This window comes from Acinonyx jubatus, chromosome D2 (genome assembly GCF_027475565.1).
Source record: "Acinonyx jubatus isolate Ajub_Pintada_27869175 chromosome D2, VMU_Ajub_asm_v1.0, whole genome shotgun sequence".
Lineage (NCBI taxonomy): Eukaryota > Metazoa > Chordata > Mammalia > Carnivora > Felidae > Acinonyx > Acinonyx jubatus.
In genome coordinates, this window is record NC_069393.1 from 66,128,081 (window position 1) to 66,198,568 (window position 70,488).

General features: G+C 50.4%; 1 protein-coding gene and 1 long non-coding RNA gene across 2 annotated transcripts; one reads left to right on the forward strand and one right to left on the reverse strand.

Annotated features, from left to right (window-relative positions):
* Nucleotides 1-14,243: 14,243 nt before the first annotated feature.
* On the reverse strand, nt 14,244-23,304 carry LOC128312644 (uncharacterized). Its single transcript, XR_008292188.1, has 3 exons — nt 23,004-23,304; nt 18,452-19,407; nt 14,244-15,080 (listed from the first exon to the last, which is right to left on the reverse strand). It is a non-coding gene; the product is annotated as an uncharacterized LOC128312644 (long non-coding RNA).
* Nucleotides 23,305-54,785: 31,481 nt separating this feature from the next.
* DUSP5 (dual specificity phosphatase 5) lies at nt 54,786-67,865 on the forward strand. Its single transcript, XM_027063034.2, has 4 exons — nt 54,786-55,366; nt 60,355-60,503; nt 63,371-63,590; nt 66,373-67,865. Exons 1-4 carry the CDS (start codon nt 54,988-54,990, stop codon nt 66,771-66,773), a joined length of 1,149 nt encoding a protein of 382 aa, XP_026918835.1. The 5' UTR covers nt 54,786-54,987; the 3' UTR covers nt 66,774-67,865.
* Nucleotides 67,866-70,488: the final 2,623 nt, after the last annotated feature.

A 70,488-nucleotide genomic window follows, 5' to 3' on the forward strand; every position in this document is an offset into this window, starting at 1 on the left:
CTCCTCCTACATTTCTAGGGGGTCTGGAACATTCTGGGCATCGGGTAGGGGGCTACAGGGGACAAGGGGGATCACACTGCAGGAGAGACCCCCTGGCTCTGACCTTTAGGGAGCCCTCAGGTGAACAAAGAAACAAAAGAGGTTTAAAGAGGAAAGAGGAAGTGGGCAGGCTGGATGAATAAGATTCTTGTTTTGAAATTATTTTAACAAGTTCTTTTCTGATTACACAGTAAAACATACTCACTATAGGAAATTTGGAAAACATTGAACAAATGTAAAAATAAAAGTCACGAGGTGACACAGCTAAGAGCCAGGATGGTACCTGGCACACAGAAAGCACCTAATAATTGTTGAGTACAGAATGAGAGCAACAAAAGAGGTAAGGTTAAAACTGTGCCAGAGGATACAGGGAGAAAGGGAAGCCATTAAATTTCCAAAAGAGAACATTCTTCTGGACAGGAAGACAGTGGCGCTCCCCACCCCTGCCCCCAGAGCAAAGCAGGGCCTCAAGGGTTTTATGAGCAAGCCTTGGGGTCAATACCAAACACTGCCTGGGGCCCAGGAAGGGCTCAGGGCCCAAAGGTCCCCCGGTGAGTGACAACCTCACAGCAGTTGCTATGGTGATGTGGGTGGAAGGCAGAGGCTGAGAGGTCAGCAGGCGGCAGGAGAAGAGGAAGTCCAGAGGGTGAGTTTACAAGTCTTTCAAGAAGTTTAGCAGCAAAAGGAACGAGAGGAGTCCCAGCTCAGGGAGAAGGTTGTAGGGAAGAGGGAAAGAAAGGTTTTGTTTTGTTTGGGTTGGGTTGGAAGGTATTTCAACACATTTATAGGCTGAGGAGAAGAAATCAACAGAAGTGATCAAAGAGAGGAAGTGATGAAAGATGTACTCCACTTCTGTAGACTTCAGCTTCCTCATTTGAAAAATCAGAATGTGGATAAGGGATCTCTGAGGCCCTGCTTGCTTTTCAGTTCCCTGATTCATCCATCCATCCATCCATCCATCTTCCTTTAACACACATTGTAGACCTTGCCCTGGGCTTGGTGGGGGGAGGGGCAGAGGACGGGTGCAGGGAGGCCCTGGAGGGAAGTAGAAGCAAGGTCCCTCTCTCCAGGGTCCTGTGGTTGAATGGGAAGAACAGAGAAGACAATCAGGCAATGTAACTATATCACAAAGCAACTTCAAAACCCACACCCTTATAGTCCTTTGAATCAGTCTAGCACTTACCAAACCCCTGCCTCCCCCATCCCTGGTGTGTCTGCCCATCCCTCCGCCTTTGAGACCCTGCCATCCACTTACTGTTTCACTGAGTATCCCCCATACCCAGCAGTGTGCCGGATCCATGTAAGCAACTGGTGAAGTGGTATTTTCACGTCCACTTATTTAGTTACGTCCATTGATCCTGTGCCATGTGCCAGACATGAGGAGACAATAGTGAGCAAAAGAGATCCCTGATCTCCTTGAATTGGTTGGGGACCAAGACCATCAAATAGTTACACATGAACTTATAATTCCAGCTGTGATGGGAGAGAACAGGGCTTTTCCATGGGTAGGAAGATCAGAAAAGGCCTCTCTGAAGACGTAACTCGGGATCTGAAAGAACAGGTTGGTGTTCACTAGGTGAATCGCCTTCCAGGTGGGGACAAGGTCAGGACATAGCCTGCTGCAAAGGTAGTAAAGCATAGAGAGGGGGAGGGAAGGAGGGAAACAGAGAGGAGGGGAAGGGGTGGGGGAGGACAAGGGTCTGACAGAAAGGCAGTGTGGCTGGGTGTCCCTAGACCAGACAGGAAAGACAGCAGGGCCTTTATGTAGCCAAGGGAGGGAATGTTCTTTATCTGGGAGCAGTGGGAAGCCGTGCCGTGGTTTCAGCATGGAGACAACATGACGGGTTTGGGTTTCAAAGAATTGTCCCGGAAGAAGTTGCCAGTGAGAACACTTAGTGTGAGCCCATCACACATACTCTCTATTGGGGTGGGGATGGGGGCTGGCTTTCACCCTGTACTTTAAACCAGTCCGTAATATTTTTTAATAATGAGCCTGTTCTGCTTTGGTTATCAGGGAAAAGAAAATATTGAAACCGTAGAACAGCTTGGGGAAGGAGTGGATGCCTCAAGGCCACTGAGAAGGCCCTGCCACCCCAGGATGGTGTGAATTGTACCCGGACCAGACAGGCGGGGTGGGGAGGGGCTGGGCTTTGTTGCCGGCGTCAGCTGGCCTTGGTATCCACCGGACCTGACCGGCTTCTGCTCAGAGAGCTCATCCAGAGTGCTTGGGGAAACAGGCCCAAAGGGGGCTCAGTCTCTGCCTGGGGTGCCCGCCCTCCCAAGAGGCGTGAGGGGAGGAAGGAGGTGTGTAAGACCTGAGGAGGAGACCGCATCTCCTGAAGACCGGTCCCAACACCAAGGCAGCGGGAGCTGGCTCCAGCTAGCCCCGCCTCCCCCTCTGAACTAGCCTTGGAAATGGGGCTGCTCCCCAGAGACCCTTGTTCTCAACCTCCAGCAAGGACTCGGCCTACAGGGAGTGTTTTGTTGATGGTGCCCAGCAACCAGGGCTGCTGTTTCAGCAGGAGGTTGGAGCCCCAGGGAGGAATGCCCTGCCCAAGGAGTGCCCAGCTTCCATGGAGCAGAGGGCAAGCTGACAGAGCCCAGGTGGGGGTTCCCTTTGCTTCCTGCCCTTAATGCAGAATCCCTGAGAGCAGGCTGACCTGCTGAACAAGGTCAAGGGAAGGGGAAGGAGGAAATGAGAATTCTTCCCACCAGTTAGATCCTACTTTGCTATGTGATGTTTGAGAAGTCACCAGGAGCGCTCACCAAGTGTTGGGGAAGCGAGGGACCCCTGTGAGCGGTGGGGGGCAGTCAGGCTGCCCCGACAGTTTCACTGGCTGTGTGTGAAGGGGAGATGAGGCTTCCAGCAGCCTGGCTGGGACACTACGGGTTCATCCCCTCCTGGGAAGAGAGTAGGTGTCTTACTAAAGCCAAACTCTGTGGGGAGGAACACCTAGAAGGGCTGTTGGTTATCTCCAACCTGAAAGCTGCAGCCCAGATCTCAGACTGTGGAGGCTGAGGGAAGAAGAAGGACAGGGGAGGTTCTGTCGTCGGACAGATCTAATTTGACACCCTAATCTGCCTCGGTTTCCTCACCTGGGAAAAGGGAATGACAACTGCCTCCATCTCATGGCATGGTGACCGGGGCTGACCAGGATAGCTTGGTAAAGGGCGCCTGGCACACAGCTCCCCTCCCCGCCTCCATACTTGCACCTGCATTCTCCCGTGTGTCCTCAGACCCAGGTTATGACCTGGTGGCCAGGGGGAGGCCTTGCACAGGCCACTTCCTCTCTAGGTTTCAGTTTCTTCAGTTTATGAAACTGGGAGCTCTGTGGAAAGACCAAAGACAGGACGGGTCGTCCTTTCTGACCTGCAAGTCGTTTTTGCCTCATTGGAGGTACAGGGACGATACGGGCTCAGGCGTGGGCTGTGTCCAGATGCCCCCTAAATCCCAAATGGCTGATGCCCTTTTGTTTTCCACAAGAACTGATAGCAAAGGAGGATTTGATGATTTCAGCCACACAGAGGAGACACTCCAATTGTCTCAGCCTGGCTCAGATTAGACGTTCTCTGGAAAAGTGGTGGGTTGGTGGAGGGAGGTGAGGTGGGAGATAAGGAAGCTGGAGAGAGTCATCACGCAGGTGGGTAAGGAAAGCACCAATGAATCATTCCTGAACTGTTTTCATCTGCACTCTGTAGAAACCTACCTTGTAGGACTCTGGTCTAAAAATACTAGCACAAGGGGTGTCTTTGTGGCTCAGTCGGTTAAGCATCCAACCAACCGAAGCATCCAAGTTGGTTTCGGTCATGATCTCATGGTTTTGTGAGTTTGATCCCCACATCAGGCTTTGTACTGACCGCACAGAGCCTACTTGGGATTCTCTCCCTCCCCCTCTCTCTCTGACCCTCCCCTGTTCACACTGTCTCTGTGTGTCTCAAAAAGTAATTAATTAATTAATTAAAAAAATAAAAATACTAGCACAAATACAGAAAGATATACCTAAGAGCATGCTCATTACAAGATTGCTTGTCTTGGTAAAAATGGGAAGCAACCCCCCCCCCCCCCACTGCCAAAAATACACAGCATTCTGGCAAAGCTACCTAGATCAGCCTGGAAAGTGTTCCATGATACGGTATTATGTGAGAAAGCAAGTAACAGAATTGAATGTATGGTGGGATCTCAATTTTATTACTGTACAGGCCTTGTAATATATACACGAGTATAGTTTATGAACCAATTCTACACACACACACAGACACACACACACACACACACACATCTTAAAGAACAGAAAAGAAAATCCTAGAGTACACAGTAAACTGTTAACAGCAGCCACCCCCAGGGTGGAAAAAAGATATTTAATTTTTATGTGATACACTTTTTCACAGCGCTGTTTGAATCTCTTAAAATTAGCACGTATTAGATCTGATATAACACCGTCCCCTCAATAAACAAGAAAGGAACCGGAGAGGGTCGGATGGCCAAACTTCTCCTAGGAGCGAGCAGAGGAATGAGACTACAGGAGTGAGGCCCACGTTGCGGAGTGCTGCTCCAACAGTGAAGTGGGGTCCATGAAAACGGGGCGGCGGGGGGGGAGACAATTCCTCTCCCCGGTGACCAAGTATCCTACACCTCTCTCCCCCAGCACCTGGCTAGGGCCCCACATAGCACTCAGGGACTGTACTCCTTGGAGAAGCCCCTCAGCTCTCAGGGAGACAAGGTGCATGACCATTAACCATTCTGCAAGTCCTGGGGAGCAGTCCTGGGAAACAGCTGAAGCATGCTGTTTCTTCATTCTGGGATCCCCACTAAAGGAGCCCCTGCTAATAACCAACCTGGTAGCAGTAATAATGCTCACCATTTGGTAGGCTTTCCATGTGCTCAGTAGCTGTATGGCAAGTATCGTCTCGTTTTATCCCAGTCAGGTTCCTCTAAAGTGGGCAGTTCCAACTTTTATTTCCATTTTATGAATAAAGAGACTGAAACTCAGAGGGGAGGTATGACTTACTGAAGGTCTCATAGCCATAGAGGGCAAATGCTGAGTCCAAAGTGAGTTCGGGCTCTGACGCGGAAACGTACCTCAAAGCCACCATTCAGTGATGTCTTAGTGATGCGCAAGGCAAGTAAGTGGACCCCGGTGGCTTTTTGGGACTGTGTCTTCTTCATAAAGTCACCATTATCTTGACTGCAGATGAGTCACAAGAATCTGGGGTTGGATTGGTGATTGATGTCAGTGGCTAGGGTCAGCTGAGGCAAATTATCCCTAGGCTGTGATGCCTGACACTGCCCATGAGCTGGTTATGACCCAAATTTAAAGAAAAGGTGGGAGAAAAAGAATCTTTGTCCACTCCATGGCTCAGCTAGCCCTTGTGTTTACATGGTTATAAAAGGTCAACTATGAATAATGACATAAACCAAAATTGCCGTTTATTACTCTATTGGGAAGACAGAGGTAAGAGAGAGGAGATGATGCATGAAGGAGATGAAAGAACTCGTCTCCCCAGGCAAGAAATCAAAAAATTTTCCCCAAGCCCCAAAAGTCAGGAAGAAACTATGTGAGGTGTTATTGAGAGACAGAAAAACAGATGACCCACAGAATTAGTTTTAAGCATTGAAGGTGGCTAATGCCAGAGATGGATCAAAGCTGCAGTTTTTCATGACTGTGTAGAAACCTTTGACTCTCATTATATTCTTGGGTCACTTTGATTCTTAAAAATAATAATAATAATAATAATGTTAATGAGGAAAAAAAGAAAAAAGAAATTAAATAAAATCCAAAGGAGAAGCCAGAAGGACAATTCTGGCCCCAGATGGGGTGGGACAGAGAGGAATGGGCTTGGGTCAGAGAACAGGGGTCTGGGAGACAGGGTCTCCCTTGTCAGTGGAGCAAAGGAAAGGTGAGGGAATGAATGGCACTGGCAGGGAGATTGTGAGAATGGATGCTTCACGTGGAACAGGTAAGGATTTGGGAAGGGAAGAGGGTTAAAAAAAAGAAGAAGAAGAACCAAGGAAACAAAGAAAAGAAAGTCTGGTCATTCCACAGACAAAGTCATGCACCTCTGAACTCTCCTGCCCTTTGTTGGGAGGGAAATGACCAAATGGGCCTTTTGGTCGCACAAATGTAAAACACACCAGTGGTCTTCCCCCCAAACAGGGACATTTCCACCATGAAGCCAGTGTGTCATTGAGCGATATGAATATGAATTGTTGGACTCAGACATCAATGGTTAGGCCCACACATTGGACTCTGGGGATGTTGCAGCCTGAGGCACTGAGGATGTGAATGTGGCCCCAGGAGATTCTGAGAACAAGGGGACTATATACATAGGTATCAAAGGTGTCAGGATAGTGTGTGCTCTTCCAGACTCCTGAGGACTGAACACCCACAGACCCAGAAGAAATCCAGGTAGGAGGAATCAACAGGCCTCAGTCAGGGCTGTGTCCCTCTGGAAAGACAGCTCCCCTGCCCCTGAGGGAACCAGGCAAGCCCAGAGCTTGCGCCCAGAGAGGCCAAGGCCTCCAGACTGGCCTACCAGGTCCCTCCTCCAGAATTGTACTTCCTTCTCCAGGAAGCATTTTCTGATGAGCTCACTAACTCACACTTTGCCCTGACGTAACTGACTTCTTAGTGTTCTCACCTCCAGATGTGGGGTGTGCAGAGAACAGCTCAGCCCGTTTCTAAGAGGTTAGGTGCATGAAACAGTGGGAGAAAGCCCAGCCCTTAGCATCTGAGACCTGGGTTTGAGTCTCAGCTTTCCCACATTTCCACATGCTGGCTGCGTGGACTTCTTGATGTTATATTTTCCCTGGGAAAATTAAGATTGACAAACTCACTTCCTGGAGTTGTGAGGCTTCAAGCTCCTGACATGGGTTGAGCAATGGCCCCGAGTGGAGCTGGGAAAATGACTGAGACCCAGGGGCTGAGAACGGTTGGAGTGAGGTGGGTGTGGGTAGCCCCCTCGGCGAACGCTACAGGAGTGATTCCTGCCAAGGCAAGGAGTTGGACCGGACGTCCTCAGATGTCCAGGTCAAGCTCACGTCACTCTTGCCTCAGGGACTCTGAGGGCCTCTGGCTGCAGTGTCTCCCACAATCCTCTCCATGCTGGAGAAGAGCCTGGTGCTGGTCCGGACTTCCATGAGAGGCTGGCTCCAGGCAGCTGCCCCTGCAGCCCTCTAGGAAACAAAATTCTGACCATTGGGTTCTCTCCGGATGGAGAAACAGGCCTGTTGGCAGTCCTGTTTCAGATGAGCCTTTGAACTCTTTCTCTCCCTGTCTGTGTCTGTGTCTCTGTCTCTCTCTCCCTCTTTCTCTCTGTGGATTCAGATGGCACATGCTTCCTCCTATGCATGTTCTGTATCTTCTTTGGATGCCCCTATGTCTTGTGGCTATGCCACTGGGGTCTCCAGCCAAAGTATATCGTTGTACACATGGCTCCCACCCTCTGATTCTGACTTCCTCTATCCCAACGGTCTCACCAACACCCTTTCCCGTCTTCCATTTTCTTCTATCTTCACAACAAGCCTGAGACAAATGTCAGGGAGGGACAATTATTTCCATTTCCACTGGCCATTTCCCAGTGCTCATCAAGTAAAGAGGCCTTGGTGGACCTTTCCTGTGTCATCTTTCCCTCATGCACCTTACACTGGGACCCAACAGACCACCCACTGTGCCACATAGTAATGTGTTTCCCGACCTCAGTGATTTCACTCACGTTGTATTCTCCGCCTGGTATTTCCCCCTCCTTCTTTGAATATCAGAATTGAATTCATCTACCAAGATCCAGCTCTAAGGCCGCCACCTCCTTTGGGGCCTCTGCCCAGCACTCCCCAATGGGCTTCAACTGCTTCTTTCTCTGCACGTGCTAAGCACTTTGTATTTACCTCCCTTGGCACGCTGATTTCATTTTGCTTGGAGCTGCTGGTGGTTTGTACAAGTTAGTCTCTCCCAGGGTCTGTGAGCAACCTGAGAGTCAGAACTCCAATTTAGGTCTCGTTGCTCTGTGACCTTGAAAAGTCCCTTGACCTTTTATGGTCTGTAAATTAGGGATGACACCAGTTTATCCTGGTGGGGGTGAGGATTAATCAAGTCGTGCAGCCCGGTGCCCCCAGGGCCCGCTTGGAGAATGTTGGGGTATGGTAATGCAAGTTAGTCAGAGCCAGGTGGGGCCGGGCCCCCAGCCACTATTCACCTACTTCCTTCCCCAAAATGCATCAACCAACCTGGGGTGGAGGTGGGGGTAAGATTGCCGTGGTGCTTAAAGGCAGCTGCACATTGAAATCCCCAGTGACCTGTTCCATTAGAATCCCTTGGGGAGCCTGCTGGAAATGCAGAGCACAGGGCCTCACCCCAGACCTTCTAATCAGATTTCTAGAGCTGGGGCCCAGGAACCTGTGTTTTTAACAAGCTTCCCAGGAGCCTCAGACGCAACCGTTCTAGTCACGCTGGGCCATAGTAAACATGGAGGGCAGCAGGGGTGAGGACATGATGCCCACAGCTTTCTCTTTGCTCAGATGATAGTGGAAGTGGATTTGGAGACTAAGGTGCCAACAGCTAGAGCCCCCGCCCAGGGCCGGATATGGTGGTGGTGATCCTCAGTCAGACGCGGTTACCGGATTCACCTCTGTCTCCCCAGCCAGTCAGCAAAGTACCTGGCCCAGCCTGGGAGCTCGGCAAATATTTGTTGAACCAACTGAACTTCCCGGGAGCCAGCTCTGGCAGGAGACGGAGGTCCTGGTCTCCTGGGCTCGACCCCAGCCCCTGTGCTTCCCCAGGGCCTGGCTGTCTCCCCATAAATCCAATGGCAGGCTGCCGACTGGCTCCACTGGGGAGGGCGTATATGGGGTGGGCAGATGGGGGTGGGCAGAGGGGGAAACTTTGGTCCTCAGCCCAGTTTGCCATTCCTCAAGGAAGGGAATATGAGGGTACAGAGGTAAATGTCTGGGGACACGCTTCCCCCTCCCACCCCCCGCCCCCAGCAAAGAGTAGTAGGAATGGAAACCAGTCAGCAAGAATTTACTGAGGTGAGACCATGCCCTTGGATTTAGAGCTCACCCAGGGCCTCTAGGTTCCAGCTGCACATGAGAATATCTGAAGAAGCTTAACAAAATAGTTTTAATGTTTATTTATTTTTGAGAGAGAGAGAGAAAACAAGCAGGGGAGGGGCAGAGAGAGAGGGAGACGTGGAATCTGAAGCAGGCTCCAGGCTCTGAGCTGTCAGCACAGAGCCCAACCTGGGGTTTGAACTCACGAGCTGTGAGATCATGACCTGAGCTGAAGTCGGAGGCTTAACTGACTGAGCCACCCAGGTGCCCCAGAACATCTGAAGAAGTTTAAAACTACCCATATGCGTGGTCTCACCTGAGATCCAAAGAATCAAAATCTCTGGAGGGGTGCCTGGGCATCAATATTTCTGTAAAGCAATTCTGTTGTGTGGCTGGAAGTGAAAGACTGCTGGGCTGACCCGTCCTTTCCTCTCTTTTCTCCTCCCAGCACTTGCATCTGGCATGACCCAGACACTTGTAATAATGGCTGCAAATCACAATTAGTGAGCCCCTTGTGTGTGCCAGGCACCACAGTGGTTACTGTATACCTAGCAGGGATCGTGCTAGACTTGGCCCCTGCCCTCATAGGGCCTCAGCCTCTGAAGATTGGCAGGGATGAAGGGAGGCTTTCTGAAGGACATGGAGGCTATACAAAGGTCTGATGGACGATAGGACAGGTAGGGGTTAGCCAGGAAGGGCAGGGTGGCAGGAAGGAGGCGGCCAGGGGGGACAGCACATGCAAAGCCCTGAAGCAAGAAAGAGCTTGGCTCATCGAAGGAGTGAAGGAAGTTCAGGTCCACTGTACGGTGGATGGAGGGATTCCCATGGGAGGAAGTAGAAGCGGGAGAGGCAGACAGGCCTAGATCGTAAAGAAGTTTGTAAGCCACGTTAAGGAAGCCAATTTTGATCCTAAAAATAAGAAGCCAGTGACGGATCTGTAAGATGGGAGGGGAGAGGTTGATATGCACAGATTCATGTTTTGTGTGCTGCTGGGGCAGAATGCACTGGAGATGGAGGCCATGAGGCAGGACGGCCAATGAGCAGCTGACATGGCCGCTGGGAGGGAGAGGACAGCTGCCTGGATGCGGGCAGTGGTAGCCATGGAAGGAGGTGAACAAAGTCAAGAGCTACAAAGGAGGTGGCATGAACGGGGCTTAGTGATTGATGGGACAAGGGCAAGAAGGAGTGCCCGGGATGATGCTTAGGTTTCTGGTTTACCAGCTGGGTGGATGGGCTACCATGTCTTGAGCTGTAGAACCAGGTAGAATTGCAGGTTAGAGAGGGGAGATGATGGGTCTAGTTTGAAGCCTGCTGAGTTTGAGGATCAAAATTGTTCTGGCAACAACTGTTCCTCTCCCAACAGGCAGAGGAAGGTAACCAGGTAGGCATGGAGGGATAGGACTGAGATGTCCAGAGACCATGGTCTAGGTTTCCCTTCAGCACGACTCCCCTTGTGACATTGGACAACCCCTCGCCTTCTCGGGGGCCCTCTTGTAATAGAAGGGATTGGTCTTCTGTGTTTGACACCACTGGGGCCTTAGAGACCCCTCCCCGCCAGCAGTGCTCCTGGGATTGCGTGTCAACACCTCTCGGGGGAAAGGGCTGTTGTTCTTGGTCCTCACATCCAGGATGTTCACCAGGAAGGGGGCCTGTGCCCGAGGGAGTTGGTGAAGTGCAAACAACTTGGAGTTGGCCACAGCGCCCCGTTCCTCCAGCAGAGCCTCCCTCCAGGAGGGCGGCTCCAGCAGATCCCCAGGCAACCTCACCTGAGCCCCAGGAGGCCCGGAGTGGAGCCCAGGTGCCAGGGCTGCTAAGTGCAGGGCCCAGCCAAGTCCTGTTCCTGCTCCTTCAAACACTCGGGCCTTCCCTCCCCCTCATTTCACCCTCCCGCATGCCCCAGCGTTTCAACTGCCAGACTTAGGGGGTAAAAAAGGGACACCCATCGAAATTTGAATTTCAGACAAATACAAATACTTTTTAATAGAAGTATGCCTAGGCGTGCCTGGGTGGCTCCGTTGGCTAAACATCCGACTTTGGCTCACGCCATGATCTCGCGGTCTGTGAGTTCAAGTCCCGAGTCAGGCTCTGTGCGAACAGCTCAAGCCTGGAGACTGCTTCGGATTCTGTCTCCCTCTGCCCCTCCGCCGCCCACACTCTGTCTCTCTCTCAAAAATAAATAAACATGAAAAAAAAATTTTTTTAAAGGAGAGCCTGGGTGGCTCACTTGGTTAAGCATCAGACTTTAGCTCGGGTCATGATCTCGCATTTTGTGAGTTCGAGCCCGGCGTCGGGCTCTGTGCTAACAGCTCAAGCCTGGAGCCTGCTTCTTGTTCTGTGTCTCCCTCTCTCTCTGCCCCTCCCCTGCTTGCACTCTGTCTCTCTCTCAAAAGTAAATACACGTTAAAAAAATTTTTTTAATTAAAAAATAGAAGTATGCTTGGGCAATATTTAGGACTTTTTTTATATTGGGATATAAATTTGGTATTTATGTAAAATTCAAATTTAACTGGGCATCTGTATTTTACCTGGGAATCCTACCCAAAGACTCCAGGAGCCAGCCCATAATCCCTAAAGAGGAAGAAACAGTTCCCCCAGTCCCTGCCGTCCCTCCCCCTCCCCTGCCTTACTTGCTCTCACTAGAGGCCCGTGAGAACTTGTCATTCCCCAGATCCTTGGCCCCACCAGATGTTAGGTCCTGGCTTTGGAGCCAGGGGTATCTTTAGAAAGGTGTCGCATCTAATTAACCTAATAAGTAGGTTGTAAGCTCTGACCGGAACCGGCGGAGGATTCACCGTGACAGATGGGGAGGAGTGGGTCGTGCCTGCTGCAGGCGTGCTGGCTGTGGCCTGCGGAAGGGCTAATAGGAGGCCTTGACTTCACATCAGATACAGGGCAAGCAGCAGTCACACCAACACCATATTAACAGTGATAATAACTGCTATTTATGGAGCCCTTACTGTGTGCCAAGCTCTGAGCAAGCATTATCTCACCGAATTCTCACATCAACTCAGAAGGCAAAAACTATTATTATCCCCATTTAACAGACAACAACATGACAAAACTGAGGCCCTCAGAGGGTGAGTAAGCTCTTCTAGTTCACACAGCTAGAAAAGGGTAGGGATGAAGGTTTGAACCCAGCCATTTGGACTCTGGAGCCCCCACTGGTTCCTTTCCCCCGCACCTCCCCCCCCGCCTCCTAATTTCTAAGCCATTTGGTGGATGACATGTATACAGTGGGATGGAAGGAAATTCATTCATTCATTCTACCAACTGTGAATCATTTACTGAGTTTGAGACGTACCTCCCTCCACTGGCCTCAGGGAAGTGGCAGTCTGGTGGGAGAAACAGATGTCAGTAAGTGAGTGTCAAATAAATGAAACAAAAAATATTCAGTGAAATAGCATAATTGCTTTGATATGGTGTTGCTGTCAGGGAAGGCAGTGGGAGAAGGGCAGTCAAAAGCCTGGGCCCCAGAGCCAGGCTGCTTGAGCGCAAAGCCTCCCGTCACTGGGTGTGTGTGCCTTTTTGGGTAGGTTATTTTGCTTCTCCGTGCCTCAGTTTCCCTATATGCAAAATGGAAATAATGCCACCCATCTCACAACGTTGTAAAGAGTCAGTGAATTGATATTTGAAAAGTACTTAGATAGGGCTTAGCACATAGCAAGCACTTTATTCAACAAACACCTACTGTGTGCCTGCAATGTGCCAAACACATGGGTGAGCAAAATAGATAAAGATACCTGTCTTTGTAGTTTATATCGTTGCTTACATTCTAATGGCAGGTATTGTCATTTTTAAGTGAACTATTATTGTGTAAATAATGTTAACTGTTAGTGGTTTTAAGTTGATATTTTTAAATGATCTGTTAAATCATTATTTTGAAAACTTTTTAAAAAACATTTATTTATTTTTGAGAGACAGAGACAGAGAGAGGGAGATACAGAATCTGAAGTAGGGTCCAGGCTCTGAGCTGTCAGCACAGAGCTCAATGCGGGGCTCAAAACCCACAAACCATGAGATCATGACCTGAGCTAAAGTTGGATGCTTAACTGAGCCACCCAGGTGGACCCTGATATATTTTTTCAGTTTATTTATTTTGAGAGAGACAGAGAGAGAGCACAAGTCACGGAGGAGCAGGGGGGGCAGGTACAGAGGATCGGAAGCGGGCTCCGTGCTGCCTGCAATCGGGGCTCAAACGCGCAAACCACAAGATCATGACCTGAGCCGAAGTCAGACGCTTAACCGACTGAGCCACCCAGGCGTCCCAAACCAGGTAGAAATTTAGTTCTCTGAGTTGGTACAGACATTTCATATGGTTTCAGAGATGGATGGGTGACTTTATTTCAAACCCCACTGGGTCTGGGGTTGAGGCTACTGATAACCTGCCAGCTTCAAGGCAGGTTGAAAAGCTGGAGATCAGCTGGGCCTGCCAGCACCTAAGTCTGCCGGCAGCTGCTGGGTGGGCAGAAAAGCAGGGGGCTGGAGGGGAGGGGTGGTCCGTCCCACTGGGGCTGGAGGATGAGAACTGGGCTTTTTCTGAGAATCTCTTGTGATACTCTGGTCTGAGAAGAAAGCCTGGCCCCAAGTAGGTGGCTAAGTTCATAAAAGCTAATGGGTAAGGTGAACGTGGCATTGAGGCGGGGGGGGGGGGCAGGGGGGTGGAATCAGCCACTGCTCCTGGCACTTCTGACTGATTGCTAAAAACAGGGTTCTGGACACGGACCCATGACACTCCAGGGCCGCACAGCCTTCTAGGAACTCCCACCCCAAGCGTGGCCTCCTGCCCTGGCCCCTGGGCCTGGTACACACCTGCTCAGGGGAATGACTTGTGATTTGTCACCTGTCCGGCCGCCTGCCTGCTCCAGGGGGTGGGGAGGGCGCCGGAAGCCCTGTGGGAAAGGTGAAGCTGTCGGGAGGATTCCAAGGGGGCAGAGGGGGAGAGGCAGGTGTGCCCAGGGAGCGCCAAGAACAGGTGCTGCCTTCTCACGTTCTCATTGTTCCAAGAGAAGCAGCCTCTGGCTGAGAGCAGAGTGTCACATGTGCAGCCCGTGACCACCTCCCCCAGCCCATGTGCAGGGTGTGGGGGCTTGGGGCACTGCAGGGTGTTTGGTTTGCAGCCAGTGAGGGCCAGGGAGGCCCCTAGGACTATTTTTGTTTGGAAACACACAATTTAAACTTAGGCTAATGGAAGGCTTCTGGTTTAGGACAAGGGGGCCTTCTGGCCACTGGTAGCTGGTGATTGCACATGTGTAGATATGGTCATGCGCCGCACCCAGGGGGCCACATCTGCTTTATGCGTCAGGGTGTCCGTGTCTGTGCCCCCATCTCTGGGTGGATCTGCCTGTGCGTGTCTGGGTGCCTGCCGTATGTGAGTCCACATACATACACGAGAACGGCTTGTATGTTGACTTGCGGTGGGCAGGAAGGAACTCTACCAAGCAAGTCAGAAAACGTGAATTCTCTGGCGTCTCCTCCCAGCTGGGCCTCCCTCGGAGCGGGCCCTTGGGGTCTGTCCCTTTGGTCAAGCTACATTGGCCGGTGCCGGTGACCCTGGGCGTGTTGGAGTCCCGGTGCCATGGCCTGCAGTGGGAGAGGATCTGGGGCTCAGGGAGCCTCCGAGCATTGGCAGCAGGGTCATGGGATTCACCCCATGACTGGCTAATTGGTCCCTTAGCACCAAGGTCAGGCATCATCATCCTGGCACTTCTGCCCCTGCTGCTGCCACACCCTCTGCCAGACTGCACTGGGGACAGGAAGAGAAGCTCTGTCAGCCCAGGGACCCACCCAACCACCAGCCAAGCCAAGGAATAAATCAGTATTCAGTGCTCAGCCTGGCCCCGTGGCCTTGGCCTGCTCTGGCCACTTCCTGTTGGAGGCAGCCCTCATGCTCCCTGATCTCACAGTGAGAACATGTTGTTTCTGGAGAAGCTGCCCAGCGTGGCTATTAGCAGGAAGTCAAAGGTGGTGGCCATCCTTGAATCTGGTCAGCAAACAGTGTCTGCAAAACAAACATAAAACTCCATGCCACCCTCCCATCTCTGCTCAGACTTCCTTGTTCTTCATCCCTCCCTCTCCTTCCCACTGGTCATCCTTTTGTGGAAACCCTAGTGCAATGCTGTCCAGTGGAACTTTCTGCATCGAGGCAAATATTTTCTATCTGTGCTCTCCAATCTGGTAGCTACCAGCCACACGTGGCTATCGAGTGCTCGAAATGGGGCTAGTGTGATTCAGGAACTGGGTTTTTAATTTTATTTACTTTGGGATGGCACAGCTCTAGGGAACCAATTCCAACCGAAGGGGCTAAAAATGACATCCTCCAGATGCATGCTTGAATCTATGCTAGTGGTAAAGTTCTTCCATGTCCGTGGGTACCCATGAACCTCACAGCAACTCTGCCAGGCCAGGGCAGGAACTGCTAGCCCCACTGCACAGAGGGTCAAGTGACATGCCCAAGGTCTCCCAGCCAGCAGGCAGAGGGGCGGGCTGGAGCCCAGGTCTCCTAATTCTGAAAGGGAGGCTTGCTCCATCACTGGCCTCATCCCAGCAGATCTGCAACATGGCACTGACAGTTCAGCCACAAACAATGACTTATGCTGGAATCGCAGACCCAGCCTTGACCTGTGGAGAAGAGGCTGAAGGGGTGGTGTATGGAGGGGTCATTGGAACCTAAAATTTCTCCCTTCATTTGTAGATAAAGAGAGAGGAATATGGATATGTATGGGGGCCACTTATATGCCAGGCTCTGTGTAAGGCTCTTTACAAATGCTATCTCATTTACTTTTACAAGGTCAGGTGTTATTCTCCCCATTTTACAGATAAGGAGACAGAGGCTCAGAGGCGTGGCTTGACTTGTCCAAGATCATACAACAAACAAGTGGCAGAGCTGGGTTTTGAACCAGGCACTTGGGCTCTAAAGGTTTCTCTTCTGCCAGGCCCTGGCTCTGGATGAAGGCCTGACGTAGAAGAAGCTGCTGGTGGGGATCAGACAGCTCTCTGAACTGCACCCTCACTATTTGCAGAACTCTTGCGGGTGGTGGGGGTGTGGTGGGGAGGGGATGGGGCTGGCGGTGGGGGGGGTGGAGAACCACAGGGAATCCCTTGGCCCTGGCCCCAGGGAACCTGCTGCCAGGGCTCAGGAAACCTACACAAGTGAGTCAATTACAAAGACTGAACAAAGAAGGGTGACTGGGATGGCCTGGGTGAGCCACTCCAATCCACGGGGACGAGGAGAAAAACATCTTTGTTGGTGATTCACACACATTTGATGCTTTTGTTCAGCACTTCCAAGGCCAGGTGCCTGACCAATTTCTGTTTCAAATATCTGTTGTAAGTCACAAAGCACCCCAGACTTCATGGCTTAGGACACCAGTCACTGATTTGTTCATGATGCTGCAGCCTGGGCAGGGCCTGGTGGAGACACCTTATCTCTGTTCTGCTAGGGTATCAGCTGGGCCACGTCTTCTACTCATCCTGACAGGGATCCTACGTGTGGTCCCATCCGGCCAGCTGGGGGGCCAGCCGAGGCCTGGGACGGACACCGGGATGACTGGGCTTCTCTCCCTTGCCATCAGGCTCACCTCCTCTCCACGCAGCCTCTCCAGCAGGAGCTGGGCTTCTTACCCGGAAGCTCAGGGCTCGTAGGAAGCTACCAGGCCTCACTGATGAAGGTCCGGTCTCACGGGGTGTTGTGAGGGCGTGGGGGCAGAGCATGTGTGCCCCACATATCCTGGGGTCTGGCTACCACGACCATTGGCTAGCCCTGAGGCTGCAGTGCCCAGAACCTGTCTCAGCCTCCACACCTGGACGAGTGATGAAGCCCTAATGCTCTGTGTGGGCGCCTTCTAGTTTTATCTTTCAAAGCTCATGCCCTTTACGCCCGGTCTCTACCTAACTGAACTGTCCTCTACCACATACCACGTGCCTCAGGGCCTCTCCAAGCTCTGCTCTCGGCCCAGAGGACCATTCCTCCTGTTGTCCATCTGGCCAATTCTCCACCAGCTCTCCTCCTCCCCAGGGCCCTTCTGGACCATCCCCACCCCCAGCGCTGGCTTTCTCTGTTTCTCCCCCAGTTGCTCAGAGGTGACCACGGCTCACCTGGATGGTAGAGGCAGGTGGGGCCCAGATGCTTATGGAGTGCTTCTTAGAGGCTGGAGAAAGCAGCCCCGTGGGGAAGTCTTCTCAGAGGCCTAGCCTTGACCCTGACAGTGGGTCCTGGTGATCAGACACAAGGGAGGCCAAACCCAACTCTGGAGCCGGCTCTGAAGCTCAAATCCCACTTACAGCCTAATTTTTCCGTGCCTCTGTTTTCTCGGCGGCACAATTAAGATACAATAGTACTTAGCCCCTAAGTGTTTGTAAAGGAGGAAATTACACGAAAGGCCCCTGTGTCCCATGCGTGGTGAACGCTCCTCAATTTCTGCTCTTACTGTTAATATGTGTTCCTTGTAGGCCAGACTGTGGGCGTCTGACTCCCTTGTGAGCTGGGACGGCACCTCAGCAGGACAGAACCAAGGCTGACTCCCTGTGACCTTCAGCCCACTCTGGTCTCCATCTCCCAGCCCTGGGAGGCCAGCTGGAGCCAGTGTGACCTGACACGCTCTTGCTAAGCACCCCATCCCCACCCCTCTCGTCAGTGCCTCTCTGCCTGGACCCCAGTCTGGGGATGTCAGCAGGAGGCCATGGTCCTCCAGCAGCCTGGGCTTTGGTACCCCACCGCCCTCACTGCATGTCACAGAGAAGGAAGAGTCTGACACTGAAGGCAAAGAGGCTACTGAAGAGAGTAGGGATCGCGCCCCTTTCCAAAATCTGGCTGGTGGCTCAGTGTTAAGCTCACACCATTTGTCACAGAGCCCCGAGACAAGTTTAGGGAGCATCAGTTGTGGAGTATTGGGGCTTCATCTAGTTAGAGAACCAGCCATTTTTGGTGTCCATTCTTTCCTTTATTCCACAGAGATTTCCTGAGCACGTACTATGTGCCAGGTGCTGTTCGAGACACTGAGGACACTGAGAGAACAGGACTAATAAAAGCGGACCCCAAGAGAAGGATGCCTATGCTTGTGAGTGGACAGCCCTTTTGTGGCCTTGAGTTCCGGGGGCCCTGTTTGGTCCCCACCCATGCCTGGCATAGGGGCCGAACAGAAACTCTGAACTCCGCAATCAGACTCCAGTCCTGGCTCTGCCTCTTACTCACTGAACAGCAAATTGGCTCAACTCTCTGAGCCTCACTTGCTCATCTGCAAAGTGGGAGTGCATTTGGGAGAGCCAAGGAAGCAACACCTGCCAAGGACCAGCCCTGTGGCAGATGCTTCCTAGCACAGGACAAATGGCCTCCATCCACCCTCTGCCATCCTCAGCCCACCCACAGCCCACCTGCTTGGGCTGGAATCTTGCCCTTCCTTCTGATTTCCCGGGGCTGCACGCGGTTTTGCGGACAATAGCCAAGTCACCTTCTGGACCTCGGAGGACGCTAAAGACCTTTCTTGTGAGCCATTTGCCCTCTGAGGCCGGGGTCACGGAGGTCTTACAACCTGAGATCAGAGAAAGAAGAGGGGGAGGTGACAGGGGCCATATATCAGGGGCCTGTCCCAGCTGTTAGCAGGGATTCCTTCCCAACCCAGGACAGATGGGTCCAGCCTTCCAGAGTCGGATCGATTGAGCACCTGGGGTGGGAGCCAACACTGAGGGTGAGGAATTCGTGTGACCCCGTCATCTCCTGTCAGGAGACTCCCACGCTCCTCTTCCTGCAGCCGGGAAACGAAGTGACAGGTCATTCTGAGAGGCAACTGCTGACAGGCCCTTCTGTAACATTTATTTAGAATTGGCGCCCCTGCCTCCTTCCGAAAGGGGCTGAGGGAATGCTCTGACTTTTGTGGAACGCCTACCAGCTAACCAGGCCTTGCTGCAGTCACATTATCATTGCACCCCCTCCAGAATCCCTGCTTTTACGATGAGGAAATTGAGGCTCAGAGAGGTGAAATAACCTGCTGCTGTCACCCAGCTGGTGTAAGGCCGGGGAGCACAAGAAACCTGGTTCCTCTATTTTTTAAATTCAGATATGACAGGACAGGGGGAAAAAACATAAAAATGAAAGGGCAGAGAGAGCAACTTTTCTTAACTTCTGGGAGAACCTTCTAAGAATAAGATATACAGGGGTGCCTGGGTGGCTCAGTCGGTTAAGTGTCTGACTTCAGCTTAGGTCATAATCTTGCAGTTTGTGGGTTTGAGACCCAAGCGGGCTTCTGTGCCGAAGGCTCGGAGCCTGGAGCCTGCTTTGGATTCTGTGTCTCCCTATCGCCCTGTACCTTCCCCGCTTGCACTCTGTCTCTCTCAAAAATAAAAAATAAGAAAAAAATTTTTAAATGTTTAAAAAAGAATAGGATATATAGAATGCATTTATAATGCTGATAAATGCGTTAAACCTTTTCTGGAGACATGGTTACAGAACCCTTAACAGCACAAACCTTTAGGAAGAGAAACTGGTTAATGGGGGAAGGAGGAATGAGAGAGTTTTACTTCTTGTTCTGTGTCTTTCTATAGCATTTAAACTCTTTGCTGTATGCATTTAAGAAGAAACAAGGGTCATCTGAGTAGCAAGGGTATGGGTCATTGAAAATTTTCTTCTTGATTCTTTCCTGAAATAAAGAAGAAATAGGGGCGCCTGGATGGCTCAGTCGGTTAAGCATCTGACTTTGGCTCAAGTCATGATCTCACGGTTCATGAGTTCAAGACCCGTGTCAGGGTCAGGCTCTGTGCTGACAGCTCAGAGCCTGGAGCCTCCTGCTTCAGGTTCTGTGTCTCCCTCTCTCTCTCCCCCTCTCCCACTTGCACTCTGTCTCTCTCAAAAATAAATAAACATTAAAAAAAAATTAAATAAAAATAAATAAAATCTTGTTTTTTTAGGTTTATTTATTTTGAGAGAGACAGAGCCAGTGTGAGTGGGGGGGGGGGGGGGTGGGCAGAGAGAGAGAGGGAGAGAGAGAATCCCAAGCAGGCTCTGCACTGTCAGTGCATGGGGTTTAAACTCACGAACCATGAGATCATGACCTAAGCCGAAATCAAGGGTTGAACGCTTAACCTACTCAGCCAGCCGGGTGCCCCAAAAATAAAATCTTAAAAAAAAAGAACTCTTTGTAGGGAGGATCGGAGGGAATAATTATAGTTAAAAGCCAGGTCAAACCAAGATTTTCACGACTGAGAGCAGGAAGCAGCTCTCTGATATCTGTATTGAAGCTGCTGTCATCAATAATTAAAAATGGAAAAACAAAAACCTAGGCTAATGTGGTTTCTGGAACCAAGCATTTCATTTTACTTTGGCCTTATAAGAGGCCTTGAACACAGTAATAGATGCTCAAAAAAAAAAAAAATCCATTGGTAAATGGATAATTTGCTTGTTGCGTTCACTGGGTCCTGAGCAGGTACCCCGTCAATACTCGTTCATGGAAACCAGTAATAAAATACCGTGGATCGCAGGCAGTATTCCTAGACCCCAGATACAACTCTAAATTAGGTGGGGGCAGGGGATGAGTGGTCAGCGTTGGGATGGGTTGCAAGACTGAGCTCCCCTCCCCGACAAAGGGCCTGGGTAACCGGGGGGACTGACCCCATCACCATCCAGTGTCTGGGAGTGGTGAGCACAGTCAAGGTCTTCCTGACCTGACTGCCATTTCAATGTAGTGCACAGAAGATGTGCACACTTCCCTAACCACCTACCCTCCAGCCTGAGGTCAGCCACACCTCCCCTTACTTCCCCTCAGCCCTCACCCACGTGCTCTTGTCCACAGACTGGATTGCCACACCTCTTGCGGAGTCCAAAAAGATGCTATCTTCTCAGTTCCTCGAGGGCAAAGGGCGAACATGTTGCAATTCTCACATACCTCTCATTCTAGCTGGGGAAACTGGCGAGACTGCACCAGTGAGGCAGGGAGGGTTTGGGGGCTTCCTGGAGGAGGTGGACAGGCCTAGACCCCTGGGGCCTTGCAAGCGGAGAAGGGAGGGCCCTAAGGACTGGCCCCTGCCTGCCCCTCCCGCTTCGTGATCTCCCCGTAGCCCTTCTCCCAAAGGCACACTGGCCTCCTCCTTCCTGTCCTAGAGGATGTGAGACCTCAGCTGATGGTCATTTTGCCACCCTGTGGGATGAAGAGCAGGGCCAGCCAGCATCAAGTGTGTGTTGAGCCGAAAACCTGATGGTGCCATCGAAATGACGGGTTCGGCCGTGTCTGACACCAGCTCAGTTCAGTCTGTCACCGGTCACAGCGGTTCCAATAAGAGTTTTCTGTCACTTGGAACCAGAAGAGTTCTGAGTGGAATGTCACCGTCCCATCGGTACCTCAGCGGTACCTCAGAGCATCATGTGCTCCGGATGGAGGCAACAGAGAGACGCCTCCCGGCGTCCCGGATGACCCGAAACCAGGATGACCCGGATGGCCAGGAACACCGGGCACCATCAACAGTCAGAGAGAAGTCTGGAGAGATGGTGGGCTTGCCCACGGTGGGCTGAGCTCTGGCAGGATGCCCAGATGGACATGCCCAGGAGACAGGGGAAGCAGTGTGGGTACATCTCTGGAGGGCATGGGAGCCTCTGATCCAGATACAGGAGGTGTGGCACGACCCGAGATCGTGCAGGGGTGGGCGTGGGGACAGGGTTGGAAAGAGGACAGAGGAGACAAAGGAGGCCAGAACCTGGGGATCAGGAATCTTAACTGCAGGGAAAGGAACAGTTAGGAACGAAGGGCAGTCAAGGCGTGGATGGGGGTGGGGGAGGGGAACTGCTGAGTCACTCTCTCCCTCAGTTTCTTTTTCTGTTAAATGGGTTCACAGTCTCTCTGTGTTGTGTTATGATGAGGATGGAGAAGGCATGGCAAGCCCTTCACTGAGATCCAGAGCTCAAGAAACATGAGCTGGCATCAGTCAAATGGGAGAATAGAGACAGAGCTCACGTGTGGGTATGGAAGGAGAGGCTTTCCGCAGACATGGCTCTCACAGCCTGTTGTGCTGGGCTGCCTCTCTCTGTCCACACCGCTGGGAACCCCTCCAGTAGGAGCCAAGACTCATTCCCTTTGCACCCAGAGCCCGGCACAGTGCAGGCCAGAGCGAGCATGGGGTGAGTGGTAGGGGAGTGAAGGGAGGGCTGGCCTGGGCTGACCTCTGCAGAGGAGGAGGGGGACAGAGGAGCCGTTGAATTGGTCTCCTGAGAAGTCACTATTGGCTGTTGGGCCTTACAACGTTGACCTCGCATCGGCAGCTGCTCCGTGTGTCCCTGCCCCTCCACAGGTCACTACCCACAATCACCTGCCCACCAGCAGGTGCAAGGAAATGGGAGGCGGGGCATATGAGGCTGCACCCCTCACTCAGTCTCCCAAGGGGCAGACCTGATGTTTCTGCGGCCCAGCTGGCAGGCAGCCGAGGCCTCTGCCTTTCTACTTGGTAAGGGCGCTTATCTCTGCCCCTGCCGGGATTTGGCACCGGGGCAGCCCAGCAGACGAACACTCCAAACAACAGCTGAGCTCATCTCCAGGAGCGCCTCTCACACACAGGGCCCCCTGTGGGGACACCAAGGACACTTCCCACAAAGCAGGTCTCTGGGGAAACTGCACCTTGATCACTCCCCCTGAGGCCTGAAGAGATTCCAGAGGGCTAATCTGATGTGGACTGGGGTGGAGAGGCCTTCAGGAACCCACTGCTCCAGAATCCTGACCTTGTACAACAACACCAGCCCTGAGGCCCCAAATTCCATCCTTGGGGTTTAATTCACTGGGGTGGGTGGTGAGTCCTCCCTTAAACTGAATATACCCCCAGGGTGGGATACACTCACAGTAGGGAAAAAAAAAACAAAAACAAAAACCCACAGCTGCTCCCACAGACAGAGGGAGAACTGGGACTTGCCAGAGGGCAGGATGCAGAAAGGGAAGGAGTGGAAAAGTACCTTAGAGAACCTTCTCCTCCTTCCAGCTTTGGGTCCAGACTGGGGGTTGGGGCTGAGCTCCCACCTGTCTGTCCTTCCCTGCACATTCACAGAGCGCTGACTCCATGCCAGTTGCTGGGCCGGGTGCCAGGGACACGGATTCGTTCAATCAAGTTCCTTGAGGGGAGGGTGGGGTAAGACCCTCTCTCTCAATATGCGAGAACCTCAGAGCCTGGAAGAGAGTAAAGGGAAGCTCAGAGGCTCTCTTACCTTTTGCTCCTCCTGCCCTTGCCTTTGCAGTCCTACTTTCTGTCTCAGAGCAGAGGAGAGGCACTGGCTGATGGGAGAAGCAGAGCTCTGGGCAAGATGGTCTCTTCTACAGACAATGACGTCTTCCAGTGCAAGCACCTTAGCCCCAACCCCTAAGAGCAGAAAACTCCTCCCCCCGTCCCTGCCCCCAAGCGATTCCCAGGGATACTGTCCTTTCTCCTCACCTCCACACAGGAGAGGGGACAAGCCTTTGTTCCCCACTGGAGCCCCGTTCAGATTCCAGGTGAACCCTAAAAGGCACAAGTAATGCCCTTTACTAGAGCAGTGGTTCTCAAAGTCTAGCAGGAGGATCCATCATATCAAATTACCTGGACACTCGTTAGAAAAGGAAATCTCAGGGATGCCTGGGTGGCTCAGTCGGTGAAGTGTCCAACTTTGGCTCAGGTCATGATCTCGCTGTTCCTGAGTTCAAGCCCTGCATCAGGCTCTGTGCTGAAAGCTCAGAGCCTGGACCCTGTTTCAGATTCTGCGTGTGTCTCTCTCTGCCCCTCCCCGCTTGCACGCCCTCTCTCTCTCTCTCTCTCAAAAATAAATAAACATTTAAAAAAAAAAAAAAGAAAAGAAAAGAAAAGAAAACTCAGACCCCACTTTAGGTGCAAGGTTGCTCCAGCAATCCACCTTAACAAGCCCCTTAGGTGAGTCTGATGCTACCAGTTTGAGAACCACTGGCCCGGAGGACAGTTAAGCTGGAATTTACTGGGGGCTGGGTATGGGTTGGGGAGAGGGGAAAAGCAAATCACAGTGGCCCAGATGGAAAAGGAGGTGGCCTTCTGTGAGGGAAGGAGTGAGATCAGTTTCAGGGATCTGGTTCTCCCTCCAGCTGGGGATTCTTCTAGCAGGCAGGGGCACAGGTGGGGAGCAGGTCCATGGTTTTCAAAAGCTTTTCAAAGGGGTCTGAAACCCCAACATATCAAGAGCCTTTCTTTGAAAAGCGGTTATCTTATTTAATACACAATCAACACATTGTTACTGAAAAAAGTCAAACCATACTAAAACATGGGGAGCACCAAAGACCCCTCCCCAGAAGCAGCCGTTGTTTTCTGTTTACCCTTTGGGAGCTCCCTGTACAGGTACGTTCATACGCCTAAGTACACAGTTGGGTGTTTTTACGTCAACAGGATAATGGTGGGTGTGTAATGCTTCAACTCCCCACCCCCTCCCGTGTCATAACACATCTTAGCCACCCCAGGTCTGGGCCTCTTGGCAACAGCATCTCCAGTGTGGTGGCTACTGGGGCAAGAGGAAAAATACACGTTCACACCACATCAGGCATCCCGCTTTTCCTGTGCCCTCCACGTCCCCCCAGTCATGCCTAGCCCCACCCCCCCCCCCCGGCCCCAGCATGCAAGGCATGTGCATGTGCACGTGTGTGCATACACGCACACACTGATACTGATCCAGTTTGAGGAAGCCCAGTGTGATAACCCCTGAACTCCCAAGCTTTAGGGTGCTGAGGAGTTGGGGCCTCCGTGGGCTCCGGGGAAGGCATGCTTCAGCCCTGAGAAGGCCCTCCCTGGAACCTGTGGGCAGACAGGCATCGGAAGGCTGTGTCACCACTGAAAGAGGGGTGTTTGTACACATATTTATCCTGGGGCGGGAGTCCAAAGCTTTCCCCCCAGATTCCCCAAAGCCTCGGAAACCCCGAAAAGGATCAAAAGTCACAACTGTAAGTTGGTTGTCTCTTGATGGGGAAGGACCTATTAGTAAAAATAATTCCTGCCTCTCTAGACTACTTTTTCTCTAAGTAGTGACTTAGAAGTAGTGACTGACCCCAGGGTCAGGTCTGGGAAAGCAGCAGCCTTCCCCTCTCTGCCAGCTTGGGCCTGGGCACAGGGAAGTGGCAAAGTGAGAGGGAGAAAAAGTTAAAGATGGGAGGGTGAGTGGGGGAGCACCCCTCGTGCGCTGGGTTGAACAGTGAGTGTCCTCCCTGGAACCCCAGGATGTGGCTTTATGTGGTCCTAAATAGGGTCATTACGGATGCAGTTGAGTAACTGGAGTAGGGTGGGCCCTTAATCCAATAACTGGTGTCCTTACAGAAGAGGACGAACACAGGGGCCAAGGAGGGGAGGACACCAAGTGAGCATGGAGGTGGGGGATTGCATGATGTATCTACAAGCCAGGAACCCCCAGGAGCCAGGAGAGAGGTGTGGAACAACGTTTCCCTTGGACATCAACCCTGCCCACCCTTCATTTGGGACTCCCCGGCCTCCAGAACTGTGAAAGAGTACATCTCTGTTGTTTGTGGTGCTTTGTTCTGACGGCCTTGGAAAACTAATACAGCAAAGATAGAGGTGGCAGAAAGCAGAACTCAACGACGGCTTCGGAGGAGACCCTGAAGCTCCCTCCCCAGACTGTCCAGCTGTCAACAACTAGAAGCACCCAGGGTCTTTGGGTCAACGAGTCTGCACTGTGTCCCACACCGGCTGGGGCTGTGCTCCCTCAGGTGTGCAGGCAGTTCTCAGCCTGGAGAGACCTCCCCTCATAAACAGCCAAACCAAACACATGTTCCCCTCCAGGCCCCCGAGTCACCTGCCACTTGGCAATGAGAGGACGTCAGCCCAGTTCTTGGCTGGCGGCACTGACAGGCGCCCATCTGCTCCGGAAGCGCCAGCCTGGATAAACACAGCCGGGCTCTGCCTCCCACGGGTGGACCAGCCGGGCCAGGCCGGCAGTGCGGAAGCCCTGGGTCTCAGGCCCCAGGCCCCCGGGGTCACTTTCCACCCCTACCTGGCCAGGCTGGCTGCCCCCAGGAGCAACAGCATCCCTGGAAAATGGGAGGAAAAGACACACAGGAAAGGAAAGCTCATTGCAGGACTCAGCCCACCTCCCGGGTCACTTCCTCGAATCCCTCCCTGCTGGGCCCAGGGTCACTGCCCCCTCCCATCCGCCCTCCCCTCACTCACGCCCACATCAAGCCATCTGCCACCCTGGCCCCCCCTGGCAGGCACCACAGCCTTGTGACTCAGCGCCCAGCCCTGAGGCTGCTCTGTGGGTGGCCACTCCGGAACCTTGGTGGGGAGGGAGGTAACTGGGAAGGGGGCCTGCGCTAGGGGTGGGGGTGGGGAGGGAGAAGACACGTGCAGACCCCCGGCGGCCTTTCCCAGAGCACCAAACCCTGACAGCACTGCCTTCATCCGGTTTTTTAAGCAGACCAACTCTCCAGCGGAGGTGTTGCCCAAAATGTAGCGGTCTCATTAGAAAGCACCTAATTCAGTTCCTGTTTTGCCTCCAGGGTCCACCACCTGTTCTACTGACCCTGACCCCAGGCCAGATTGGGACCCGTTTCTCTGGTGTATTCCCCCTTGACCCCTTCATGGACCACTCCCAATCCCTTCCTGCTCCTGAACAGCATATTGGTTCCCGCACACTCCTGAGTGGATACATTCCCAAGAAGGTATGAGACATTTCACGTCCACTTCCTGCAGACTTTGAGCAGAAGGGTTTGACTTCAAGTGCTTATCCCAAAGGACTAGCAGTAATGGCGAGATTGTAGGTGTCCTTCTGGGGAAAGGAGTGAGTCAAGGTGGAGAATGTTACCCCTACAGTGTGGCAGGACAAGGGGCTGGCCCTCGCCCTGCACATCTTGGGAAGGTGGTTCCAAGTGTGGTTCTCAGTCAGGCTTGGCCCCTAGGACTCGGCTCTGGAGGCAAAACCCACGAGCTGGGCCTGTCCCATGGCCGGAAGGTTGTGATTTGAGGCCCGGCCCCACCCCCAGAGGGACAGGATTGAGCTGGAGAAGCGAGGCCCAGAAGGCCTGTGGGAGCCTGTTTGAGGCACTGCTCTGCTCACTCGGCCGAGCCCCTTCCCAGGGTCCGGCTTCCTCCAAGGCCCTTGTAAGCCGCGTGGAGATTTGCCGCCTCCCCTCAAAGCTTGAAGGGAGGTCCTCGGGGTTTGGCCCCGGTTCTCTCCCTCACCTAGCGGCTCCTGGGGTCCACCTCGGGATCGTTCTGCAGAGCCAGGCACTGGGGCTCCCTCTTCTTCCAAGCCCCGTTCCCTCCGAAACAAGCCGACAGCCCCCTTCATTTCAGAGTGGCCGTTCTCCTGCTGGTAACTGCAAGGAAACAGATCATCCCGGCAAAAGCAGAGAAGGCTGGGAAGTTCCAAGAAACTTCAAGATCGTAGCAGGAAGAGTCTGCATGGGTTTGATCCTGGCTCTGCAGCAAGACTCCTTCTCTGCCTCAGTTTCCTCGACTCCAAGCAGGCCTAACAAGAGTACCTGCCCCAAAGGCTGTTGAGAAGGTGAGATGAGGCAGAGAAGTGTGCAAACGCGGTCTGTCTGCTTCCTTCCTCTGTGGAAGTGCTCGCCGCCTCGTAACAGTAATAATGTAGAATAGTCACGTTCCTCTTCTTTCTGCGTCGACACAGGGTGTATCAGACACCGTCTGCGGGTTCAGCCCACACCACCTCCCTTACGTCTGAGTTCCTTTACCCCAGTCTTTCTTCCCACACTCTTTTCCAAGAGACAGTTCAGCACCCCCAGAGATGCCTCTCCCCTTCCCCTGGGCATTGGGATATTTTCCAGGCCAACCCTCCCTCCCCCTCGGGACAGTCTTGCAGGCCCATGTGCTGCTTCCCAGAGCAGGAAGGTGGGCAGAAAACGGCCCCAGCTGGAAAATCAGAGGCTGTGTTTCTGTGCAACTTCTTTAGAATAATAGACTCGGAGACAAAACCAGAAAGCTCCATTCAGAGGGGTTCTCTGTTTGCCTGGGTAATCCCAGCCTGCCTCATTTCACAGCTGCAGAGGCTGTGATTTTCCTGAGGCCACACAGCAAGTGAGCAGAGAGATTCCATCGACACTGAGCACCTGCAGTGTGCCAGGTACTGCATCCATCCACTTAGTAAACACTCAGGGCAGCCCCACGGTGCTCCAGGCACTGGTTGGAGCACTGGGGACGTACAGGCAGGAAATGGCATTGAAATTCTGTGGAGAAAGATCAGGCCCCAAACAAGTCAAAAGATCACTCCAGACACTGATAGATACTACACGAAAATAAATCTGGGTATGGGATGGAGCGGTGTGTGGATTTAGGGGAGGGGGTGCCTCTTTACCTAGAATAGCAGAAAAGTGACACCAGGCAGAGAACTAAACTTTAAAACACGAGTATGCAAAGAGCTAAAGGGGTGTCCAGTTAGAGAGAACAGTATATGCAAAGGCCCGGGGGCAGAAAATATCCTTGGGGTCTTCAAGGAACAGGAAGAAGGCCAGTGTGGCTGGAGCAGGGAGAGTGAGGGGCAGTGGGAGAGGCAAGGAAAAGACAGAGGCAAGGGCCAGGTCATGCTGGGCCTCATGGCCATGGTAACATGTCTGGACTGTATTCTAATGGCAAGAGGAAGCCACAGGAAGGTTTTTTAAGCACAGCAAAAACTGTTACGACAATCAGGCAGCTGTGTGAAGGACGGATGGAAGCAGTGTGAGCAGCTGAGGAAGCTGCGGAAGCCTGGATCACCACGCCAGCTGTGGGGATGGGGGCAAGTAGAAGACAAATGCCTTGATACTAACCTGTAGGAAGCACTGAGCTCGAGGCCTGGCATCCACCACGTGACAGTCAACATAGGGTTGGGAGCCTGAGAAGTGGGTGCTGGCGGCCAGGTGAGTGGCCAGGGTCAGGAGACAAGGTGGGCTCAATGCCACAGGAGACCAGCAGCCATGGGGTGGCAGTGGCCAAGGGCAAACTTTGGGGATCCCACATCCTTCTTTCGGTTGCCTCACGTGTATAATGTCCTTCTATTCTCAAAAGATCGTTAGCAGAACCACTATCTGTGCCATATAAGTGTTCCAGAAATAAAAACCTGAGAGTAATTAGAGTAAAAATAGCTTAGGGGCACCTGGGTGGCTCAGTCGGTTCAGCATCTGACTTCCACTCGGGTCATGATCTCACGGTCCGTGAGTTCGAGCCCTGCGTCAGGCTCTGTGCTGACAGCTCAGAGCCTAGAGCCCGCTTCAGATTCTGTGTCTCCTCCTCTCTCTGCCCCTCCCATACTCATGCTCCGTCTCTCTCTGTCTCTTAATAATAAATAAATGTTAAAAAAAATTTTTTTTAATTTAGAACAAAAATACCTTATATTCATTTTTATATTTCAAAATTTTGTTTCACTTACACATGCACATGACAAAAATTTCAGAGCACAAGAGCACACAGCAAGGAATAACTCCTCCTCCATCCCATTCCATCCCTAGAAAATATATTCTGTTATCTGTTCATTTTTAATTTGTCTAGAAATGTTGTCAGCATATACAGACATATATATTCCATATCCTATTTTTAAACATGGAAATCGGATGGTATACAATTTTGTACCTTTTCATCAAACAATATTTCACAAAGATCATTTAATAGAAGTCCATCCATGAATACTGGTTCATGCTTTCTTACTGGCTGCATAGTATAGCATTGCACAGCTAGATCCTATAGAAAAATAAGTATTCAGGGGCGCCTGGGTGGCTCAGTCAATTGAGTGTCTGAATTTGGCTCAGGTCATGATCTCACAGTTCATGAGTTTTGAGCCCCACATCGGGCTGTCTGTCAGCACAGAGCCCGCTTCAGATCCTCTGTTCCCCCTCTGCCTCTCCCCTGCTGGTGCACTCTCTCTCCCTCTCTCTCTCTCGAAAACACATAAACATTTACAAAAAGAAAGAAAAATAGGTGTTTAGATTATCTCCAGGTTGGGCTAATATAAACATGTCACAACAAACGCTTTCATATATAGGTCTTTGGTATTTCCGTCAGATAAAATCCTAGAAGTGAAATTTCTAGCTCAAAAGACAGATACATATTTTTTTTTTTAGATTTTTTTTTTTTTCTGTTTAGAATAATATTGACAAGCTGCTTTTTGGAGCAGTGGGACCAATTCACTCCCCAGTCACACCCCTAGCTGACCCTGATAGCACCCTCTTCACAATGTCAACACAAGGCATTGTCCAAATGATTCTTCACCAATTTCATGACACCTGACAATTTGTACGCGTTATGTGTAAGCCCACCTTCACTGGCGTAATGGATGTTTTCACTTGCATTCTGTCGATCAGAGAGCTCAGTTCACTGGCCTCAGGACAAAGCCAGTGTTCCTGTACTGCTTTGAACCACAGAGAGGCCAGAGACCGTAGCCAGGAATAGTATAGGCAGAGCCAGCAGCGAGGAAGCAGGGGCCAGGTAAAGCTGTTGTTGCCTCCACAGACACTCAGGCTCTGGCAATCAAGATCGGGGAAGGAAACACACAAGTCAGAAGCCAAGAGACCAGTCAATGGTCAGGTCTATAAACCCACGGCTTCTTCTGCACTCCTGCCTGGGCCAGCCTGAGGCCCGGATGTGGGTGTCACTGAGCCATATTAGGGCCATGGGAAGTAGGTCACTTGCTGGAGGAGTAGGGAATTTAGGGGCAGAGATAAGAGTGGATGTTGACATGTGGGACTAAAGTGCCAAGTTTCCTTTGTTCCCACTATGAACAGATTGGTGGCTGTAAAGCAGGAAAATGCAGGCTCCATTAAAATTGAGAGAGAGAGAGAGAGAGAGAAAGAGAGAAAGAGAGAGAGAGAGTGCTCTTTGTCAATAAACCGCAGTAGCCAAATGAACCTAAGTTTAGCATCTCTCAGCCTGTTTAGGAGCCTCTTGACTGCCAACTCTTCTAATGGGCTCCACTTCCGTGAACTCAAAGGTAATGGAACCAGCTTCAGCAAAAACAATGCGCTAAATAAAGAAATGCAATCAGAGCTGTTGACCTTCAACAGAAAACTCTTTTGGCAGGTCTTAGACTCGAAATGAGGAATGGATGTTTGGAGAGGGCATGTGTGTGTACACGCTCACACGTGTGTGTGAAGATTAAGCATTTCAGGTGTGGTTGAAAACGAGGAGAAAGTTCTACCATATTCCTAACACTTGCCTATGGAAAAAAAAAGTTTTTAAGAAAAAAGAGTAAGGAGGGCAAGGAAAACTGACTGCTGTGAAATGGACATTAGGGCCCATCTGGATGTAGGGGGTATTTATTATTCATAGATAGACTCCCCAAGGGGGTGGGTTTTCAAAGTCCTCTCCCAGGCTCATGGCACATGCCTGCACAGGCATATGAAAAGCTCCCTCCGGAATGCTCCAAGGTGCTTATGCCAGGCATGAGTTTCCCCAGAGCAGGCCCATACTAGAAGTTTGTGTCTAGAAAGAGCTTGAGCACTGATGGTCAGAATCAGACAATCATGAAGGCCTCTGAGAAGGTCCCAGGGCCCGGAGAAGCCCAGAGTGCAATCTGTGCTCAGCACTGACCATCTGAGATACCGGGGTTGCCAGTTTTTCACCTTTCTGGATGAAGATGGTCTCTACGTCTCCAACCTTCTGATAGTCCGTCTTTCAGGTCACCTACCCATCCACTCTACTGTCTCAGGCAACAAGCAAATGAACCATTTTTGATCCTACAAATCTGAAACCCTTGTAGGTACCGTGGGGGATACAGAAGTAGGGCACCAAGGTGGTGGGGTGTCGGCAGTGGGGCCTCTTACACAGGTGTTGGGGAGGAAAAGTAGGTACAGTTACTTTAGAAAATAATTTGGAACTACCTTGTATGGTTGAACTTGCACACACCAATAACCTAGCGATGAACTCCTCTCCTAGGTATATACCCTGAGAACTCTTGCACCTGTGTGAAAGACATGTGCAAAGATGTTCAAAGAGGCATTGTTTAGGGGCGCCTGGGTGGCTCAGACGGTTAAGGGTCCGACCGCGGCTCAGGTCATGAACTCACAGTTTGTGGGTTCGAGCCCCGTGTTGGGCTCCAGAGCCTGCCTGCTTCGGATTCTGTGTCTCCCTCTCTCTCTCTCTGCCCCTCCCCGACTTGTGCTTTGTCTCTCTCTGTCTCTCAAAAATAAATAAACGTTAAAAAAGTTAAAAAAAAAAAAAAAAAGAGGCATTGTTTTAATAGTAAACTTATGAAAAAGCCAGATATCCATTTCCAGGAGAAGGAAAAAATTTGTGAATTATGGTCCACTCCCACAATGTACTATTACACAGCAGTGAAAAGAAATGAGCTATAGTTACATGCAAGAAGATGGATGAATCTTAGAAAGAAATGGTGTGTAAAAAAAGCGAGTTGCAGAAGACTACGTACACTAAACCGTTTCTTCTAAAGTAGAAAATTAATCAAAGCTAAATAACTTTTCTAAGGAGATCATACAAGTGTGTCTTAAAATTGTTTTTAAAGCAAGAGAATACTAAGCATAAAATTTAGGATAGTTGTTACCCCTGGGGGCAGACAGGTTACAGATGGGGAGCAGCCCACAGCCAGGGTCACATCTCAGTCATGTTCTAGTTCTTAGACCACATAGCAGGTTGCAAGTGCTCATTTTATTATCATGTTTTATTTGTTACATATGTTCTTTTAAAAAAATTTTTTTTTATTTGAAAGAGAGATTGTGCATGTGATGGGAGGAGAGGGGCAGAGGGAGAGAGAAAGAGAATCTTAAGCAGACTCCACACTCAGCACAGAGCCCTACCTGGGGCTCCGTCCCACAACCCAGGGGTCATGACCTGAGCCGAAACCAAGAGTTGGACTCTCGACCAACTGCGCCATCCACGCACCCCGCATAGTCCTTTTTTTATCAAAAATACACAATAAACATTTTTAAAGAAAGAAATAACACCTGCTCTGAAGGAGATTACTATCTACATGAGAAGACAGAAGCATAGACCCCAAAAAAGGCATTTTGTATGTGATAGTATCAGGCCTTATGAATGACTGTACTTGTTTGGACTTTTGGTTGCAAGTGCCAGAAACCAAATTCAACCCAGTTCAAGCAAAAGTAAGTAGTAAGTAAATAATAAGCAAATAAGTAAATCCAGCTCATCAAATGAGGTGGGGCCAGTTCCAGGAACTCTAAAAATAATGAGCAACTCATATCTTCACTCTCTCTGCTTCTCTCTGTGTGTTGGCCTCGTTTTCTCCCACTACAGACAGGTAGCTTCCATCTTGTAAGGGGAGAAGGGAGGCACGTAGATAATACCAGTGTGGCTTGCATCATGCCAGTTTAGCAAACCCAGAGGAAAGAGAGACGCTTTTCTCCCCATGTTCCTTGTACAAAAATCCCAGGCAAGGATTCTGATTGGCCTGGTTTGGGTCACATGCCCATCCCTGGGCCAATCTCCATGGCCAGGAGAAAGGCCATTATGTGTGTAGAGGCCTACACATCTAATCTCAGGGAGTGGTGGAGGGGTGGCTCCCTAGAGAAGAGGGAGTGCTGTCATCAGAGGAAGGAGCAGAAAAGATGACAGACAGACAAACACCATAGATGTCCAGTCCCAGGGCTCGGACAGCGAGGAGAATAGGAGCTCAGGAAGTGGAGACAGCAGTGAGGCTCTTTGGAAGAGAAGGTCCTAATGGTGGAGGCTGAAGAAGGAGGAGAACTGGAGACCTTGGGTCGGGAGGCAAGGAAGCTCCTGCCAGACCCAGGAGACAGATTGTGTAATGAAGGAATGGCTCCAGGTCACCCTGGGGGAGCCATTTTAATTGTTCTGTGACTGGTCAGCCCCAGGGTGTGAAAACAAACCCTAATGGGAGGGATTCCCTGGAAATGGAAAATAGGTACGCAGAAAGCAGAACACAGGATGTTGCAGAAGCCCAGCGGACGCCCCCACACAGGCCTCAGGCTGACTCAAGCGGACGTCTGGGGCCGTGGAGGGGGCAGGCTGGGAAGAGAACACAGCTCTGGGCCAGGAACTCTTCCTTCTAGAAGGAGTTGCCTAGAAGGATCGTTTCCAGCCAGCTGATCTGGCTTACCACCCCCAGACCATAGCCCGCAGCTAGTTATGTGCCAGAGGGGCAGCTCTCAATATGGGGACCAGTGCCCAGAAGGCCCTGGGGACCATTTTAATGGCCTAAGGAGAGGCAGGGACCACTATACCCAAGAGTTCCTGCTTTAGAGAGGGGGTGGAGTGAGGTACCAAATTACATCAAATCAACAACGCCACACGTCCATTATGAGTCCAGGGCTATAGAGTTTGTCTGGGATTCGAATCCCCATTCTTCCACTTGACAAGGAAGTGACCTGAACAACTTGCTTTGGAGTCTGAGTCTCAAATAGGTAAAATGCCCAAAATACAGTAGTTGTTTATACCTCCCTGAGGAGATTGTGAGGCTCAGATGAGAAACCCCTGGCATGAGGGGTTTATGCCTGGCATGAGGGTCTCCATCAGTGTTTGCCATAGGTACGGCCATGACTTAATAACTTAAGAGATGAGAGTTGTGAGCCCTTGGACAGTACAGACAGCCATTCAGAGGCCAAATGACCCCTTGTTGAGGACACTGTAGAGGACACTGTGTGTTACATTCCCAGCTCAGGGCCTTTGCACTTGCTGTATCGTACACTTGAATATGCTTCCCTTGGACTCTGCATGGCTGGCTCCCCATCACCTAGGCTTAGGATAAATGTCACCTCTTCAGAGAAGCCTTCTCTGATTGCCCTATCTAAAAAAGCCCTCTGTGCTCTTACTCTCTTTTATGGTCTTCCTACCATTATTACCCTCTGATTTTAATTTATATATTTTACTTGCTTATTATCTAATTCCCCTCCAGAATATAACGTCACCAAGGACAGACACTTGTTTCACCCCATGTCTCTAGCCTAGCATGGCAGATGACAGGGGCGTAAATATTTACAAAATGAATAAATGAAGAATCCCCTGGTAACACTCAGACCCTGCATTTCAACCGAGGCTCAGAGAGGTTCACGCACATCTCCATGGACTTATTTGCATCTGGCTTCCCAAGGTTCCCGGCTGTGAGGTCCTGGTTCAAGTCAAGCAATGGAGACACCAGAGCTGGGCTCCTACCTCCTGGACCCCCATACCAACCTGGCCCTCCCTGGAGTTCATGTGGTACATCCAGAACCTCTGTGTGGGGTTTAGGCTAGCCAGCTGGGGCTTAGCTGGAAAATCCGTTCATGCACATTTTGCAAAGTGCCTCAGTATCTGCCCTTGGGGAGTGTCCTAGGCTGATCTGGGGAGACAAGGCCTGTTGGATATCCTCCTTGGCCACTGTCCTGAAGCTGTCTGCATAGCACCTACGGGGTGGTATTATGTCTAAATGTCTAACTCTGAATGACAATTTACGGTTTGACACTGATAAATGTCACTGTGGCGCAGACCTGACACTCCAGTTTGCTAATCGGCTTGACCTTATTTCCCTGCAAGCCACTGTTGTTGTTGTCGTTTAAGTTTATTTATTTATTTTGAGGGAGAAAGAGAAAGAGAGCATGAACACGAGAGGGGCAGAAAGAGAGGGAGAGAGAGAGAGAGTCCCAAGAAGGCTCTGTGCTGGCAGCGGGGCTTGATCTCATGACCCGGAGATCATGACCTGAGCCAAAATCAAGAGTCAGACACTCAACCTACCAGGCACCCCAAAGCCACTGCTCTTTAAGGCATAGTCCATGGGCCATCTACAATAAATCCTGAGATGTTTGTAGAAAACAAAACAAAACAAAACAAAACACACAGATTCTTGACCAGTCTGGACCTGCTAGATCAGAATCTCTGCAGTGGGTTTTAAAAGCTGCATTTTTCTCAAGATTAAATAACTGGGCAAGATCACACAACTGGCGAGTGGTAGAGGAGGATTCACGCTCAAACAGTTGGGCTCTAGAGCCCGTGCTCCTAACTTCTGCCCAGTGGTGGTTCTCCACTCCCTGCAGCCACCTGCCCCACCAGGGACTCCACAACAGGTGTGTCCCTAACTTTCACCCGCACCCTTCCCCTTCCAACAAGCAGGTCCAGTCTCCCTGCTCATGGCCACCTTCCCTCTCTGGTTGCATGTCGTGAAACCTATTGGGAGTCTGTGGGTCTGTCTGTTTCCCCTGTAGACTCAGAGGGCACTATGGGTCACTTCTGCGTCCCTGGAAGCCAGGACAGGGCCTGGTCCGGACCAACTCTGGGGTCTGTGGGTGGCTAGAAGGATATAGTCACCCAACCAGTATTCTTCTGTCTACCATGTGCCAGGCCCTTTTTAGGCGCTTAGGATTCAGCAGTATAAAACCAAATACAACTCTCTTTCCCTCAAGGAGCTTACATGCTATGGGTGAAATGTACCTGGGAAATGACACTGGCTTCTGCAAAGCCTGCTGAGAAGTAAACGAAATGAACTGTAGGGGCGCCTGGGTGGCTTACTAAATTAAGTGTCCAACTTCAGCTCAGGTCATGATCTCATGGTCAGTGAGTTTGAGCCTCACGTTGGGCTCTGTGCTGACAGCTCAGAGCCTGGAGCCTGCGTTGGATTCTGTGTCTCCCTCTCTCTCTGCCCCTCCTCCACTCAAGCTCTGTGTCTCTCCCTCTCTCTCTCAAAAATGGATAAACGTTAAAAAAAAATTTTTTTTTTAATGAACTGTAAGTGTGGAGAGAAAGGTAGAGCTCTGTGGGCTGAAGAAATCCAGGAGGACTTCTTGCAAGAGGCTTCACTGGCACCACTTTCCTTGCTGTTGAAATCACCTAAGACAAGCTCTCTTGAAGACTTCGGTTTTCTCCCTAGACCCTCACTCCCAGGAGCCAATGCTAAGGCCCAGGTATATCAGGCACTGTTCCTATAGTTCACAGCACCTTGCCCAGGGTCTGCAGGAAAGATGTAGCATACACGGGTAGAGGGGCAGAGGGACAGTTGTCAGTGATAATGTTACTTCAAGTTAAATCATTTTTGGAATCCAAACCTGACCTGCTCCTCTTGGGTTGTTTTAGGATTAAATGCCTAACTCAGGCAAAGGAGGAGAGTCAATTAATGGAAAGCATATTGTTGCTGTCTTGGGTAGAAACTAGTCTCTAATAGTCTCAGGTCATCTCTTACCTTAGTAGTCAAGAGAGAGAGGTAGGAGATAATCTGGGAGCCTCCCGGATTATGCGGGACCTTGCAAACCACATAGTGAGAAGACTGGATTTAATTGTGAGATGGAAAGCATTGGAGGGTTTGAAGCAGGGTGACGGTGAAAGATCACTAGCTGCTGTGAGAATGGACTGTAGGGAGGATAGAGCAGAAGCAGAGATCAGTTAGAAGGTCAGGTCCAGATGGGGTACGGCGGTAGCTTGGACCAACAGCGGGAGAGGAAGCTGAGAGACGCGGACAGACACGACTTTTGGATGCACTGGATATGTCAGGGGTGGGACACAAGGGAAGGAGGAATCAAGGAAGTCCCTCGGGTTTGGGTAGATAAAGGCAGGTGCCATGTTCTGAGATAGGGAAGATAGAGGAAGAGCGGGTTTAGGGGACAAAATCAAGAGTCCCGTTGTGCTCACGTGGGTGGTGGTAAGCTGAATAATGCCCCTCTAAAGATGGAGCCTGGAAACATGGAATTAATGGCAAAAGGAATTTTGCAGATATGATTAAGTCAAGAATTTTTATATGAGGAGATTATCCTAAATCCAATGCCAACACAAGGAGCCTTATAAGTGAAAGAGGGAGGCCAGAGTCAGAGCTATTCAGTGGAAGAAGGACTCAGCCCCCCATTGCTGGCTTTGAAGATGGAGGAAGGAAGCCATGAATCAAGGAAGGCAGACAGACTCTAGGAGCTGGAGAAGGTGAGGAAATGGCTTCTCCCCTAGAGCTTCCAGAAGGAACACAGTCCTGCTGACAATTTACTTTTAGCCCAGTAAGACAAAACCCATTTTGAACTTCCAGACAAGTTCTGTTCTGCCTCTCTCTCTTGCCCACGGATCTCCAGCCATAGCAGCAAGTGAATACTCACTCAAACAGGCTGCATCGGTCCTGGCCTTCGGACCTGGAGTGTTCACGCCCTGATTCATGCATGGCCGGCTCATTCGATCATTCCATCATCAGCTCAAATGATGGCTCCTCAGAAAGGCCCGTTTGGCTTCTGCTTTGATTGCTCTCCCTTCTCCCTAACCCCTGCCACAGAGGCTGGCTCTGCTGAGTTTGTGTATCACCTGTATTCCCTACTACAGGAAGGTCCATGACAGCAGAGAACTCATTTATCTTGTTTACTAATGAATTCCTAGTACCTGAGCCAGTGCCTAGAATATGGTAGGTGCTCAATAAATTAAGCAAAAACAAATGTGATTTAGTGGCACCTGGGTGGCTCAGTCAGTTAAGCATCTGACTCTTGATTTCAGCTCAAGTCATGATCTCACAGTTCATGAGATCGAGCCCTGCATTAGGCTCTGCGGTGACCGTGTGGAGCCCTCTCTCTCTACCTCTCCCCTCCCTCTCTCAAAATAAATAGATAAACTTTAAAAAAAAAGTGATTTAAAGAAGAAGAAGGGGCACCTGGCTGGTTCAGTAGGTAGAACATGTAACTCTTAACCTTGGGATTGTGAGTTTGAGTCCCACGTTGGGTGTAGAGATTATGTATAAATAAAATCTTTAAAAAAAATAAAAATGAAGAAGGAGGAGGTAGAGAAGAAGAGGGAGAGGGGGGAGGAAGGGGAGAAGGGGGAGGGGGAGAAGAGGAGGAGGAGTAGGAAAGACAGTCCTTGGTTTATGTCTCCAGAAATCTAGAATCTGAATGCTTTCAATCAGCTCCCCTTGAATTCCCTGAGCCTTCTCTGTGCTGCTGTTTCTGGGAAAGATGGGCAGAAGCCGGCCTCGCTACTTCCAGGAGCTCACAGCCCAGGAGGAACACATCACAAGGAAAGGAAGACTGAGAACTCAGATCCAAGACCCTTCTGGCAAGTGCTGCAGAGCAGAGGAGCTCAGGCCCTGGGAGCCCAGAGAGGGCTGACTCCGCCTGGGAAGAGAAAGGAGGAGATGCTATTTGAGGAGGCTTGAGGCCCGCGGGCTGGGAGGAAGGTCCAGAGAAATCTCTTAGTTCCTTCCGAAATCCTTGGTAATTTCTGAGGAATTCTGAGGAATTCTGAGGAATACAAGCAGCCTAAGATCCAACTTTTGCCCTAAGTAGTTTGCAACCTAGCTGTGGAGCCAGGGCAACAGAAGCGTCCCAGCAGAGCATAGGGAGGGAGGAGGTGCAGGGGACTTGAGAGCTCAGGTTTGGGCTCGGGCGTGTCTACGTGACATCCTCTCCCACTTCGTCTCTGACTGCTGTGCCTCTGTTTCTTATGAGAATTTTATCTCCTTCACTGGGTTCTTGTAAGACTTGGAGGAAGATAATAAATGTAAAGTGCCCAGCACAGAGCCCTGCACTTCGAAAGTACTCAATAAAAGGCAATCACTGTTATTAAAAGTACATGGGACACTGTGTGGGACTCTCTTCATGTTTTTGAGATTCAGGGGTAAGAGAGGAGGGCTAGGGCGGCCGAGAGATGAATGTCTGGGTTTCAGATACTGTGCTGAACTTCGTATCTCGAGGTGGGGACCACTCTAAGAGACTGAGGCAAAGGGTCTGTGACAGGATCCAGAAATCTGCAGTTTCGCAAGCTCCCCCGTGCCCCCCCCCCCCCAATCAGTGATGCTTAGGCTGCTCGCGGCTGGGGACCCTTGCCCTCAATGTGGCCGCACTCAGCAGGCCAGATGCTTCTGGTTTTGCCCTTCAAAGCAGCAGCAATTGGATGCCTTTCTCTTGGAGGTCGGATACCTTAACTCTGCCTTTCAAAGTGCAGTCGTGGGAGAAACACCTGATTCACAGCTCCCTGGGCGCTGTGTAAAACACACGCTGTGGGACCTGAGCCTCAGGAGACCTGAATAAGAATCTTCAAGGATGAGCCCCAGAAATCTGCACAGAACTGGGTTCCTGAAAACACTGGCTCTGCTTGGGGCGCCTGTCCCCCATAATTCCTCCTCCTGGGCTCCTTGGTCTTCCAAGGCCTAAACGCCACCTGTCCTGTGCCACTCACACACATCCAAGGTTGAGCCCAGTCCTTCGGCCAGTGCCCACGCTCACCTGTGACTGTTGCAGGGTGCGGGTACATCATCCCCTGGCCCAAACTCCCTCCCTCCCCACATGGGCTCCTTCACCCCCCTCATTTCTGCTCCCTGCAAGCGGTGAGCACTCAGCAGGGCCTTCATGAATCTTCCAGGTGTCAACCGCGGGGTTAATCTTTCTCCCTTCCCCCCATACCTCAGCACATGAAAAATTTTAGAAGGTAGGTTTACATCCCAACAGCGGCCTTGCACACTAGCCACAGGAAGGCTCACTTCCTTCTCAGGGTTCCTAGCAACTAAGGCTGGGCTATTCTCTTATAATCAAGATTAACAACTTCCTAGCAAAACCAGGTTTTTACATGCTGATCAAGTCTCGCTTAATGACAGGAGATTACCTGTCTTCCCCTTTCTAGCCCCTGAGGTGTGGCCACACGGAGGAAGCCAAAGGGAACAGGCACCTGGAACCAAGATCAACGACCACTGGCTACACGTTGTCTTTATGTTTAAGCTACAACCAATGGCTTCCCATCTGGCTTAGTCAAGTCTTTACATGCCTGTAGGGCTCTAGGCTTCTTATTTCTCGGACAGGATCTCCTGCAATTTGTCTAGACCAGCATTTCTCATAGTTGGCACTAGCGATGTTGGGGTTGGACAATTCTTGGCGGGGGGGGGGGGGGGGGGCGGCAGGGGAGGCTGTCGCCTGCATTGTAGGATGCCGGACAGCATCCGGGGACACTAGTAGTGCCCAAACACAAGCTGTGACAATAAATAACATCTTCAGAACTGCCAATTGTCCCCTGGGGGCAACTTGGGGGGGGGGCAAAAATCCCCCACCCCCTTGAGGCCCACCGGTCTCAACTATTGCATTCCAGCCCCATAACCCTCCTTGCTGTTCTCCTGGGTCCCAGCTCAAGGTCTTTGAATTTGCTCTTCTCTGCCTGGATAGTTTCAGGGCTCTCTCTTGCACTTCCCGATCTTGACTCAAAATTTATCTGCTCATCTGAGATCTTCTCTATCTAAAATTGCAACCATCCCAATAAACCCTAAAGCCCTTCTTGGCTAAATTTTTTCCATGGCATTTATCACTATCCCACATACCACAGGTCTTACTTATTTTGCTTAGTTATCTACCACCGACCTCCAGGAGAATGCAGCCCTCAGATTATGAGATTTCCTTTGTCTGTTTGCTGTTGTGTTTGGGTCTTCTCTGGCCACTGTTGTATCCTTGGTGTTAGGGCTGTGACTGTCACATAGCAAGCACCCACTAAATAGCCATTGCATGAATTAATGAATTGGACAGCTCTGATTCCTTCCTGTCCCAGAAACTCCTAGGTCAAGAGACAGGACAAACCCGGGTCACTTGTCCAGCTCTCTCACCATCTAACCCCCGGGCCAATGTTAGGATGGGGGTGGGCTCTGCGCTGGGCCTGTTAACATTTTACCTTCTCCCATATCAGCGTTTCCTTTAACTGCCCTACTTTTGAAGATACAGAAGATCACATGGGACAAGGGCTTTCAGAGCTGGCTGTTAACAAGCAGACATTCCCTTTTCTTTTCTCACTTCCGTTTTTATGGCTGTATATGTCACAGGAATGCATGTGCAGCCTCACAGTACCCCTGCCCTTGGGCCCAAGCCATACCATATACAGATAAATATTTATGGTATATACATAGGATACACATACACACACGTTATCCAAGTAATAATAATAGCCAACCTTTTCTGAGTGCTTCCTGAATGCCAGGCATCATGCCAGGCATATGCATCTCCTTGTTTAACCCTCTTAACATCTCTGTGAGTCGGTTTTGTGATTCTTGTCATCCTGCTTTTACAGATGAACCGAACTGAGTATGCAGCCAAACAAGACGGTCTGACTCCAGTGTCCCCTCATTTCTAACCGCTACAACAACTGCCTCTCTCAAAAGATGCGCTCATTGTCAGAAAGGCAGACAGTAAGCAGGGAGAGCCTGCTGCGTTCCCCAGAAGGAACTGCTCTTAGCTGATAACTTCTGTTAGCTGATAATCTTTTGTACCAGCACAATGTACAGAAGTATATAAAAAGGTCTATAGTATGGGTTTTTCCTTTTCCTACAGTATTAGTGCCAGAATTTTTGTTCCACTTAGTTTTTTTACTCTCTAATAAAACATTTCAGACCAGACCTTTATTTTTTTCCAGTTATTTATTTATGAGGGGGAAAGAGAGAAAGAGGGAGACCACAGCGGGGGGAAGGCAGAGAGAGAAGGAGACACAGAATCCGAAGCAGCCTCCAGGCCCTGAGCTGTCACACAGAGCCCGACACAGGGCTCCAACTCATGGACCGTGAGATCGTGACCTGAGCCAAAGTCGGATGCTTAATCGACCGAGCCACCCAGGCATCTGGGACCAGATCTTTAAACCTCTCCTCTCATGAGCTTTAGGTTGATGTGCTAGCTGCTAGGCTAAGGATGAAGTGATGTAGTGAAGCCAACTCAAAGACGAAGGAAGAGGTGGTATATTAATAAGTGCTCGCCGGACAGCATCTATAGGGGTTTGGACTCTTAACTAGTTTCAGAGATGCCTTTAGAAACGGTTTGGTTGTTATTGCTCTTGCTCTCAGCTTAAGTGGCTCAGGGTACCACCACATTCGCCGAGGAATGACGAGGCTTCCCTGCCTGGACCAGAGGTTCTCAAAGACCAGCTCTCCTAAGCAGCCCCAGGTAACCCCCTGGGGTCGGGGCTAAAGGGTGCCAAGGGTTTCTTCCATCCTTCGGACCCTTAAGGATTAGAAGCATGACTCACTGCTCAGCTGCCAGGCATAGCTACTGTGCTTGCTAGGTGCCAAACACATGGCAGTTAGTTCATTTAATCTGCACGATCCTATTGGGTAGGTCTCGCCACCACCATCTTAAAGATGAGAAACTAACGCTCAGAGAAGCTAATAATTCACCCAGGAACACACAGCTAGTAGGATGCAGTACTGTGTCTGTACTGCAGACACAAGCCTCAAAGAATCACAGCAGAACGCTGGAGTTGTTTGAAATCTCCGAACTCCAGCCCCCAGTTCCTTAATGAAGGAATGAAGCACACAGCCCGGGGCCCTGACAAGGCTGGCTGCAGGCTCCACAGCCAGTATAAGGAATTGGCTAAGGTTTCCGTTTTTCAAACTACATTTGCTGTAAAAACCCTCCAGGGAAGTTGGTGGAATTGAATGAAAGAATCAGTTCTGCATCCTGGTGGCCCACAGGCACTGGAATAACTGACTTCCTAAAGAGGATTTGCCCAAAGCTAAACAGAATTACCTTCCTGTCAATATGAATCAAGGGTGGGGGGTGGGGGTGGGGATCCTAATCTGTAACTTCCCCCAAAGAGAAAAGCCCTGCACCTGCCAAGGAGGGTCAGCTGATAGAGCTGCCCCTGCGGGAGCGTGGGGTGTAGGGATATTATTTCCGGAAACTTAAGACTCCAGAGAAACTGATCCTTCAAATATATCCACTCACTCCAGCAGGCCACTTACCAACAAGGACAGTCCTTGAATCTGGATCAGTAACGCCAATCTGCCAAAACCACACATGTAGCCACTTGGACATACTTCTTTTTTTCAACCCATTCTTCTCTGTTACAAACAAATGCAACCCTCCGTACAAAGGGCTGCAGGGAAAGATGTCCTTCACTAGGAGACCCAGGTAAATAAACCATGCTAAATCTGTACCGTGAAATAATCTGAGCCCACCCATCGCCCCCGCCAAAGAATAAAGGACAAAATGACAAGATCATGACTTGTAAAATGGGGGAAATGACTAGCAAATGGGGGGAAAAATGGGTTGCAGAATCATGAGCAGAATAAATATCTGAAAATTAGGAAGAGATACAAAAAGAGTATCACAACGTCGCAAGGAATAATTTGGAAAACACAAAAGTAGGGGCCATCACCCCTCCCCTGCCTCTCACCCTGGAAAAGAACAGTTGTAACGTTTGATAAATTTCTCCCCGGTCTCCTTGCCAGATGTGGTTGCATCATGTAAGGTGGTGGTCAGCAGACACTGGAGTGGGACCAGGGCTCGGATCCCAGAGCTTCCACCCCCTACCTGGGTGAGCCTCAGTCTCCAAATCTATTCCAAGGGAGTAACCCCAGCCACTCAGGGTTGTTGTACTGATTAAATGAGGCTGAATAGGAAAGCACCTAGGAACTAGCTTTAGGAAATAGCACTCAATAAAGGCAGCTATTGTTATTATGTGTCACCTGCCATTTCCCTTAACATTTAAACATAATTGATTCTGAATGTTATTCAGAGGCTTTGAAAACATCACATTTAATGGCTGCTGGATATACCAATTTCTTCGCCATTCTCATGAGAGATGTTTTGGCTGCTTCCATTTTTACCTTCTTATAAATAGCTCCGCGATGAACACTGTTGTGAATATAGCTTTACCTCCCCCGGATTTTGGAGATTTTCCTTAAGATCATTTCCCAGAAGAGGCATTACTAGGTCAAAGGGTAATAAACATTTCAGACTCTACATACATGATTGCTCGAAGCAAGTGTTATTTCCTAGACCTGACCTCCCCCACCTTCTCTCGGGTCTCACCCAGAACCTCCCTGCCCCCCATGGGGGTGATCTCTCTGGAGATCTCTGCCTCCTTATCCCACTCCTGTGCTGCCTCCCATTCTGTCTCCCTCTGCCTGAGTAAATCCTCCCCGGTTTTCCCTTCTTACACCTTTCCTTGGCCTGCTCTGACTGCTTGGGCCCTCGACCATCTCCCCTCCCTCTGATTTCACCGGCCCCTTGAATCTATAACCAAGCCCAGCCTGACTTGTGGACCGTCTTTCTCTTTCATGGGTCAGGTCCATAGCGACTGACGTCAGTAAGCTCCTAACTTCAGGAATGAAGTCTTGAGCTTCTCCTACCTTCCCCACTCAGCAGTAGGGTGCTAGGACCATACCTCATTTCACGTATTCATTGGGCAAAGTGTCCTGCTAGGGTTGGCTGAGGAACAGGCTAGGGACTATGGCCGCAAGGGCCTTAGGGGCTGACTCCTTCTTGGTCAGAGGGAGAGCGAGACCTAAATAATCAAGTGTAACCATGAAGGACAGGGGCTCTGATGCAAGTTTGTAACAGAGGAAAGAGAAGGGAGGGGTCAGCTCAACCTGATGGGCTTTGCTCAGGGGATGATACTTGAATGTCTTGCTGGGTAACCTTAAACAAGTGATTTACCCTCTCTGAACCAGGGTGCTCCTATCTGTACTCTCCCTCACTAGGATGTAATGCACAGGTTAAATAAGTTATTCGGGTGAACTTGCCTAGCCAGAGGCATGCAGCAGATGCTCAATAGATGTTTTCTCAGAGCGAGGTCTCAGCACAGATTGTGGGCTGTCTGGAGCAGCACTGGCAAGGTGCTTGAGGCCATGGACTCATGCATGTTGGCTGGCCTATTCTCACTAGGGGACTAGGTTGCTGGGTGCCCATTTCTTCCACCAAGAAGCAAGTTTCTTGCAGGGTCTAGCTGCCTGGGTCTCAAGTCCAGAGTCTGGAGGGACATTTGTAAGGGCTGGCATCTGCCAGGTGTGATATATGTTTACAAGGAGTTTGGCCGTGAATCATCTTTGCCTCTAGTGCAGTGAAGCAGTGGGATAAAATGTCAAAAATGCCTCCTTTTACATCCTTTTTCTGGGCACACAGCAAACTCGCTCCCACTTAGGCTGCAAATCATTCCGCCCTAATAGAACTTCAGATGAGCCAGCTGAGGAATGGAGGTTTCCGGGGGGTGATGTCACCCAAGGCTCAAGGAACGCCAAGGGCGCCAGGCTTAGCTCTTTAGTTGTTCATCTTCCTTGTAATCAAGGCAAGCTCAGAGCAGGCCCATCCCTGCCACACAGGCAGCTCAAGGTTATGGCCAAGGTCAGGCCTGTTAGCAGTGTCTTTTGGTGGTGGGGTAGAGCAGGGATTACTGGTCTCACATTTTGATTGAAAGCTAAGAGAATCCTTAGACACCATCTAATTCAACTCCCCTTCCCTTTTGTGGAGGGGAAAACCAAGGCTCAGAAAGGTCAAGAGATTTGCCAAAACTCACACAGCTATAGCAGGAGTTATAAGCTAGGACTCGAACCTGGGTCTCCTGACTCCTGGTACCTTGCTCTTTCCAAACCCCACAGATGCAAGAAGTCTCATCATTCTCTGCTCTATCTGGGGTTGCCTCTCAACCCACCCCACCCCCCATATACACTAATCACTGTAATATTGACAATAGCTATTGGAGAAGTTCCTGAAGTAAGCACCAGGCTAAATGGTTAGGATGTATTGTCTAATTTAAGCCGTTCAACACCTCTAAGGGGTAAGTACTATAGCACTTTACTACTCAAAGTGTGGCCTGTGGACCAGGCTAAATGGTTAGGATGTATTGTCTAATTTAAGCCGTTCAACACCTCTAAGGGGTAAGTACTATAGCACTTTACTACTCAAAGTGTGGTCTGTGGACCAGTAGCACCAGCATCCCCTGGGAGCTGGTTGGAAATGCAGAATCTCAGGCCCTACAATGATAATTTGCATTTCAACAGACTCTTGTGATTTTATGCACTTTAGGTTTGAGAAGAGCTGCCAAAACTAATCCCACTTTGGAGGCCAGGAAACAGATGCACAGAGAGGGAAAGTGGCTCTCTTCAGTGTCCCACAGTAGGTCAGGTGGCAGAGCTCAGGTACAACCTTGGATAAAGGCCTTGCTCTGAATGCTTAAGGTGTGGGAATGTTTTCCACTAGTTCTGGGCCAGGGGAGATAGGATTCCTGACCCCACCTCTCCCAAGAGCAAGGAAATTACTGATGAAAAGGAACATCCGAAGCCCTTTACAAGGTACTTTCATGTCTATTATTTTGTTTCTACTTTGCAACTTATTAATTATCCCAACTTGACTCAAGAAGATACTGTAGCTCAGAAGAATTTCCCACCATGTGTTCAAGGCTCCATGGTGGCCATTTCCAGAGCCTAGGCCTGATGCTGGTTGAGAACCCAATCACTGTTTCCCCAAGCACCGGGCAAGAGAGGTGAATGACTGTAGGCAGCACACAGATGAGAACCTCCCATTTGAATCGTCATATATTTGGGACGCCTGGGTGGCTCAGTCGGTTAAGTGTCTGACTTTGGCTCAGGTCATGATCTCACAGTCCTTGGGTTCGAGACCTGCGTCAGGTTCTGTGCTGACAGCTCAGAGCCTGGAGCCTGCTTCAGATTCTCTCTCTCTCTCTCTCTCTCTCTCTCTCTCTCTCTCTCTGCCCCTCCCCCCACTCATGCTCTGTCTCTGTGTGTCTCTCAAAAATGAGTAAACGTTAAAAAATTTTTGAATTGTTATATATTTTTATTTCTACTACAAAAATAGAATTAGATTATTAAACTCCAGATCCTCTTAAGACAGAATAAGGTGGTTTTTGTTTCGTTTTGTTTTGGTTCGGTTTTTAATGAGTCTCTGTAAAGTCAATTTCAGGAATGACAGAGGAGGTAGTATTCAGATATTACAAAATCCATGAAGGTGGAAAAAGACTGGAGTCTGGGAAACATCTTTAAACACCTCACCACACAAACACAGGGAGGGGGGAAAGGGAGAGGGAGGGAGAGAGAGGAGGGGGAACCAGGAGCCAAGCAGAACTCTACACAGAAGCTGTTAACATTTCAAGTAAGGGTGGTTTCTCCCATCCTGCTTGCCCCCAGGGTCTTACTGTGGAGCTAATATAAGCCTCACTCTTGGGCACACACTCACCACTAGAAAAAAAAAAAATTCCAAAACCAAAAACCAATTTGCAGCAGCCATTTATCTTTCTGTCTAGAATCTCTAGAGTGAAGCTGGGGAGACCATAAACTTGTTACTTCTAACCTCTTCCCACCCCATCCCACTTCCTATAGCATTCAAAAATGCCCCCACATTATCAAGACCAGACATGAACAGCAGAATAGGAAGTGGGGTAAGGCTGGACCTGGGGGATAAAATCCCTCTCCCACCCCTCAGGCATAGCCTATGTCTCCTCAGTGGAGGGGGAACAACTTCTTCTCTTTGCTTTTAGGTGTTTGCTCTCACATCACCTCTTCCCTTCTCTAATTATGTCCAGGGATTTTTTTTTTTTTTTTAAGAACCCAGGAACTTTGAGTAAATGGATGTTCTCTGCTGAATCCTGGTGTCATTCAGGGATCACAAGTAAAGAGTTTTGGCAAATAAACAAAAAGTCTTCTAGGAGTCTGGAAAACAGTTATTGTGAGGAATGAGGACTGTTGTCTTAGAAAAGAGACGGTGAGGAAAGGACAAGATGATTGTCTTCAAATATTTCAAACTTATACCGTGTACTTCTCCAGAAGCAAAGGACGGAAGATACGGGGAAGTCGGCTTCAGCTATGTGACCTGGGTCAACTGTAAAATGGAGGCAATGAAGCTTACATCATAGGCTGGTTGTAAGAATAAGTGAAGTGCTCAGGACATCCCTGGCATCTCATAAGATCCCAGAATATGCTTATTTCCTTTTTTAGCCTCATTCAAAAATATCTCCTGAGGCAGTAAGCTCCCTTTCTGGAAAATTTCAAGGTAGAATAATTCCTTACTGCCAAGATTCTGTGCCTCCGTGCTGCTCCTCACTTTTCATAAAGAAAAATAATGGCTCACATGGAGCCCTCACCATGCTCCAGGCAGGCTGAGATGGGCTTTTTGTAGATACTTTATTTAATCTTCTCATCAGCCCTATGAGGTAGGTACTATTATTACCCCCCCACACCCCGCTTTTTTTTTTTTCCTGAATAAGAGAATTGTGGCCTAGAGAGGTGAAGTAACTTGCCCAACCAGTAAGAGGCAGACTGGGACTTGAACTTCAGGGTGTCACTCCAAAGTCCTTGCTCTTAGAACTGGAGGGGTTATTTTATCAAATCTAAACTCTCCTAGGCTCACCTGCTCTAATACTCCAGGCTTTAGTGACCTCTTTCTGTAAAATGTCTTCATCTCTCAGCATCAAAACCACCCAGGGGTGCCTGGGTGGTTCGGTGGGTTAAGCGTCCAACTCTTGGTTTCGGCTCAGGTCATGACCTCACAGTTCATGGATTCGAGCCCCATGTTGGGCTCCACACTGACAGTGCAGAGCCTGCTTGGGATTCTCTCTCTCTCCCTCTCATTCTCTGCCCTTCCTGTGCACTCATTCTCTCTCTCTCTCTCTCTCTCTCTCTCTCCTCTCTCAAAATAAATAAGCTTTAAAAAAAAAAAAAACAACAGAAACCACCCAATTTCACACTTATTATTATGTGGACAGCTTCTGGTCTCTCCTACCTTACTGTAAGTGGGCCTGGGGATTTTTAGTCTTAAATATCTCCCTGGACTCAGTAGACTTTCAGAAGAACAAGTTCATAGGTTTCTTTGATTGCCAGCTGAATCAGATAGCAAGTCACTACCTCTTCCCTGCCATGCTTACCCCCGTCTTTTTTTCCTGTGCTGTTAGAAAAGTCTTTTCTTGGCTGGAACAAATACTACAGTCTGTTCAACTAGCTACTATTTGTGGAGTTCTCAATAGGTACCAGGAACTGTTCTAAATACTTTACATGTATTAACTCACTGAATCCTGACAGTAACCTATGAGCTAAGTCCCATCTTCACTCCCATTTTATGGAAGAGGAAACTGAAGGTACCAGTGCATCAGAATTTGACCAAGTAATTGAGCAAATGTTTTGTTGATGGATATTATTAGCAACAACAGCCGTACAAATATCTTATGCTTGCATCATGCAATACAGCTTTATGTACATTGTATCATCATCAGTCACCATTAGCAAATAGACACTAATGTCTCTATGTCCCTATTTTATAGAAGAGGAAACCACGGCTCTAAGGGTGAGTGATTCTCAACAGTCACACGGCAATGCTGTCTGTACCCATGAGGAAGCATCATATTTACTCCATTCCAAGACCCTGGGGGCAAGGGCGGTAGAGGGCCATGGGGGAGAAAAACACCTGTACACACGAAAGGCATTCGACAAATATTAACTCAAGAATAAAAGCTGGTCACAAAAGAGATTGGATGGGAATCCAGATCTTTGACTCCTAGTCCAGTGCTCTTTCCTTTATCCAAGATGGTGGGAAGCAAGTCTAAGGTCCAGACCTGGCTAGCAGCCTTGATTTGGGATCATAAGCCTGAGAAAGCAGTGTTCTTATTAAGAAGGAAAAAAAGGGGTGCCTGGGTGGGTGAGTCAGTTAAGCATCAGACTCTTGATTTCAGCTCTGGTCATGACCTCCTGGTCGTGGGATCAAGCCTCGAATCAAGCTCTGCATGGAGCATCCACATAGGGCACGAAGCCTGCTTGAGATTTTCTCTCTCTCTACAAATGAATAAACATTAAAAAAAAGAAGGGAAAAAAGCACATCAATTTTCCACAATGAGCATGTGCTTGCTACCTGCATAATCAGAAACAAATAAATGAAAAGGGGGGCAAAATTCATCCTTCCGAGAGGTCCCTTGGGCTGGCCTTAGGGTTGCCCTGGGCCCCTCCCTGGCATTTTTGGGCATTCTCTGATCCATCCCTAGAGGCCATCTGGCCCCACCTTATGATGGGGAAGCAGGGCTGGGGAGGAATCCCAGAAGCCCCCACTGAGGCTGTGGTGAGCAGAGACAGACACAGGAGTTCCCAGGTCCATGAAACTCCCTGACGTTGGAAGCTGAATGCTGTAGGCCCACAACTTTTTTAAAAGGGGCACCCAGGACCCTCCAAAGGGTAAGAATCCCAGATCACAATGACAAACCAGGGCCTGAGGGTTAGGATGACTGACTGGTCAAACGAGCATCAAGAAACCTAAAAAACCTTGTCTTCCTCTGAGTATAACTGGCAGGGGGAAGAGAATTAGGAATGGAATAAGGTCCCAACTCACGGATTCACAATGTTAATTTAAATTTTGCTTTTTTTCCCTGAACCCATCACCCCCATTCAAAGCAGCAGGGGGACAGGCATGATTATTTGCACAATTCCAATCTCAGTGGCACCTGGCTGGCTTAGTTGGTTAAGCGTCTGACTCTTGGTTTCAGCTCAGGTCATGATCTTACAGTTTTGTGAGTTCGAGCCCTGTGTCAGGCTATGCTCTGACAGTGCAGAGCCTGGATGGGATTCTCCCTCTCCCTCTCTCTGCCCCTCCCCCACTCCTGCTGTCTCTGTCTCTCTCAAAATAAATAAATAAACTTAAAAAAAAAAAAACAATTCCAATCTCAGACACCCTCTTCTTCCTCCTAGACACCCTCTTCTTCCTCCTAGGCCTGTGGCCGATGGAATCCAGTTCCTGATCCTAGTGACTGTGTGTCCACAGCTTCCTACCTCGCCTCCTTACCTAGAGTCTAAAGCTGTGATGTATATACTGTGGCCAACTTTCTTCCCAGGTGCCTCCTAAAAAGCTAGCTGCAAGTTTCAGCAAGCACTAAATTCCATTCTGCCACATTGATCGAGCTCCTCCATGTGCTAGATGTTATGATGGAGTCATAGATGGTGGGATAAATCCTGAGTGTGGCCTGGGAGGCTGCAGGTTAATGGCGGGACAAAAAACACTCACGTATCAGGTTAGGGGAGGGAGAAACCACACAAAGGTGAGAACCCCCAGGAGGGCAACTGATTAACAGGCTAGGGATTAAGGGGCAGTTTCTTAGAGGTGCAACCATAGCTCTGGAGCCGTGCATGAAGGTGAAAGATTCCTATACAAAGGAACGGAGGCATCGCAGTCCTGTAGAAAGGGTGGAGGCAGTAAAATGCTGGGCAAGTTTAGGAAACGGGCAGCAACTAGAGCCTGGGTGGGGGGAGGGAGTGGAAAGGAAGGAGAGAAACAAGGTTAGAGGTGGGTTATGGCCAATTGGCCAGAAACGAGGAGGATCTCGGTGTTCCACTAAGGAATTTGGACTTTATCAGTGTGTAGGTGTCACCGAGGGTTTTTGAGCAGAGCAGGTGGGCTCTGTGCTCAGATCTAGGCTTAAAGAGATCACATTGCAGAGGATGAGAGAGTAAGGAGAGGGCTTGGAGATTGGGAAACAGAATACTGTTAAAAGGTCCACTATGGGGGATAACAGGGCCCTTTAACTACAGCGATGGGCAGGACCAGCTGCATAATGTATGGGACCCGGTGCAAAAATAAAATGCAGAATTCCCTGTCCGAAAATTATTCAGAATTTCAAGAGAGTGACAGCAGAGCATTAAACCAAGCATGGGGCCCTGTGTAGCTGTACAAGGGAGACACCCATGAAGCCAGCCTGGCCCCAGGACCAGAAAGGTCAGAAGAGAAATCTGGAAGGCGCAGAGAGTCCTGGGACTTGGTCATCTGTTGGACCTGGAAAGTGAGGGTGGGAGACTTTCCTGCACTGATTGCCAGGCCACCCCACTGCTTACTGGGTACCCCCTTGAGCAGTCCATGATCACCTCTAACCTATTAATCTCTCTGAACTTCATCCCCTCCTTCTTCTGCAGCTGCTCACCCAGACCTGTTCCTGTAGGTTCCCTATCTAAAGGCGTCACCATTCACCCAACCACCCCAGTTAAAAACCTTGGCATCACCCTCTACTGTCTCCCCATCCCATCCCTTCCGGCCATTTACTTCCTAAATGTTTCTCCCATCTGTGTGGCCTCTTCAATCGCCGCTATCACTGCCAAGTTCCGGCAGGCCCTTATCAGCTCAGGCCTGGATTACCCACAAAAGCCTCCTATTTATCTCCCTGACTCCAGTCTGGACCCCTACCCCCACTCTCAAATAAAACATCCATCCTCCACCGTGCTGCCGCATGAAGTTCCCAAAGGTCACCTGACCAGGTCACGGAGTAAGACCCTTCATCCAGGGCTGCTCCAGCCAAAGGGTAAGATCCAAATGCCTTAAATGGCACACAAGACCCTCTGTCACCTGACCCTGTTTGATTTTCTAGTAAATGCCAAAAGTGCCTTAGTCTCCAGCACATACCATGCCAGCATTTTGTTTTGTTTTGTTTTCTCTTTACCTCTAGCAGATCCCTCTGCCTGGAATGCCTTCCACCCTCCCTTTCCGTGGCCTGGCTAACTTCAGTTCATCCTTTGAAACTCCCTTTGACTCTCCTCTGCCCTGGGAGGTCCTCTCCAAGTCCCCATTCCCCACACCGTGGATGCTCTTCCATACTGACTACAGGACCTTAAAGAGGCCTGTGGCTGGGCCAAGCCTTCTCTCTGGGCTGGGGAAAACCAGGGAGAGGAAGTCACGTCACTTTGGTGTCCAGCCCCCAATACAGAGCCTGGCCATGTGGGTGCTCCATGCACGTGTGGCTCTGGGCTGAAATGTCTGGTGGTGACCCTGGAGGAGGAGCAAATTACCGGGAAGGCTGGCATGAATAATCCCAGAGAAAACCCCCACATCACATTTTCCTTGTCGTCCCTGGCAGGGCCAGGACGGCGCCTCTGACTGAATGCAGCTGTGACCCGATAACCAACTATCTGGCGTCTGGTTTGATTGCATTTGATTTCAGAATTTGATTTCTGCTTCCTTCTAAAAACCTCATTCTCCTATGTCTGTGGTAACCAAGAATCTCTCTAGTGGAGGCAGGCTGTTCTCCACGGAGCAGCCCCCACCCGCCTCCTCAGGGCAACAACAAAATGGTTGGTCATGAGCTGGAGGGTAGAGACGTGTTTCCCCCACACCTGCCCCTGCAGCTTGCAGAGCCCCTGGTGCGAAGCTGGCCCTCCAGAATACTTGCTGAATGGGTGAATGCGTCCAGTTCACCAAGATTGGGGACGGGAAGCCTGAAGCTGCTGGGGACCGGTGGGGGCAGACAGCCTGGGATTAGACTTGATCCACAGATAATCCCCCAAATCCAGAAGCCACCTGGACAGCAGCCTGGGACTGAGCTCCATCAACGGATGCATGTTGATGCCGCAGCTGATTCCGTGACAGGATTTTCCAGGGGCCAGAAAACGGCTCCTCAGAAAACAACTATTCTAATTATTATTGGAGTGCGACAGAGAAAAGGCCTGTCAATCCTTTAAGGGCAGAATCCATATGGGGAGATTAACAGCTGGCTCTCCTCTCTCCATTTTTACTTTTCAGCACTTTTATTACGGAAATTTTCAAGCAAACAGAAGAATGGAGAACACAGTATAAGGGACCCCCCCCCCCGTACCCACCCATCCCTGAATTTTAACGATTACCAACACAAACCCAATCCCGAGTCATCGGTATAGTCCACCCCTTGTGAAGCAAATCCCAGCTATCATCTCGTGTGCCGCCGTCAAGGCTTGGGTGAAGACCAATGCTCATTTCCGATTCATGTGGGGGCACCGGCCGCGGGCTCCCGTAGCCCTGCCTAGCTCGGTGTCTGGCACAGCCCCCAGCAGGTTCTGAACCTACGTCTCTGAAACTCGAAGCCGGACTGATTATGCGGCGCCGGGCCCTGCCTCCTCCGCTTCCTCCTCTTCCCGCACAGCGTGGGTCACCTCGGCCTCGTAACGCTCCTGACACCCCACCGGCAGCCCCCGGTGATGCGCGAGTGAGTGTCTCCGCGCAATGCCACAGAAAGCAGAGGGAGGCGCCTGTCACTTCCTCTTTCTCCGGCTGACTAACGCCGGGCGCCCGCCCCGCGCCTCCGGCTCCCCGGGGGTGTGGCCACAGCCCGAAGGGGGCGGGGAAATACCCATATTTGGCCTTATATGGGCAGCCACGTCACAGGCCGCACACTCATTCACATAAAACGCCGCGCTGCCGGCGGAATCCCCGGCTTCTGGGGCGGCGAGTGGCCCGGCCGGGTGCCGAGCGTTCGGGGCGGGAAAGAAGAGTTGAGCGGCCGCTCCGGCGCCGGGCTCGGTCGGCCGGCCGCAGCCTCGCGGGCCGCCCTCCCGTGCCTCGCCAGCGGGCACCCTGGCCGTGGGCACCTGCGGGGCGCGCGGCGCGCGACCGCTGGGCGGCGGCGGCATGAAGGTCACGTCGCTCGACGGGCGCCAGCTGCGCAAGATGCTCCGCAAGGAGGCGGCGGCGCGCTGCGTGGTGCTCGACTGCCGGCCCTACCTGGCCTTCGCCGCCTCGAGCGTGCGCGGCTCGCTCAACGTCAACCTCAACTCGGTGGTGCTGCGGCGGGCCCGCGGCGGCGCGGTGTCTGCGCGCTACGTGCTGCCCGACGAGGCGGCGCGCGCGCGGCTGCTGCAGGAGGGCGGCGGCGGCGTGGCGGCCGTGGTCGTGCTCGACCAGGGCAGCCGCCACTGGCAGAAGCTGCGCGAGGAGAGCGCCGCGCGGGTCGTGCTCACCTCGCTGCTCGCTTGCCTGCCCGCCGGCCCGCGGGTCTACTTCCTCAAAGGTGAGCGCATCGGGGCCGCCGATTCCCTGTCACCAACCACCAATCTGCCACCGCGCCGGAGAGTCCGGGGCTCTGGGGGTCCTCTCCTTGTGCGGGGCGCCGTCTTCGACCCCGGACCCGGTAGTCTCCACTTGCCGGAGCCTGCACGCTGGGGCTTGACGTGCGCTGGGGAGGGCACCGCCACTGTCAGCGCTCAGAGCTTCCCCCTCCCCACTCGAGTTCCTCGAAAGCTCCCGGCGGCAGGTCCGCCGGGGTGGGTGCGGTTGGTTACGCTGCCGGGGGCGCCCCTTCTCGGAGGCAGGGGCCGTCGGCCAGGACTGGCGCGGGTCTCCGTTTCCCCGCGCCGGCTTAGCCGCCCTCTCTGGGGCCTGGGCTCTGAGTCTTTCTGATAGACAGATCTGGCGGGATCAGCAGGTCGCCACCCCCCGGAGCGTGGCGCCGCGGTGTCCCCTTTCCTCCCGCCTGGAAAATAAGCGTACGTTAGGTTGTCTTCACCGACCCCTCTTGCCTTTTTGACCCTGGCGAGTCCCTCCCCTTCCTTTCCATTTTATTTTATTTTACTGCTTTTTATTGTTTTCCTCCGGCCTTCCTTTCTCCCCTCCCAGACCTTTCTCTAGCTCAATTTGGAGCTGACAGCCTTCCCACCCTTTTCACCCCTTCGCTCTACCGCCCGGAGAAGACCCCCGCAGGGCTGGCCTCCTGCTGTCTCCCCGGGGTGAGGGGCGGCTGGCAGTCGTGCCAGGACTCCGGAGAGGTGCAGCCAGGACTCAGGACCTTAGTGGTGGAGGGGATTCCGTCGCCTTTGGTTTGAGATGCCCCAGAAGCTGCCCCACCAGTCAGCCCATTACACCTGCTGGAGAAAGGACTTGGACTTCCTGGTGGTGTGGTGGGTGACTGACAAGCTACAGAGCAATGATTCTTGGGCCAACTCCTATGACTTTTCCCGCCTTGTATTTGAATCCTTTGTAACCTCGAATGTATGAAAGACCTAGCCCACAGTGCAGAGATGAGGCTTCAGCCCAAGCTGTGCCCCAAGGCCCTGCCAACCCTGTTGCAGATGCCTTGAGATACAACTGTGATGTGGTTCAGAACTCGGGGGCAGTGAATGGAGGGTGAGGGCCTTGTTTTAAAACCATGCAATTTGGGGAATTTCACACAGTCCAGGCCAGGAGATCACATGGGCAGCCCCCCCTCCCCCCCGCCCCCGTATTAGCACCTCTTGTAGACTGTCCCTGGTTGATTCCTCTTAGGGAGGAGACAGGCAGAAGATGCTCTTCCTTGTCCATCATCCTCAGCCCTCAGGGGATGGAGGGATGCCCTCCAAGCTCTGCAGAAGTTTCACACTTAGCCCCGGATTTTTTTTCTCTTCCTGATGTGGTTTTTGTCTCCTGTTCTTAGCAATGAATACAGGAAAAGCTACCGCCTCCCCAAGTATCATGAAAGATATGTTCCAGGAAACTCCTCCTGGTACTACCTCGGCTCCCCACCCCTCTACAGCACTGGGTGGGAGGAGGGGGGTCATGCTGACGGTTTAGAAGTTACTGCCACAGGAAGTAAGCAGCTCACATCTCCGGAAAATTCATGTTTAAAATTTTTTTTTTTTAATGAGAGTAACATACACAAGTAAAAATTTTTAAAGCACAAAGGCTCTACAATGAAAAGTGGGTTTTCTGCACCCCCTAGAACCTACTTCCACTCTCCGGAGACAGCCACCCACTATTTCTCTTGTTCGTCTTTAGACAAGTTAATTTGCCATGAGTATCTTTAAAACATAGAATGGTTTTGTATAGTTTCTATTCATGCCTCTTTCACTTAACTCGATCTTGGGATATTTGTCCATATCAGAGCATACATGTCCACTTTACTTTTTAAAAAATTTTTTAAAATGTTTTTATTTTGAGAGACAGAGCACAAGTGCGGGAGGGGCAGAGAGAGAGGGAGACACAGGATCTGAAGCAGGCTTCAGGCTCTGAGCTGTCAGCACAGAGTCCGATTTGGGGCCCAAACCTACGAACCATGAGATCATGACCTGAGCCAAAGTTGGACATTTAACCAACTGAGCCACCCAGGAGCCCCAATTTTACTTTTTAAACAAATCCCCTGGTGGCAGCTGGCTGATTACTTTTCAGCCTCACTATTTGAGGCAGTGTGGTAAAATAGATCTTTGTCCAGATGCTTTGCATGTGCACTATCTTTCAGTAAAATTGCCGGGTTGATATTGTGTGTGTTTTAATTTTCAGTGTAAGTTGCTTGATACTTACTGTTATAACATTACTAAAATCTTAAGTTGTTGCTAAAGAAAATTTCTTTTCCTTATCTAACTCATGTCTAGATGTGAGTTCAGGTTTTTTTTTTTTTTTTTAAGCTTATTTATCTTGAGAGTGCACACAAATGGGGGAATGGCAGAGAGAGAGGGGGAGAGAGAGAATCCCAAGCAGGCTCCATGCTGTCAGTGCAGAGTTGGATGTGGGGTTCCATCTCACAAACTGTGAGATCATGACCTGAACCAAACTCAGGAGCTGGACACTTAACTGACTGAGCCACCCAGGCATGCCTGAGTTCAGGTTTTAATCTAGTGGCGTTTCAGATCTTGGGAGCAATGCCTTTTACGCTTCCCTTAATCCTCCTCTCATCCCCCCCCCCAAAAAAAACCCCGCTAAAATGAGGTGATGACCTAATGGCATTGTCAGTGTGTATTTATAAGCAGTGTGCATGCACCTTCTCTGCTCCCCTGGTAATGGAGTGGTGATCAAAAGCAGAATCACTCTGAAGAGGGTTGAGGCAGCCAAAAGAATTGTCTAGGCTCTTGCAACTCAAGTGAGGCACCAGAGAAGAATGTTCTGTCTCTCCATGTCTCTGAAAGGAGTGGGTGAAAGACAGAGACCCTCTAATCTGAAGGACTCCTGACCCCAGCTTGAAGAGACAGGACGCTGTTTATCTGGCCCTCAGAGCTACGCTGAGAATCTGTGTTGCTTGCCTTATTTTGTCAGTGGGCAGGCAGGACCCAACCCACACCCGCACCTCCTGTCTGTCCTCCTAACAGCCAACTCTTAAGTGCGCTATTTACAGACAAGAGATGGGGTGGCCTGAAGGCTTGCTTCTCTTTCCCAAGCCTCATTCTTGGGAAAGCTTGGGAACGCCTGGGCCACTCTTACTCCAGATTCCTGTTCCGTATCACTCAGTTTGTCTCCTGGAACCCAAAATGTTGGAGGCCCAGGCACAGGAAGTGATTTACTAGCTAGGGACACCTCTTCCAGCGAAGCTGTGTGTCTGTGTGTCCGTGTAAGTCTGACATTCTTTCTGCCTCCTAGGAGGGCAAGGCCCTAGGGGCTATGGTTGGGAGGAAGGGGAAACTAAACCACAAACACCGCCACCTTCCACCTCCATTGCTCTCTGGCGTGGTCTTTTGTCCTGACTGACCTAGAGGTCCAGAAGCTCATCTGGGGAGGCCCAATGGGCTTTTTGTTAAAGTGACCACAGAGGAGATTTGAGTGTACTCACTGGGGGCGGGGGCAGTTCCAGCAAGCTGGGAGGAAGCAGTAATGACAAGATGACTCATTCTAGGAATTGGCTGCAGCTTCTGGGAGGGAGCTGGAGACCGCCATGGTATCCATTAACCATTTGTCTACTGCAGGGGGTTAGAACCACCACATACTTCACTGTGGGGCTGTAATAACACCAAGAGACAGAAGAAAGAGGGGACTTTGTAGAAAATACATGGCCTCTACAATGTGTACCTAATTGATGATTTGACCCCAAGTGAATTTTCTGGGTCAGAAAAAAATTAGAAGCAGGTTTTCTGGAGGCTCTTGGAAGGGCCTTAAGTCCTCTTGGATTGGGAGCAAGGATGTCCCCAAGTAAAGCTGGCCTATTCATTGAGGCTTCTGAGGCCAGTTTTTCTTTTGGTTCTTTCCCACTGAGTGCTGGGCCTTAGACTTTTTTTTTTTTTTTTTTTTTTGCATTAAAAAAATTTTTTTATGAATATAGTTTGTTGTCAAATTGGCTTACATACAACACCCAGGGCCCGTCCCAACAAGTGCCCTCCTCAATGCCCATCACCCATTTTCCCCTCTCCCCAATCCCCCATCCACCCTCAGTTTGTTCTCTATTTAATAGCTGAGACTTCTTTGTATACCCAAGTTTCTATGACTTGGTCACAGATAGGTTTTACCTTAAGTGACCCATCTGGAGAAGTTTATCATTTGAGCATATGTAGTCGTAGAGAAAGGTCAGGGAGGTGAGGTGATCTTCAAGGGGAGAGAAACAGTTCTTACTTACTGGGACTGAGAATTAAGTTCCAAAGGCCTTGGGTCTACAGTTTGGTTTGGAAGTTAATTAACTAGATTGATTACTCAAAATCGGACCTATAGAGAGGATTGTCAGCAGTGTTCTGAGCACCTTGGGAGTGCGAAAGGGCAGGGTTGTTTTATTGCACTGAGTTTAAACCTCATATTGGCCCCCATTCCCTTATGAATAGAGAGGGTTCCGTCTATAATCCAGTTCAGAGCTAATGGGCTAGGGATGAAGCAAACCAATTTAGGAGTCTCTTCTTGCAAATGAATGAAATTCTGTATAATCACACCTGCATTTTAGACAAACAAGTGAAAATAGCTTTTGTTTTCTGGAGGGATTTGGTTAATATTTGCCAGATGTCGGATACATTTCCTTTCACAGTTTAAGCTGCTTCTGATAGACGCAAAAAGTTAATCATTGCCTCTCTGAACTGTAGCTTGTTAGAAGAAGAGGGGAAAAAAGTGTGTGTGTGTGTGTGTGTGTCGGGGGGGGGGGGCGGGAGGAGGGGGGTGTAGCCCATTTCTATTCCAAAGCTATTAGTTGGCTTGGTTCAATTTTTCTGTAAGACCGGAATCTGTGTTAGCATAATATTCTTGACTCTTCCACACTTGGGGTATTGACTAATTGGGGGCATTTTCTGAAAGCCTGAGAAATCAATGCTTAACATCTCTCTTCCTTTTTTGTTTTCCTTGCAGGAGGATATGACAACTTCTACTCGGAATATCCTGAGTGTTGCGTGGATGTACAACCCATTTCACAAGAGAAGGTTGAAACCGAGAAAGCCCTCATGAACCAGTGTGGGAAACCAGTGCTCAGCATCAGCTACAGGCCGGCTTATGACCAGGTACGTGGTGTGGTCTTGGCTGCTGACTCTGTTCCTTCCTCGGCACCCCAGCTCTTCCTCTCCCCGCTCAGCAGCACCGGTTCGTTCTTTTGTGGATCAGGGTTTTGGGCAGAGCCCTCGAGCTTCAGAGAGCTGTTACTTGCCAACTTGAGTTTCCATCCAAGAGCCCATCCAAATGGGCTTCTTTCCAGCAAACAAGCTGACAAGAGCAAACGAGCCACAGGATGCTTGACAGCTTCTGGAGAAAAGGGGAAGTGAAAGATACATTATTAGCTGGCCTAGGAAGTGCAGAGAAGCTTCAAAATATCGGTTTAGGTTTCCCTGAAGGTGTTTCAGAGCCGACTTTCAGGCTTCCTGTGTTGATCTTTCCTGATCTTTTCCTGAATTGTTCATGCTCTGCAGTTTCTACAAACCAGCCTAGTACCTGTCAAAGTGTGTCTTGTTATTTTTAACTGAAATGGGGCTGGGGGGGGAGGTTGAGGGAGGGTCGTGGAGAAACAACCCTTGGGATGGCTAAGCAGTCTCTAAGGGTTTCTGGTGCTTACAATTCCATAAATTCAGAAACCAGAGAAGATCAAGAGATATTATAGAGGATTTCATGCTCATACAGATGTGGAGGGGGGGCGGTTTCCTTCAAAGAATTTATACCTTCTGACAACTCACTAAAGGATAAAAATGTGGAAGGCTCAGTCAGGGATTACCTACAATGTTGGAGGATGGGCAAAAGGTGGGCAAGGTCCCAAATCTGGCAGAAACCATAGATCAAAGCCCACCTTCCCATTTTACAGAGGGAAAAAACTTGTCTCACAGCTGGTGAAATGATCTATCTGCAAAGAATCCTGGCAACAGTAGGCCCAGACCTCCTCCCTTCTCTCAACTCTGGTTCTTTGCAAGACCTTGTTCTGTTTTCTACATGCCTTCTTTTAGAAAGGGGCCATCCTAGCCACCTGACCTGGTAGGAGGAGCTTCTCAAGGCTTTCCCACAAAATAAGAATATATCCAGATCATAAAAAGGAAGACGTCTGACTGTTGTTTAAAGTGCCAGCTGCCTAGCATGAGCAGAGCTTTGCCCCTGCGAATAAACTTCCCAGTAAAGCCAAGTGACTTCCCTTGAATGGGATCCTGGGTCAGGGAGCCCATTAGCTTGGCAAGGTGCCACGGTTATTATTTTGTTTTTCTTTATTGAAAATACAGCGTATGATGAACCCTCAAGCTTTCAAGCCATGGGCATGCGGCTTAGCTGGATTCCTATTTTTGTTTGTTTGGGTGGTGTTTTCCCCTCACTTCTCAGAAAGTGAAAGAGAAACAAGAATTGGCAGGATATCATGAAAGCACAACAGACCTTTGGCCGAGAGGACTGGGGAGGCCCTGATGTGTCTCCAGGGTTCATCTGGGGAACCCCCTCGTGCTATTTCTTAGAAGCGCTTCTGCGTTGAGAGAAGCCAAGCCAAGGTCGTGTTAACCTTTGGGGTTTCTTCCTCTTGAGTCTGAACAGGATTCAGAAAAGCAAAGAAACGTGGTTTCAGGAGTGTGTTGATCTAGGCTATATAAGTAACTGGATGAGATCCCAGGCCCGGTTTGTCAGTGTTTTCCAAGGCACTAAAAGGAGAGAGAGATCTATGTAGGTGTGTATAAAGTATTAAGTCCGGCGCCAGCTATTGTAGGTGCTAATAAAATAACTAGTTGTTACTTTTACTATCCTTTGTAAAATCGTCCATAACTTTCTTCTGATTAGCCAAACTGACCTTTGCCCAAACACTTGATTTCTCTGGAAAGAAAAAGCACACACTGCATGATGGGTAATTTGAGAATTGCCTGCTGCTGTCCCTCATCCTATGCCTCTTTCCCTACTGTGGATCTGGCTGAGTTTCCATTCGACTTTATTCCAGGACAGGAAGTGGAAACACAGGAAGCAGATGGATGATATGGGAGAGGCTCCCAAAGACGCAGCCACTGTCCCCCCTCAAGCACAGTGTTTCCCTCTAAATCGTGGAGGGGGGGCTCCCATTGTTCCAGTTTTGACTGGCTTGTCTTGCCACCCTGGAGATGCTAAGACTGCCACAGTCTAGCTGTTCCTTTTAACTTTGCCTCAGGGGAGATGGTCTCTGGTTCTAACTGGGATCCTCCTTAACGGGAATCCTGGTGTATGGGTGGCCTTCCAAAAGGCTGATGTAAGCATCTTTCACGAACCCTCAGTGCTACCTGACAAAGATCAGGTGTGGGAGAAGCCCCTCTGTACATGGCTTAACAGCTTTTCTCTAAGGATCCTGGGTAAACAGTGGTTGTTTTCACTTCTAAGAAGCATCCTTTTGGGGGGCACATTTTAACATCGCTAAAACCACATGCACCTTAGGATCAGTGTCCTAGGTTTGATAAGATACACTATAAAATATCAGGACTGTAAAGCAGGGTTCTCATCTTGTTGAGTTTTATCTGCTTCCCTGAGAGAAAAAACAGGGCTTGCCCCAAGGTTAAAAGGCTTGCCCTGGTTCTGTCAGGGCAGCTAGAACTTGGGACATTACCCTCTCGATTCTTCCCATTACACATAGCTTCTCGTCCCCATCAGCACAGGGAAGCTGCTAGCATTTCCTGCCTCCTCAATCAATATGTGTAAGAAAACGAAAATCTTCGCTGTGTGGGCTTTGCCGTCACTGAGTCACAAGGTAGCAATGTAGGGTAGAGAGTTGGCCAGGGTGGTGGCTCCACCCACACTCCTGGTTGAACTACCCTGGCTCTGAACTCTCTACCTGGAAACCAGAAAGGGAACCTCCCACCCTCCAACAAGTAGGTCAGACTTGTTTTGTTTCCTCTCCTAAATGAGCAAGCTAATCCGATATTCCCTGGCTATCCTTTACCCCTGCTTCCAGGGCGGCCCAGTTGAAATCCTCCCTTTCCTCTACCTTGGAAGTGCCTACCATGCATCCAAGTGCGAGCTCCTCGCCAACCTGCACATCACGGCCCTGCTGAATGTCTCACGGCGGATTTCCGAGTCCTGCACGACCCACCTACACTACAAATGGATCCCCGTGGAAGACAGCCACACAGCTGACATTAGCTCCCACTTTCAAGAAGCAATAGACTTCATTGGTAGGTTCAGTCATTCGCCCTCCGTTATTTGGGGAGCTGCCTAGGGCACCTGTTCTGGTTCTGATGTACTGATGGAGGCTACCTTTGCCAAGAAGAAAAACAAGCGTCTTGTCTGTGCAACCACCAGGAGTTGGAGCCGGGAAGGTTTGCAGCCACCAAAGACGCAGAGGGGAGGATTCGAGTTGCTATTAATAGGAGCTTTAATTTGCAAGATAAATGAATTAATATCATTTTATGGCAGTACTCACTGCCGCTTGTGTTATTTTTTCAAGCTGGGTGGGATGCGGTGTGTCCGTGCGTAATGCCCCACGCCAGGGAAGCAAGGGAAGGAAAGAACCATCCCAACTGTGCTCCTACGTAGGTCAGGGTATTTTTAAAAAGCAAACAGAAGGATTGAGAGAGCACTGCTTAACACGCTGAGCCCCGAGGGCCCTGGCAGCTTTTCATGGTTTTTGGCAGACTGCTTTAGGGGCAATTTGTTTTGCATTTTCAGCTAATTTTGGATTAAAGATAGCATTTGATCAAGCTTCATGCTTTGCGCACAGAAAAGTTGTCATCTTTTGTACGTTGTGTTAGGCAGTTATCATTTCCTCCCCTGTGCAGGCCTGGAAGCCTCTGGCCCCTCTGCCCGGAGAGGGCTTTGGGCCCTGGGTCCCCACCTCTTCAGCATAACCTTGATTTTTCTCTCATTTGACATCTTCCCTTTCCCCCATCCCTCTTCCTTGGCTGCAAGGCTGACTTTTTGCTGTCTCAGACTTGCAAACACCACTCCCCAACCTTGTGGTTTTGCCTTCTTTCCCAGAGTCCTTCTTTCCCTTGAATATGCATAGCTGTTGAAGCTGAGATGTGATTTTCCTTATCTTGTTTGGAGGGCTTTTGGAGGGGGAAAGGCAGATGTTGGCCACATCAATAACTACTTAGTGCGGGTAGCAATTGAAGCCCCCCCACCCCCCACTCCGCCTAGCTTTGGCTACCTGGTGGGCCCAGTGCTCATCGCACATGGTTTCTCCTCTACAGGAAACCCACTGGAAAACTCACCAGAGGCAAAAAGACCATGTCCTGGTCCCCTGAGCCTCTGGGCTGAGATGATTCCTTTGGCTCTCTGAGAGGCAGCCCAAATGATGGGTTGCGAGTGGGAAACCCTTGACTTTGTCTCCCTGACCCTGGGAATGCCTTGCCCTTCTCTGCCAGTTATTTAATTACCTAGATAGCTCCTCGGTGAGGTCATGAAACCCGCCCCCGTCCATTTCTCAGAACCCTCCTTCCCCATCCTGTGTGTTGTGTACATAACCGCACAAACCGACAGCATTTTGAAAGCACAGGATGCTTTTCCCCAGACTTCTTGCCCTCCTGGTAAAAGGAGGGACTGAGGCCATACCCTGTGTTGACCTCCTTCCCAGGGGAAGGCCCTGGGAAGGTCACATGGAACACCAGCCCTGAGGGGTAGAGCGGAAGCAACACGCTCTAAGCCCTTTGTTTTCTTGGATACAGCACTGGTCAACTAAAAGCTAGCCTACAAGGAGCAAAAGAAAATCAGGAGCCATGACCCTGCAATCCTAGGGGTTGGGGTCCCCTTTGAACTAACTTACAGGGGCTTTATTTCTTTTGAGTCAGACTAAATTGGGGGTACCTCCAATGAGCTACACTGAGCGCGTCCTTTGGGATTTTCGTTCTGCTGGGGAAACTCCAGGGTTCCTCCCTGCCTCCTCAGGAACTTGATGTTTTAGATCTTGCGGATTGATTTACAAACGTCTCCAACTTGAGGAGGGAGGCGGGTAAGGGAGCTGACTTGATTTTCCCTTCGAAACCTTCAGTGTTTTTGTGTACTGTGGCCTCACATAGTGCCAGGTACAATATCGAACTTCCCGGGTCGTAATGTAATCATTTCCTCATTAGCAAGAGAGGGAATTGGAACGGCTGTTTTTCGTGGGTTTTAATTGGTGTGTGTATGTGTGTAACCTTTTGCCCCTCATTTTTAACTATTGTAGTTCTTTGGGGGAGAGGAGTGGAACAGGAAAGGAGGGCACCCCCTAGTCATATTGAGCTCAAAGAATGCTGACTGATGGTGGTAGCTTGATGGCAGTGACTCCCATTGTTGTGCAAGATGGAGTTTGCGGAAGCCATTTATATCCTCCGGTCTAGTAAGCGTCACTTAGCCAGGGCTATAATTAGTGGCTGTGCACTACTTAGTGTATGTTTGGTGGTGGGAACCCTGGGAGCTGAGCCAAGCATCCCGCTCCTGGCACAGCCAGAGAGGGTGCCCAGTGAGGCTGACAAGCCTCTAGCAGGAGAGGACTACTGGGTCATCACCGTACGACTCAGATCCTGAGAGACAGGAATTGCTTTTCCAAGTCAGTCTTTGTACCTGGGACCCTCTCAGAAAAATGTGCCTACTCAATAAATTTGCACGCAATGTCAAGGATTTCCCAATGCCCTCTCGAAACCCATCCACGGGACCCGAGTTAAGATGGCATCTCCAGGAAGGGATGTGAGACTGCTGGACTCCAGGTCTGGCCTGCTCAGGGGCAGAATCTATGCAAGTATCCTGGTGAACAAGGAGGCACCTCTAAGGATAGAAAGGTCCTAAGTGGGGATAGACCTTGGTGGGACCCCAAAAGCTCCGTCCTCGCCAAGGGGCATCAGAGACTGTGTAGGAACCTCCGCGCTCGAGCAGACGTGATGTTTTGATAACCAGGTCGCTTTTGTGTTTAATGCTTGTATCTTGGCATTGCCTTTTGGGTTCCAGTCCCAGCTCATCCTCACTGTCTTTTCTTCCTTCCAGACTGTGTCAGGGAAAAGGGAGGCAAGGTCCTGGTCCACTGTGAGGCTGGGATCTCCCGTTCGCCCACCATCTGCATGGCTTACCTCATGAAAACCAAGCAGTTCCGCCTGAAGGATGCCTTCGATTATATCAAGCAGCGGAGGAGTGTGGTCTCGCCCAACTTCGGCTTCATGGGCCAGCTCCTGCAGTATGAGTCTGAGATCCTGCCTTCCACGCCACAGGCTCCCTCCTGCCAAGGGGAGGCAGCCAGCTCTTCATTCATAGCCCATTTGCAGACATTGAGCCCTGACGTGCAAGGTTCCTACTGCACATTCCCTACCTCGGTGCTGGTGCCAGTGCCCACCCACTCGACAGTCTCAGAGCTCAGCAGGAGCCCCGTGGCCACGGCCACATCCTGCTGAAACCGGGATGGGGAAACAGCCCAGTCCCAAGAACAACTGTGATTCTGCTTTCTAAACTCGTGGACATTTCATACCTGTGCAATACCGAAGACCTCACTCTGTCCCACTGCCCCACTGGGAGAGTGAGCACCAGGCTTGCAAAGGAACTTCACACTGACATCGGGGATAGGTTTTCGGGACCGAAGGAAGGCCAAGCCATCATGAGAGTACGGCGCGTGCCAACTACTGTACTTCCAGACCCCGTGCCCTCTCAGGACCGCCCAGTCCCTGCACCTCCAAGTTTGCCTTCTCATTTCAAGCGTAAGGCAATAAATCCCTGCAGCAGCATGGGAGAAAGCAGTTGCTAGACCGGGAGAAAAGGCAGTTACGAAGCCAATTCGTTTTGAAGGAAGCACAATTTCCACCTTACTTTTTTAACTTTGGCAGTCTCAGTATCTGTCTCTGTTGCTTCAGGGCATAAGCTGATCACCACCCAGTCGGGAAAGTAACCCTGCAGGGTTTGGAGGGACACGATCTGTGTGCTGCTTTGAACCCTCAGATGTTTTTGAGGCTCCCTCTTGGGGTCAGTAGAGACAGGCGGTTGAAGTAGGGAGACACTGACCTATCTGGGTGTCCTCTCCACCGTGGGTTCTTCCCTGACTTCGGACTTCGCATGATTCTTACTCATACTTGAACCTTTCTCATTGCACCTCTCCTCAAAGCAACTCTTCTTCAGACCTTAGACCAAAAATCACCCCTTCGAGGTGGTAGCAGTGGGTGCCAAGGGAAATAGGGCACCCGCTGTCTGGGTCAATGGCATTGAAATGGTCGTTTTCCCCAGTTTGCCGTCCTTCATGTGTGCTTGTCTCGTCTCCGGTGACACACGTCTTCATCCCTGCCCCTGGGGGTTGTCTTCAAGCTGTGGACTTCTGGGGTTTACAGATTTTGTAATGTGGTACTTCTTTTTTGTCCGTAGGTTCTTTCTCCAGGGGAAAAGGCAATAATTTCCTAAAATCCATGTGAATGTGAAGAAAAGCAGTATGTTACTGGTTGTTGTTGTTGTTATTGTTTTTTTATAGTGCAAAATAAAAAGAGTAAAAAGAAAAAAAAAAACACTTGTTTGTCGTTGGTGAGTTGGGGTAAGGTAGGAATACATTTAGGTGGGGACCCAGCCTGTCTCCCTGGATCCAAACAAATGCTATTTCCAAAGGAGCACCAGGGCAGTGGTGATGCATGTGCTGCTGGAGGCGTGAGGCTGTGCGTCCGCTCATGAGCTGGTGATCTTAACGATACAGAATATTGCCTTCCGACCGAGAAGCCTCCCTGAGCTCACTTGCAAGTCCTTAGGTGAAAGCCACATGGAGAGGAGGTCAGAGCATTCATCCACTCAGGGCTCTTCACTCCCCTGAGTCCAGGCAAAGACTTCGCCTTGAACCTCAGATGCTTCATCAATGAAATGAGCGAACTGAGCTAGATGATCCTGAAGGTCCCTTAAAGCTCAAGGGCCCTTGGTTGCAGCAAACCAAGGCCAAGCTGAGGGCCAAGCTTGTGGTCAGCTTCCTTGTGTCTGGTACATGGGAGACACTCAGAAAAGGTTGAAATAATGGCCAAGTGAATTAGGTGACTGTTCACCATAAGTGCCTACTCCCCTTTTTTACTCTTAGAACTAAATCTTCCAGAGAATTCCTTCAATGAGTAGGTTTACAGCCAAGGCTGGATTGCCTTGCCTGCTGAGTTATTTCCTCTGTCGGTGGAGGAAGGAAGGAGCAATAGTGACTTCTCCCCACACCTGAGAAGGCTTCTGCCCCAGCCTAACTCTTCGGGCCTGTTTCCTAGCCAGCACCTGAGATAGAAATTCCCCTGGTACCTAGTGGGAGTTCTTTGGGCCCTCAGGGGCCCAAAGAGGCCACCAGCTCCCCCCTCAGGCACCATGTCAACAAATAGCGAGATGGCAGCCTAGCCCGGGGTAGCCCAGCTCTTTGTAAACATCTCAATTCAAAGGCTTTGCTTGAGGCCTTGCTCTCCACAAGCCTTTCCTTTTCCAGACTCCCCCTCCACAGATTCCTTGGAAAGTCCTCAGGTAGGAATGCCACCGAGACTAGAGAGACTGCATTTCTTTCCTTCACTCCATGCCCCTCATCTGCATAATCCAAGCACGGCTTCCACACAAAGAAAGCAGAGTGAAGAACATTGGACAGGGAAGTGGGGGGGACCCTGGCTCTCACCCGCCCCTAACTCCTGCGTTGTGGAGCTAATCTCCAACAATCTCGCTGGACCAAACTTGTCCAGGGCTTGGTCTAGTTGATGCCTGAGTTCCTTCCCAGGCTTCAAATCCCTGACGTTCTGCTCAGCCTTGGAACGTGACCCAGAAGCCTGCCCATTGTGCGGGCCTGTCAAGGTGCTGAGTGGCTGAGGGCCTCAGGCAGGGAGCGCAGGGGGCCGGGAAGCTGGGTGCAGGCTAGGGTGGTGCGCTAAGCTGCATCGAACTTGCTGACATTTGCTTTATTGCACTAAAGTCTTTCTCTGAAGGGTGAGTAAGTCCTCTAAATCAGGCATGTGAGGATTGCGCCTAAGCTAATGAGTCACCGGAGGGTAAGCCAAGTGAAGCCCCACAGCTGGGGATGGCTTTGGACTCTCACTCCCTTAATAATCTCATTAATTACACCTCCATTTGTGTCAAAACCAACTTCACACTGGTTTCCAGGGCCAGGTGGGGAATTAACGCTGCTGGTGCCCGGTTCCTTCATCCCCAGAGTTTGAAGAAACACCCCTCTTGGTCTCTAGCAATGGTCCAGGTAGAGATGTGTCTGGGAGGATAGAGACGTTAGTTCTCCCCTATTCTGTTCCCCAGCTGGGTCTGTGGGTAAGCCTCCTGAGTCCACTCTGGCTCCTGAGCTGGGCCTGATGGGGGCAGAAAACGTGTGAGCAGTCGCACACCAGTGTGCTGGCAGAAGCCCCGTGTCCCCACGGGTCTCCTTTGTGTGGCGACCCCGGGGAACATGCTGCCCAGGTTTCAATACCCTCAATCTCTCTGAATTACGGTGGTTTATCTTCGGAACACCATAAATGAGCCCATCACCTCCCCGTTTCCCCCTCCTTGCTTAGGCCACTAGGCGGCTCAGAACAAAATGTTTAGCTCACTTCTTGACAATTATACAATTGTCTACAACAACTTTATGGCGTGCCTTTTGGGTATTGCCTCCACCCTCTTTCCTGGAAATAAAAATTTCCCAACTTTCTTTTTCTTTTACTTCCATTTCCACAGTGGCTTAACAAGCAAACAAAAACAACTGCTGGGTAGGAAAGATTAAACATCCCACGATGCATTTACAGAATGAGGTGGTCAGTTGATACGTGTGAAGAGAAGCCTGTGTATCTCCAGGGCTCTGCTACCATCTCCTCTGAGGATTCATCCACGGGACTGGGATCCCTCGCCTTTTCAGTAACCCTGCCCAGTTCTGTACTCTTTCTGGAATCAGTCCTGTCCAGAACCCAAGCCCGATGGCTAGGCCCCTCATCCCTTGTCTCTGCCTCTCTGGCACTGCCCTCCACTTTAGCCCTGTATGCTGCTGCTGGTAACTTCTTATGGGAAGAACCCTGGAACAGATGGAGGGATTGCTCAAAGCCACAATACAGCCCCTCCTGACCTCCTCACACCGGAGGTGAGGGATGTGACTCCAAGCCTAGATAACCATCATTACTCCATCCACTTAACACTGAGCACCTGCTAGAACCT

Excerpts from the sequence above, each read along its gene's own strand:
- DUSP5 (XM_027063034.2), top strand. The coding sequence starts at position 54,988 with ATGAAGGTCACGTCGCTCGACGGGCGCCAGCTGCGCAAGATGCTCCGC. Across the intron at positions 55,367-60,354 it reads GCGGGTCTACTTCCTCAAAG|GAGGATATGACAACTTCTAC; the intron begins GTGAGCGCATCG and ends TTTTCCTTGCAG. Across the intron at positions 60,504-63,370 it reads ACAGGCCGGCTTATGACCAG|GGCGGCCCAGTTGAAATCCT; the intron begins GTACGTGGTGTG and ends CCCTGCTTCCAG.